At 46.8% G+C, this 71821-nt stretch overlaps 3 protein-coding genes and 2 pseudogenes across 4 annotated transcripts; 4 read left to right on the forward strand and 1 right to left on the reverse strand.

Moving 5' to 3' along the window:
* The first annotated feature begins 21893 nt into the window (after window positions 1-21893).
* LOC125534665 lies at window positions 21894-23218 on the forward strand. The gene has a single exon (XM_048697829.1). It carries the CDS (start codon window positions 21957-21959, stop codon window positions 22638-22640), a length of 684 nt encoding a protein of 227 aa, XP_048553786.1. The 5' UTR covers window positions 21894-21956; the 3' UTR covers window positions 22641-23218.
* Window positions 23219-28328: 5110 nt separating this feature from the next.
* On the forward strand, window positions 28329-30098 carry LOC125532883 (annotated as a pseudogene).
* Window positions 30099-31884: 1786 nt separating this feature from the next.
* Window positions 31885-33650, forward strand: LOC125534674 (annotated as a pseudogene).
* An 18431-nt stretch (window positions 33651-52081) lies between these two features.
* Window positions 52082-53648, reverse strand: LOC125534685 (heavy metal-associated isoprenylated plant protein 35-like). Its single transcript, XM_048697841.1, has 3 exons — window positions 53483-53648; window positions 53312-53387; window positions 52082-53181 (listed from the first exon to the last, which is right to left on the reverse strand). The coding sequence occupies exons 1-3, from the start codon at window positions 53507-53509 to the stop codon at window positions 52367-52369; spliced, it is 918 nt and encodes a 305-aa protein (XP_048553798.1). The 5' UTR covers window positions 53510-53648; the 3' UTR covers window positions 52082-52366.
* Window positions 53649-58300: 4652 nt separating this feature from the next.
* Window positions 58301-63379, forward strand: LOC125514784 (protein FLX-like 3). 2 transcript variants are annotated; one of them, XM_048680144.1, is made up of 5 exons: window positions 58301-58610; window positions 61148-61349; window positions 61744-62272; window positions 62443-62576; window positions 62654-63379. In XM_048680144.1, exons 3-5 carry the CDS (start codon window positions 61752-61754, stop codon window positions 62794-62796), a joined length of 798 nt encoding a protein of 265 aa, XP_048536101.1. In that variant the 5' UTR covers window positions 58301-58610; window positions 61148-61349; window positions 61744-61751; the 3' UTR covers window positions 62797-63379. The 2 variants fall into 2 exon arrangements, with proteins under 2 accessions (XP_048536101.1, XP_048536095.1); XM_048680138.1 differs by lacking the exon at window positions 61148-61349.
* The last annotated feature ends 8442 nt before the right edge of the window (window positions 63380-71821 follow it).

The following is a 71821-nucleotide window of genomic DNA, read 5'->3' on the forward strand; positions in this document are numbered from 1 at the left end:
TGGAGATCTGATCCATTTTCCTAAGGACGAGGGCACGCATGCGCCTGTAAGAGTCCTCGCCTGTCCGCAAGGCATTTTCCCAGCCCACTTCGGCGCGGGAGGACATCTCTGCTACATTCACGGCGCGGCCGGACCAGTCTGCTGCATCAACGGTGCGGCGGGTCCTCCATGCTGCTTCGGCGGCGCGACGGGACCTCTCTGCTGCTACGGCCGTGCGGCGGTACATGTTGGCTGCTTTTGTGGCGAGGCGGGACATCTCTCGTGCTCCCGCTTCCAAGCTCGCCTCTCCTTGGTGGCAATCTCTTGGCCCAGAACTCACGCTGGCCATGGCGGATGCAAGGGAACGATGATGAATGACTTGTTTGTTTTTGACTTTTTGTGGATGAGGAGTTGAGGAGGAATGTGCAGTCATCTTGGAGTAGTAGTATTTATAACCGCGTAGTAATATGCTTGTCGCGACCCGACCCGAATGGATCAAGCGCTCTGTGCTCAGGTGTCATCCCTGGATCAGTAATGCTGACACCACACAGTACATCGAAGGATTTATAGCAGAGTGGCAATCACACACTTATTACATCGTTGTCTCAAAGAGAACTTATTACAATAAACATGGCTTAAGGCCATCTAGTGTCGATAACAGCGGAAGACTCGGAAGATAAATGGGTCCATCAACTCCAACGGCATCACTGAGTATAGAACCACGACCTAAAAGCATCTTACTCGTCGTCTGAAAAGTCTGCAACATGAGAAGTTGCAGCCCGAAAACGGGTCAGCACATGGAATATGCTGGCAATGTAACACATAGAGAGTAATGGAATGAAACAGCTATACTATATGCATATATGGCTGGTGGAAAGCTCTATGGTTACAGTTTTGCGTAAAGCCAGTTTTTCCCTACTGCAAAGGAATAAATTTATTTAACTATCATGGTGGTTGTTAAACATCGAGAATGGTTGACAGCATTCCGATCCCAATTAAGTGAACAATTAAAACCCAACAACATTAATTAGAAGTAACATGATGAGATTCACATGATATTCAAGTACTAGATACTCAAGTTGTCCATAACCGGGGACACGGCTAATCATGATTAGTTTGTACACTCTGCAGAGGTTTGCGCACTTTTCCCCACATGACTCGATCGCCTCCGTTTGTTTTCTCGCACTACATGGTGTTTGAGAAACGGATGACCGAGACATAGTCTTTCAGAAGCACTAGCACCTTACATGTGGGGTAGACCGTACCACCTACAACCCCTACATCTGCTAGTCCACCCCATAAGAGTTCGCACAACTTAGTCAACTATGCCAGAGCCCATAGTAGCATGTGGCTGCACACGGAAGTTTCTAGCATGAATTATCTTGTGATCCCTTTGAGCCTGGGTGGCGGTCCAAAATAAAACAGGCAAGTCCTGATAGACATCAGGTGCCTCAATCCACCCAGATGTGTGTTTAAGTGGCCACCTTAGATAAACCATTAAAAATTAACAACTCACATCTGTCATGGATATCACTCACCCAATCCACATCTACTAGCATAGCATGGCATAATAAGCAAACGTAGAAGTAACTCCCAAAGGTTTCATAATAATACAGGTAATAGGTACTACCTCATCTACTTCCCATCCCACAGTTTAATTAGATCCTAATCATGCAATGTGTGAGGATTGATCTAATGCAATAAAACTGGGTAGTAGAAAAGGTATGATCAAAGTGTTACTTGCCTTGCTGATGATCCGCGAGACCTAGGGTTTTGAAGTAACAAGCGGCGCAATCCGGGTGATCTATCGCAGACAAACAACAAGCACCCAATAAGTACTCATCTAATGCACAGGTAAAACTTGAACAAGAGATCGAACCAGAGGGTTCAACTTAAGAACTCCGGTTGCAAAGAAAGAACGAACCGAACAAAGAAACGGAAAACAATGGCGGAAGAAAAACAACTCGGTTCTAGCAAGTTGAAACTAGGTCAAATTTTACCGTAGCAAAGGCTTGTTCAAGTTGATTAGATGGAACGGCGGTTTCGAAACGAAACTCCAGGCGCTTGAATCGCCTGATTCCGATAAACGAGCGAGAAGAAAGACTAGAACGAAGATCGGATCTGAGATCACGATCGCGGAATAAATCCGACGAAAAGAAAGAGACGAACGGTTAAACGAACGGGCGTCGTTAACCGGGAATAATCGGTGATCACGTTCGTTGAGACGAACGGTCCGAAAGAAGAACAAAACCGATCTAGGGTTTCGGAAAAGACCGAAACAAAAACCGGAAAAGAAACGGAAAAGAAACGAAAAACGGTTCTTTTAAGAAAAACCGAACCGGGGAAGAAAAAGAGAGGCGCGGCTACCTCGGGAGGCGGGCTCCGGGCGGCGGCGACTAAGGGCGGCGGCGGCGCGGCTAAGGCGGCGGCTTGGGGCTGCGCGCTGCTGCTTGCTGCGGCTTAGGAGGAGAGAGGCTTGGGGTTTTGATGTGAGGAGAGGGGGGGTATTGGGGTATTTATATAGGTGAGGGGGGGATTTACTTGGGGTAGGGGGCAAGCAAAAGAAAAAGAAACAAGGAAAGAGGGGGGGGCTACCGGCCTAGAGTCCCGCTGGGACTCGGCCTGGGGCGGCAGCGCTGGCTGCCTCGCCTGGCGCCTGGCGCGCGCGCGGCTGGGACTGGGGCCTGGCCGGCCGGCCTGCTGGCTGGGCCTTGGCCCAGGCGGGGCGCTGCTCTTTTTTTTAATCGGTTCCGCGCAGAAAAACAAAAGAAAAGGAAACTAAACGAACTCCAAAAAAACTAAAGTAAATTTTCCCCGACTCCTAAAAATGAGCCGAACAAAATGAACTTTACTCCGGACCTAGAATGCAATTTTCGAAAACGCGCATTTTTCCCTATCCAAATAAAATGCAAATAAAACTCCGGAAAACCAAAATTTGATTTATTCATTAAATCTTCATTTTTCCAAAATTTGGGAAAGTCATATTATTCCCTCTCTTATATTTTTGTTATCGGAAAAATTATTGAAGATGAAATAAATAAATCAAATGATCCTCTTTTCAAAATTTGAGAAAACTCCCAAATATGAAAATAACGAAATCTCCAACTCTCTCCGAGGGTCGTTGAGTTGCGTGAAATTTCTAGAATCAACCAAAATGCAAGAAAAAAATATGTTATGCATGATGATCTAATGTATAACATTCCAAATTGCAAATTTGGGATGTTACAAACCTACCCCCCTTAAGATGAATCTCGCCCTCGAGATTCGGGTTGGCTAGAAAATAGGTGAGGGTGGTCCTTGAGCAAATCTTCTTCTCTTTCCCAGGTGGCTTCATCCTCTGAGTGATGGTTCCACTGAACTTTACAAAACTTGATAACCTTGCTCCGAGTAACTCTGCTGGCATAATCGAGAATCTTGACTGGCTTCTCCTCATATGTTAGGTCATCCTTTAACTGAATCGCTTCAAGCGGTACTGTATCTCTTAGCGGTACCTCCGCCATCTCGGCATGACATTTCTTCAGCTGGGAAACATGGAATACATCATGAACTCCTGACAGTCCCTCTGGTAATTCCAACTTATAAGCGACTTCTCCCATACGTTGCAAGATCTTATATGGTCCAACGAAACACGGTGCTAACTTTCCCTTAACTCCAAAGCGCTTAACTCCTCGAAGTGGGGATACTCGAAGATAAACTCTGTCTCCGGTTTCGTAAACTGTCTCCTTGCGTTTAGAATCTGCGTAGCTCTTCTGCCTAGACTGGGCTACCTTGAGCCTATCGCGAATCAACTTAACTTTCCGTTCAGACTCCTTAATCAAATCTGGACCAAAGAATTGACGGTCTCCAACTTCGTCCCATGACAACGGTGTCCTGCACCTCCTTCCGTATAACGCTTCGAAAGGTGCCATCTTCAAACTGGTTTGGTATCTGTTTGGTATCTGCTGTATATCGCACACACCTTCATCTGGTTGCCCGTTTCTTTTGTGTTGCCTAATCACAAACAGTTCATCCGAGTGAACCGTATGCTCTATATCGCACACGCCTTCGTCAGGCTGTCCATTTCTTTTGTTCCGTCTCATCGCAAACAGTTCATTGGACTGAACCGTATGCCCTGGATCGCACACACAACTAAAATCTGAACCGTGTTTGATGCATCCTCCATTGCAATCGTTTTGCACCTTTTTAACGGTTTTTTACATCCCCATTTGTGATTAATGCATCGCACACAATTTTGTGAAAGGGTCTCTGATCGTCGTGTCGCGTTAGCAGCTGATGACCCACAAGTATAGGGGATCTATCGTAGTCCTTTCGATAAGTAAGAGTGTCGAACCCAACGAGGAGCAGAAGGAAATGATAAGCGGTTTTTGGCAAGGTATTCTCTGCAAGTACTGAAATAAGTGGTAACAGATAGTTTTGTGATAAGATAAATTGTAATGAGCAACAAGTAACAAAAGTAAATAAAGTGCAGCAAGGTGGCCCAATCCTTTTTGTAGCAAAGGACAAGCCCGGAACAAACTCATATAATAGGAAAAGCGCTCCCGAGGACACATGGGAATATCGTCAAGCTAGTTTTCATCATGTTCATATGAGTCGCGTTCAGTACTTTGATAATTTGATATGTGGGTGGACCGGTGCTTGGGTGCTGTTCTTACTTGAACAAGAGTCCCACTTATGATTAACCTCTATTGCAAGCATCCGCAACTACAACAAAAGTATTAAGGTAAACCTAACCATAGCATGAAACATATGGATCCAAATCAGCCCCTTACGAAGCAACGCATAAACTAGGGTTTAAGCTTCTGTCACTCCAGCAACCCATCATCTACTTATTACTTCCCAATGCCTTCCTCTAGGCCCAAATAATGGTGAAGTGTTATGTAGTCGACGTTCACATAACACCACTAGAGGCTAGACAACATACATCTTATCAAAATATCAAACGAATACCAAATTCACATGACTACTAATAGCAAGACTTCTCCCTTGTCCTCGGGAACAAATGTAACTACTCACAAAGCATATTCATGGTCATAATCAGAGGGGTAATAATATGCATATAGGATCTGAACATATGATCTGCCACCAAATAAACCAACTAGCATCAACTACAAGGAGTAATCAACACTACTAGCAACCTACTAGCACCAATCCCGGACTTTGAGACAAGAATTGGATACAAGAGATGAACTAGGGTTTAGAGATGAGATGGTGCTGGTGAAGATGTTGATGGAGATTGACCTCTCCCGATGAGAGGAGCGTTGGTGATGACGATGGTGATGATTTCCCCCTCCCGGAGGGAAGTATCCCTGGCAGAACAGCTCTGCTGGAGCTCTAGATTGGTTCCGCCAAGGTTTCGCCTCGTGGCAGCGGAGTCTCGTCCCGAAAAGTTCCTTCTGATTTTTTTCTCATTGAAAGACTTCATATAGCAGAAGATGGATGTCGGAGACCCACCAGGGGGCCCACGAGGTAGGGGCGCGCCCTAGGAGGGGGGGCGCGCCCCACCCTCGTGAGCAGGGTGTGGGCCCCCTGGCCTTCATCTTTGGCGAGGATTTTTCTTTATTTATTTTAAGATGTTCCGTGGAGTTTCAGGACTTTTGGAGTTGCGCAGAATAGGTCTCTAATATTTGCTCCTTTTCCAGCCTAGAATTCCAGCTGTCGGCGTTCTCCCTCCTTATGTAAACCTTATAAAATAAGAGAGAATAGCCATAAATATTGTGACATAAAGTGAAATAGAAGTCCATAATGCAATAAATATCGATATAAAAGCATGATGCAAAATGGACGTATCAACTCCCCCAAGCTTAGACCTTGCTTGTCCTCAAGCGAAAAGCCGATAACAATAAATATGTCCTCATGTTTAGAGGTAAAGGCGTCGATAAAAATAAAATACGGACATGAAGGCATCATGATTATTCTCATAACAGCAACATATATAGATTTTGTCATATGATTACTTATGTTCAAGTGATGATCTATTCACAATGCAAAAGCATAAATCATAAACCTTATTGGGCTCCGACAAACTATAATCTCAGTCATTGAAGCAATTGTAATTTATCATAACATCGGAAAGAGTCTATGTCAGAGCTAAAAAGCAAGTCCACATACTCAACTATCATTTAGTCCTTCATAATTGCTAACACTCACGCAATACTTGTGGTTATGAAGTTTTAATCGGACACAGAGAAAGATAGGGGCTTATAGTTTTGCCCCACAACCTTTTACCTCAAGGGTAATGTCAACAATAATAATTCATGCTCCCCTATATCCAATTAGATATATATATATATCATGTTCTTTCCAACATGCTGAGCTTTCCAAAGGATAAAAGGAAAAAGGAAAGGTGAAGATCACCGTGACTCTTGCATAAGGTGGAAGATAATAATAAAAGATAGGCCCTTCGCAGAGGGAAGCAGAGGTTGCCATGCGCTTTTATGGTTGGACGCACAAAATCTCAATGTGAAAGAACGTCACTTTATATTGCCCCTTGTGATATGAACCTTTATTATGCAGTCCGTCGCTTTAATTACTTCCACATCACAAGATCGTATAAAGCTTATTTCTCCAACACCAATCAATCATACATATTTAGAGAAATTTTTATTGCTTTGCACCGATGACAACTTACTTGAAGGATCTTACTCAATCCATAGGTAGATATGGTGGACTCTCATGGCAAAACTGGTTTAAGGGTATTTGGAAGCACAAGTATTATTTCTACTTGGTGCTGAGAATTTGGCTAGCATGAGGGGGAAAGGCAAGCTCAACAAGTTAGAGGATCCATGACAACATACTTTATCTCAGATATAAGAAAGACATAACTCATTACGTTGTCTTCCTTGTCCAACATCAACCCTTTAGCATGTCATATTTTAATGAGTGCTCCCAATCATAAAAGATGTCAATGATAATATATCTATATGTGAAAACCTCTCTTTCCTTATACTTCCTATTAATTGCAACAATGACCAAAGCTATGTCTGCCAACTCCCAACAACTTTTAATCATCATACTCTTTCTATGTGAAGTCATTACTCTCAATAAGATCAATATGAACTTTTTGTTTCTTTTTGTTCTTTTTCTCCTTTCTTTTATTCACCCAAGATCATGACAAAATAATCAAGCCCTTGACTCAACACTAATCTTTATTATATATAGCTCACGGACTCGATTACAAAGAGAGATCATAAAGCAAACTCAAAACTAGATCATGCCATAAACTTTATTCTACTAGATCAAGATACTACTAATAGGATCGAACTAAGAAAAAACGGTAAAGATAGGAGTTGTGATGGTGATACGATACCGGGGCACCTCCCCCAAGCTTGGCAGTTGCCAAGGGGAGTACCCATACCCATGTGATTATGTCTCCTTTGTCGGTGAAGAAGGTGGTGGTGATGTTGGCTTAGTTGATGGCTTAGGCTTCTCCCTTAATTTGCGCTTGAGGACGGCATTTTGATCCCTCAGATCATCAATCTCCCACTCCAGGGTTAATATCTTTTTGCATAGGTCCTGCTTATTTTCCTGCAAGAGACGAAAAGGGATAAACTCGAACTTGGGTTTCTTTACCCTATCAGGGAGACTTGACTTTTTGAACTCCATGTGCATGTCCCCAGGTTGAGGTAATGGTGCTTCATCTTCATCTGAGCTCGTCTCCTCCTTCCCCTTGGGTTCATAGTCCTCTTCTTCCTCCGTGGTCCATCCATCGTGTTCCACATCTCCATAGACCTTGGGATTTGCTAAGTAATCATCCACATAGCTTTCTCCTTCCGAATCCTGGGAAGACATGTTGATTTAATCTGCAACGGGACAGCTCGAAACGAAAACACAGGATATTTGCGTGATACGGGAGTCAAAACCTTCGGGAGGTTATATAATGAATTTTTACTGACCAAAATACATATCGTGCAAGAAAACGGAGTCCGGAAGGCACACGAGGTGCTCACGAGGTAGGGGGGCGCGCCCAGAGGGGTAGGGCGTGCCCACCACCCTCGTGGGGCCCTCGTGTCCTTCCCGGACCGCTACTTATTTTTCTATTTTTTTAAATATTCCAAAATGGAGAAATATTGCCTTAAAAATTGTTTTGGAGTCGGTTTACTTACCGTACCACATACCTATTCCTTTTTGGAGTCTGAAACGGTCTGGAAGGTGTCCCTTATGTAATCCTCCGGGGTTACGGTTTCAATAATATTGGTTTCAACATTTATGGGATTACCTGAGATATAATGTTTGATTCTTTGACCGTTTACCACCTTCGGATTTTTGCCCTCAAAGTTGTTGATTTTATGGCACCGGAACGGTAGACCTCTTCGATAACATAGGGGCCTTCCCATTTAGTGAGAAGTTTTCCTGCAAAAAATCTTAAACGAGAGTTGTATAGCAATACATAATCACCTACATTAAACCCACGCTTTTGTATCCTTTTGGCATGCCATCTTTTAACTTTTTCTTTAAACAACCTGGCATTTTCATAAGCTTGGGTTCTCCATTCATCAAGTGAGCTAATATCAAATAACCTCTTTTCACTGGCAAGTTTGAAATCATAGTTAAGCTCTTTAATAGCCCAATATGCCTTATGTTCTAGTTCAAGAGGTAAGTGACATGCTTTTCCATAAACCATTTTATACGGAGACATACCCATAGGATTTTTGTATGCAGTTCTATATGCCCATAATGCATCATCAAGTTTCTTAGACCAATTCTTTCTAGACCTATTAACAGTATTTTGCAAAATTAATTTGAGCTCTCTATTGCTCAATTCTACTTGACCACTAGACTGTGGGTGATAAGGAGATGCAATTCTATGATTAACACCATACTTAGCAAGCATTTTACGGAAAGCACCATGAATTAAGTGTGAACCACCATCAGTCATTAAATATATAGGGACTCCAAACCTCGGAAAAATAACTTCCTTAAGCATTTTAATAGAAGTGTTATGATCAACACTACTAGTTGGAATAGCTTCTACCCACTTAGTAACGTAATCAACAGCAACCAAAATATGTGTGTATCCATTAGAGGCAGGAAAAGGTCCCATATAATCAAAGCCCCAAACATCAAACGGTTCAATAACAAGAGAATAATTCATAGGCATTTCTTGACGTCTACTAATATTACCAATTCTTTGACATTCATCACAAGACAAGACAAACTTACAGGCATCCTTGAAGAGAGTAGGCCAATAAAAACCAGATTGCAATACCTTATGTGCAATTCTATCTCCAACGTGGTGTCCTCCGTAAGCCTCGGAATGACACTTGCGTAGGATCTGTTCCTGTTCATGCTCAGGTACACAACGTCTAATAACACCATCTAATCCTTCTTTATAAAGATGTGGGTCATCCCAAAAGTAATGTCTCAAGTCATAGAAAAACCTTTTGTTTTGCTGGTATGTGAAGCTAGGTGGTATAAACTTAGCAACAATATAATTAGCATAATCATCATACCATGGAGTACTACGAGAAGTACTTATAACATTTAATTGTTCATCAGGAAAGCTATCATTAATAGGTAGTGGGTCATCAAGAACATTCTCTAACCTAGACAAGTTGTCTGCAACGGGGTTCTCAGCTCCCTTTCTATCAACAATATGCAAATCAAATTCTTGTAGCAAGAGAACCCATCTAATAAGTCTAGGTTTAGCATCTTTCTTTTCCATAAGGTATTTAATAGCAACATGATCAGTGTGAATAGTTACTTTAGAATCAACAATATAAGGTCTGAACTTATCACAAGCAAATACAACTGCTAAAAGCTCTTTTTCAGTAGTAGCATAATTTCTGTGAGCATTGTCTAGAGTCTTACTAGCATAATGAATAACATTTAATTTCTTATCAACTCTTTGCCCTAGAACAGCACCTACAGCATAATCACTAGCATCACACATAATTTCAAAGGGTAAATTCCAATCAGGTGGCTGAACAATAGGTGCAGAGACTAATGCTTTCTTAAGTATTTCAAATGCTTCTACACAATCATCATCAAAGACAAATGGTATATCTTTTTGCAATAAATTAGTCAGAGGCCGAGAAATTTTTGAGAAGTCCTTAATGAACCTCCTGTAAAATCCGGTGTGACCAAGGAAACTTCTTATAACTTTGATGTCCTTGGGACATGGCATCTTTTCAATAGCATCGACCTTGGCTTTATCAACTTCAATACCTCTTTCAGAAACTTTATGCCCCAAGACAATACCTTCATTAACCATAAAGTGGCACTTTTCCCAATTCAAGACAAGATTAGTTTCTTCACATCTCTGCAAAACTCGATCAAGATTGCTCAAGCAATCATCAAAAGAGGAACCATAGACGGAAAAATCGTCCATGAAAACCTCACAAATCTTTTCACAAAAGTCAGAGAATATAGCCATCATGCATCTTTGAAAGGTAGCAGGTGCATTACATAAACCAAAAGGCATACGTCTATAAGCAAAAGTACCAAAAAGGCATGTAAAAGTAGTCTTTGATTGATCTCTAGCCGACACAGGTATTTGAGAGAAACCAGAATAACCATCTAGAAAGCAATAGTGTGTATGTTTGCATAATCTTTCTAGCATTTGATCAATAAAAGGTAAGGGGTAATGATCTTTCTAAGTAGCTTTATTTAATTTGCGGAAATTGTTGGAAATATGCCCTAGAGGCAATAATAAATTAGTTATTATTATATCATATTTCATTGTTCATGATAATCGTTTATTATCCATGCTAGAATTGTATTGATAGGAAACTCAGATACATGTGTGGATACATAGACAACACCATGTCCCTAGTAAGCCCTAGTTGACTAGCTCGATGATCAATAGATGGTTACGGTTTCCTAACCATGGACATTGGATGTCGTTGATAACAGGATCACATCATTAGGAGAATGATGTGATGGACAAGACCCAATCCTAAGCCTAGCACAAAGATTGTGTAGTTCGTATGCTAAAGCTTTTCTAATGTCAAGTATCATTTCCTTAGACCATGAGATTGTGCAACTCCCGGATACCGTAGGAGTGCTTTGGGTGTGCCAAACGTCACAACGTAACTGGGTGGCTATAAAGGTACACTACGGGTATCTCTGAAAGTGTCTGTTGGGTTGGCACGAATCGAGACTGGGATTTGTCACTCCATGTAAACGGAGAGGTATCTCTGGGCCCACTCAGTAGGACATCATCATAATGTGCACAATGTGATCAAGGAGTTGATCACGGGATGATGTGTTACAGAACGAGTAAAGAGACTTGCCGGTAACGAGATTGAACAAGGTATCGGGATACCGACGATCGAATCTCGGGCAAGTATCATACCGATAGACAAAGGGAATTGTATACGGGATTGATTGAATCCTTGACATCGTGGTTCATCCAATGAGATCATCATGGAGCATGTGGGAACCAACATGGGTATCCAGATCCCGCTTTTGGTTATTGACCGGAGAGTTGTCTCGGCCATGTCTGCATGACTCCCGAACCCGTAGGGTCTACACACTTAAGGTTCAATGACGCTAGGGTTATAGGGAAAGTATGTACGCGGTTACCGAATGTTGTTAGGAGTCCCGGATGAGATCCCGGACGTCACGAGGAGTTCCGGAATGGTCCGGAGGTAAAGATTGATATATAGTAAGTATGGTTTTGGCCTCCGGAAGTGTTCCGGGCATCACCGGTAGTGTACCGGGACCACCGGAGGGTCCCGGGGGTCCACCAGGTGGGGCCACCAGCCCCGGAGGCATACATGGGCCAAGTGTGAGAAGGGACCAGCCCCTAGGTGGGCTGGGGCGCCTCCCCACCAAGGCCCATGCGCCTAGAGAGAAGAGGGGGCAAACCCTACGGGCAGATGGGCCCTAAGGCCCATGCCTGGTGCGCCTCCCTCTCCCCCCACTTGGCCGCCACCCCAGATGGGGATTGGAGCTGCCGCCACCCCTAGGGTGGAAACCCTAGGTGGGGGCGCAGCCCTCCCTCTCCCCCTATATATAGTGGAGGCAAAAGGGCAGCCCAACACACGAAGTTCTTCCCCTGTTAGCGCAGCCCTACCCCTCTCCCTCCTCGTTTCTCGTAGTGCTTGGCGAAGCCCTGCTGGAGTTCCGCACTCCTCCACCACCACCACGCCGTCATGCTGCTGCTGGACAGAGTCTTCCCCAACCTCTCCTTCTCCCCTTGCTAGATCAAGGCGTAGGAGACGTCACCGGGCTGCACGTGTGTTGAACGCGGAGGCGTCATTGTTTGGCGCTTAGATCGGAATCAACCGCGATCTGAATCGCTACGAGTACGACTCCTTCATCCGCGTTCTTGCAACGCTTCCGCTTAGCAATCTACAAGGGTATGTAGATGCACTCTCCTTCCCCTCATTGCTAGATTACTCCATAGATTGACCTTGGTGATGCGTAGAAAATTTTAAATTTCTGCTACGATCCCCAACAGAAATCAATTACCATCCTATAACCTGTGATAATTCTTTGTGGAATCAATTCATCTTTATCATTAGGAACAACAGTAATACCACCCTTGTTAGGGACACAATGGACAGGACTTACCCACTGACTATTAGCAATGGGATAAATTATACCTGCCTCCAGAAGCTTGAGTATTTCTTTTCTTACCACTTCTTTCATTTTAGGATTCAGACGTCGTTGAGGATCACGAACTAGTTTGGCATCTGCTTCCAAATTTATTTTATGTTGACATAGAGTGGGACTAATGCCCTTAATATCATCAAGAGTATATCCAATAGCAGCACGATGCTTCAAAGTTTTCAATAACATTTCTTCTTCATGCTCTGAAAGGTTAGCACTAATAATAACAGGATATATCTTCTTTTCATCAAGATAAGCATATTTAAGATTATCAGGCAAAGGTTTAAGCTCAAACATGGGATCACCCTTGGGTGGAGGAGGATCCCCTAAAATTTCAACAGGCAAGTTGTGTTGCAGAATAGGTTCATGTTTAAAGAATACTTCATCTATTTCCCTTCTTTCATTCATGAACATATCATTTTCATGGTCTAGCAAATAGTGTTCTAAAGGATCACTAGGAGGTACGGCAATAGAAGCAAGACCAATAATCTCATCCTTACTAGGTAATTCTTCCTCACGATGTTGTTTACTAAATTTAGAGAAATTAAACTCATGAACCATATCATCCAAGCCAATAGTAACAACATTCTTTTCGCAATCTATCCTAGCATTAACATGTTCAAGAAGGGTCTACCAAATATAATGGGACAAAAGCTATCTTGCGGAGAAGTAAGAACAAGAAAATCAGCAGGATATTTAGTTTTCCCACACAAGACTTCAACATCTCTAACAATTCCAATTGGTGAAATAGTATCTCTATTGGCAAGTTTAATTGTGACATCAATACCTTCTAACTCAGCAGGTGCAATTTCATTCTTAATTTCTTCGTATAAAGTATGCGGTATAACACTAGCACTCGCACCCATATCACATAAGCCATGATAACAATGATCTCCTATTTTAACAGAAATAACAGGCACGCCTACCATAGGTCTATGTTTATCTTTAGCACAAGGTTTAGCAATTCTAGCAGTTTCACCTTCGAACTGAATAACATGCCCATCAATATTATTAGACAAGAGATCTTTAACAATAGCAATATTAGGTTCTACTTTAACTTGCTCAGGGGGTGTATAAGTTCTAATATTGCTTTTACGAACAATAGTTGAAGCTTTAGCATGATCCTTTACTCTAACAAGGAAAGGTGGTTTCTCAACATAAGAAGTAGGAACAATAGGATCATTATAAGTGACAGTCTTTTCTTCAACTTTAATAGGTGCAACTACTTTTACTTCTATGGGAGGATGATATTTAAACCACTTCTCCTTAGGGAGATCAACATAAGTAGCAAAAAATTCACAGAAAGAAGCTACTATCTCAGAGTCAAGTGCATATTTAGTGCTAAACTTACGGAAAATATCGGTATCCATAAAATATTTAACACAATCAAACTTAGGTGTCATACCTGACTCCTTACCTCCGTCGAGGTCCCAATCTTCAGAGTTGCGTTTAATTCTATCCAATAAATTCCATCTGAATTCAATAGTCTTCATCATAAAAGAGCCAGCACAAGAAGTATCGAGCACGGTTTGATTATTATGAGAAAGCCGAGCATAAATTTTTTGTATATTATTTCTCTCGAGAGCTCATGATTGGGGCATGAATATAACATTGATTTAAGCCTCCCCCAAGCTTGAGCGATGCTTTCTCCTTCGCGAGGCCAGAAATTATATATATAATTGCGATCACGATGAACAAGATGCATAGGGTAATACTTTTGATGAAATTCCAATTTCAATCTTTTATAGTTCCATGATCTTATATCATCACATAGCCTATACCATATCAATGTGTCTCCCTTCAAAGATAAAGGGAAGACCTTCTTATTAGCAACATCATCGGGTACACCTGCAAGCTTAAATAATCCACAAACTTCATCCACATATATTAAGTGCTCATCAGGATGCTTTGTTCCATCTCCTGTAAAAGGGTTAGCTAGCAGTTTTTCCATCATACCCGAAGGAAATTCAAAAGGAGTTTCATTTTCAATAGGTTCAGTAGGTTGAGGAGCAACTCTTTGCTCTACTGGACGGGGTGAAGATACCCCGAACAAGCCCCTCACAGAATTACTTTCCATAGTAGCAAGTGACAGTAAATTTCAGCACACTATATAAATTTTCCTTACCATATTCCACCTACCAAAGGCGCTACACTCCCCGGCAACGGCGCCAGAAAAGAGTCTTGATGACCCACAAGTATAGTGTATCTATCGTAGTCCTTTCGATAAGTAAGAGTGTCGAACCCAACGAGGAGCAGAAGGAAATGATAAGCGGTTTTCAGCAAGGTATTCTCTGCAAGTACTGAAATAAGTGGTAACAGATAGTTTTGTGATAAGATAAATTGTAACGAGCAACAAGTAACAAAAGTAAATAAAGTGCAGCAAGGTGGCCCAATCCTTTTTTTTGCAAAGGACAAGCCGGAACAAACTCTTATAATAGGAAAAGCGCTCCCGAGGACACATGGGAATATCGTCAAGCTAGTTTTCATCAAGTTCATATGATTCGCGTTCAGTACTTTGATAATTTGATATGTGGGTGGACCGATGCTTGGGTGCTGTTCTTACTTGAACAAGCGTCCCACTTATGATTAACCTCTATTGCAAGCATCCGCAACTACAACAAAAGTATTAAGGTAAACCTAACCATAGCATGAAACATATGGATCCAAATCAGCCCCTTACGAAGCAACGCATAAACTAGGGTTTAAGCTTCTGTCACTCTAGCAACCCATCATCTACTTATTACTTCCCAATGCCTTCCTCTAGGCCCAAATAATGGTGAAGTGTTATGTAGTCGACGTTCACATAACACCACTAGAGGCTAGACAACATACATCTTATCAAAATATCAAACAAATACCAAATTCACATGACTACTAATAGTAAGACTTTTCCCCTGTCCTCAGGAACAAACGTTACTACTCACAAAGCATATTCATGGTCATAATCAGAGGGGTAATAATATGCATATAGGATCTGAACATATGATCTTTCACCAAATAAACCAACTAGCATCAACTACAAGGAGTAATCAACACTACTAGCAACCTACTAGCACCAATCCAGGACTTTGAGACAAGAATTGGATACAAGAGATGAACTAGGGTTTGGAGATGAGATGGTGCTGGTGAAGATGTTGATGGAGATTGCCCTCTCCTGATGAGAGGAGCATTGGTGATGACGATGGTGATGATTTCCCCCTCCCGGAGGGAAGTATTCCCGGCAGAACAGCTCTGCCGGAGCTCTAGATTGGTTCCGCCAAGGTTCCGCCTCGTTGCGGCGGAGTCTCGTCCCGAAAAGTTCCTTCTGATTTTTTTCTCATCGAAAGACTTCATATAGCAGAAGATGGACGTCGGAGACCCACCAGGGGGCCCACGAGGTAGGGGGCGCGCCCTAGGAGGGGGGCGTGCCCCCCACCCTCGTGAGCAGGGTGTGGGCCCCCTGGCCTTCATCTTTGGCGAGGATTTTTCTTTATTTATTTTAAGATGTTCCATGGAGTTTCAGGACTTTTGGAGTTGCGCGGAATAGGTCTCTAATATTTGCTCCTTTTTCAGCCCAGAATTCCAGCTGCCGACGTTCTCCCTCCTTATGTAAACCTTGTAAAATAAGAGAGAATAGCCATAAGTATTGTGACATAAAGTGAAATAACAGTCCATGATGCAATAAATATCGATATAAAAGCATGATGCAAAATGGACGTATCAGCAGCATCCTGCAGTAGTGGTAGCAAAGGGAACATCACATGATAACTAAAGGTTCACTTGAATGTCATTCGTGTAATCATAGGGATCGATACGAACATCCACAGTTCCGCTATTTATCATTGAACGAAGGGGTTTCGTTCATGTTTATGATTTACCGAACCTACGGGATCACAAGCTTAAGGTAATCACGATCTCGTGAGTGTTAGTAGGACGAGAGTATTCAGGATTTATTTTTGGAATTGTTTCATTAATATTAGGAAAAGTTTTGAGAGGAACCGGAAGCGCTTTGGGGTCACCGGAAGGGTTTGAGAGTTTATTGGGCAATACCGGGTATTAATGATAAATAATATATAGGTTGAAAATGTTTTTGGTGATGGTAAATTATATATATGTGGCTATAGTAATTGTTAGAGGGCTTTATATTTAATTTAATATCAATGGGGCTTAAAAGGCCTAATGATGGAAGGCAACTTGGGCCACCAAGGCCCAAGTGGAGGTGGCGCCCCCTTTCCTAGGAGGGGAGGCCAAATTAGACTAGGGGAGGATTCCTCACCCCCCCCCCTCTTGGCCGGCTCCCCAAGGAGGGACTTTCCCTCCTTGGTGGCAGCCCCTCGTCTGCCCTCAATCCTATATATACTAGATGATTTTGCCCTTTGGTATACACAAGTTTTGAAGACTCCTCTAGTTCATCAAGTTCTAGCTGGTCCTAGTTCACTAACCTAGTTCCTCTAATCCCCATAATTAGAAGCCTAGTGTGGTTCTATTCTCATCCCTCTAATTCCCCGGCGACAATTAGCTCTAGACGCCGAAGCGCTGCCAGATCATGAATACCGTACGCTTGCAACAAAGTAGAGAGGTTGTGCTTTCAGTCTTCCCTCTGAGGGATCATTTGAGGGCGGTTCGCGGGATCGTCATCGATGGTTAGAGGGACTCCAAGTATGATCTACACCGACTCGTCTACTTCCGTTGCACTCTGTATTAGTAACGATCGTTGATCCAAAGCATATATGCATCTTCATGTTGTTCCTGGGTGATTGTAGGGCGATTTGTTTTTTGTTTTCTACTACGTTTCCCAACTAATTGCACCAACTGGGCTACATTATTTTTTTTTTGCAGCAAAATAGGATCAGAATGCTACACACAAAATAAATGATTTTACTTTTTCTATTTGGGAAATATAAACTGATTCACGCCAGCCATGTATGGTGCCGTCAGCTTCGTTCCATGAGTAATCCATCCATGATTCGTTGGGTGTACAACATGAAAAGTAATTAGAATGAATCTGAATTTTGCTATGATGTTTTTTAGTAGATATTAGATCGCACCTGAAATCGCCCATGTTTAACACTACCATAGCCGCGCGTGACTTCTACCTTCAACATGGGCGCTTGGCTTCTCCATGTCGTCACAGCTGCGTTTACCTTGCTGTGTCGGCCTCTCAACTTGCCGAGGGCGTGGTATGAGAGGAGGGCCCTAAGCCAACAATCCCAATTCCCTTTGTTAGGAAGGAACCGGACGATCCCAATTACAAGTTCCCCCTATTATGAAAAGGGAACCCGCTAAATGAGTCAGTTGATAAAATATTACATGTTATTTTTCTATTAGCGTTTAAAAAAAGATCCATCAACATTTAGAATGACACCGAGACTCATCACAAAAACTGGACATGTCTAATGACAGCCGAATACGTCGCCAAAAATCTGCATGAACATCACCAAAATTGCCAAGGCGCTGCCCCGGGAGGAAAACACCTGGTGACGGTGGGCCCTCACAGAAAATGATTTTAGGCGACGTTTCATGTTTGTCATCAAGATCTTGTCAGCGAGAGAGTAAATTTTGTAGTGTCTCTAGCCAACCAAACTTGTTTATTTTTTAGAGATTTAGAGAGGAGACCTTGGTCTACACTTTCACTAAAGGAAATTTGATTCCCCGTATTTCCACTTGTCGATCTTGTTACTCTTGAGTGTTTGGACACTTTAGAAGGAAAATGTCACCTCAGGGTAATATTTCATTATGGTGAAGCTCTGTGATGGTGTTGGGAGCCTCCAATTTAATTGTGGAGAGAGCCCTAAGAGCATCTCCAGCCGCGCCCCCAACAAGGTCCCCCAGGCGATTTTTCGGCTGCCGGCGCCAAAAAATCAGCCCAGTCGCGCTCCCAAGGGCCCAATTTTCGTCAGCTCAGGCCGAAATTGACGCCGGCGGATCCAACCCGAACCCGGCGCGCCGGGAGGCGCCGGGCGAATCATTTTTGGCGCGAAAAAGCCGCGGGCCCTCCTTGCCAGCGACTCGTTTCGCTTCTCGCCGCTTCGTCGTCCTCATCGCCTCGTTTCCCGCGGCGAATCAATGCCAAAGCTGCCGCGCGCTGCCGCGCCGGTCAGCCTCCACCATTGATGCCTCGTGGGCGGCGCAGTGAAGGCGTGACGACGCGCGTCCCCGCGCATGCCACGCGTAGACGAGGCGGCCACGCATGCTCGCGCCGCCTCCGCCTATATAAGCCGACCCCAGCGCGCCGGTGGCACGCACAGAGTCTCCACCGCCTACGCGGCCTCTCTCCCCTTCCTCCCTCTCCCCTCGCCATCCCAGTTCAAAGAAATGGCGGAACGATTCCCAGGCGACGGCGCGGCGGCGAATGGCTTCGGCCGCCGCCACCTTCACGAGGACGAAGCTCGGCTCCTCTTCGAGGCCGAGTACCCGGTCCCGCCGGACATGCGTGTGCCCGGGGCGTGCAGAATCAGCGCCGACGGGGTCCCGGTGCCACCCGCCCACCGGGGCGACGCGTCGTGCGCAGATCGCGCGTATCCGCGCCTCTCTGCCGCGGGCGGCGAGGGAGGGGCCGCGCTACGTCCCCGACAGCCCGCTTTGGGAGCCGTACTTCCGTCGCCGTCACGCCGAGCAGCTCGAGGCCACCAACGGCGTCGTGCCCTCCGACAGGCTCAACTCCGAGGGGGGGCGCCGATGGTGGGGCGTGCCCGGCCGCACGCTGGAGGCCGTCCTCGAGTACATTGAGGGCGGCAACACGCCGAGGCTGGAGTACCCCTTCCCCCGTCCTTCTCTCGCCGTCGTGGGAGCTCGTGGACGCCGAGGCGCATGGACCCCGAGGCGTCATCCTCCTCGTCCGGTCGGTCGACCGGCTCTCCCTGCCTCCGCCCCGTCAAGCCGGAGCCACAGGACACGCCCGTCAAGCCGGAGTCCCAGGACACGCCTGTTAGCCGGCGCACCCGCAGCTCCGGTATCCGCATCGCTGACTCCACCCCCGCTTCCGGGCGCCTCATCCTCGTCGCGCCCAAACCGGAGCCCAATCTCCCCCCGGAGTACGAGGAGATAGCCCGGCGCGGCTTCTCCGACGCGGACGCCCTGCGATGGGCGCGCGACGACTACCTTCGGACTGAGATGACCCGGCAGACCCGGGCCCTGGAGGAGATCGCCGCCTGCAAGCGTGGGCGCGAGGACGAGCACGACGTCGTGATCCTCGACAGCGACGACGACGAGGACGCCGCCGAACCGTCCAACCCGCCGCGCCAACCGGGGGAGGGTTGCAGCAGGGACGGCGGCCACGACGGAGGCGGCCACGACGACGACGGCGGCGGCGGCGACTACACGCGGTTCTACAGCCTCCTCGGCATGTAGAACTGCAAGGGCGGCGGCCGGCGAGGAGCGGCGAGGCAAGCGAGACGGCGGGTGGGCCTAGTAGTGTGTTTTTTTCTTTTTGTAAAATACTTTAAATATGTATGAGCGGTAGTGTGTGTGCCGTGTTTGGTTGAATTTGATTTAAAGTCGCCGAAATATGCATGAACTCGCCATGTCTGTGCCGTTCAAAAAATCTCATGGGCGCCGCGACTGAGTGGCATCACACCCCCAGCACGTGTTTTGCGCCGGTGCGTTTCCAGGAGGTGATTTTTAGCGCCTCCTGGGGGGCCAACGGCTGAAGATGCTTTAACCTTCCTCAGTCTCGAATAATTCTTCCTTGTAGCTAGTTAGAATAGTTCTTCCTCAGTCTTGAATTACTTGTTGTAATTCTACTCCCTCCGTCTCAAATTACTTGTCGTAATTACTTGTGATATGGAGCGAGTACTACCCTAGCTAGTTATAAGTGTGATCCACGCTAGCATCTGCGAAGAATGTAAAAATATCTTCCGCGAGCACTATTGGGGCTGTTGGCACCAGTGGCCAGACCAAGTTAACCAAACGGTCCAGACCCACTGAAGAAGCTGGCGACCTGCCTGCCCCAGGCCCTCTGCAGTGTGATGCACGCCGGCAAGGCATGGTACCCTACCCACGCACTCACAAAGTCACAGGTGGAGTACGTGTTACTACCCTACTACAAAACTGAGCAAACAACTCCACTTCTTGCAAGTCGTCATCTGCTCCTGCGGTGCTGACATCATTGCCAAACCGTCAGCAGGAGCATTATTCGTTAGCACTGGAAGTAATATAATTGTTCCAATATTCGTCTCGCCCGCTCCATCGGGTCGCGACGGGGACAGGCCGGAGAGGCGTTGCGTGCGTCATCTTGCGTCGTTCGCAGCTACGTCATGGATGCTGGCGCACGATGAGCTCTGCTCGTCGGACCTTTGGATCGATCCCCGCTTTGCCCCACCACCGACCGGCGCTGCCTTTGCAGTGTGTGACCAGGGCCATCCAACCAGGGGTACTTTCGTAAGGTGGCGGCGATCACTACACTCACTAAGAAAACAAGATTAGAAGAGGACCTCCAATCCCAGTCAGTCAGTCGCGGCAGTGCTTGGTTCTTAAACAGACAGCGCTTAGATGACGTGCGATGCCCTTGGCCATAATTAATATAGAGTACAGTAGATTACATTAGTAGAGAACTCGAGGAGGAAAAAGTACCTAGTGGCATGGCCATTATTTTGAAATTTTGAATAATAGTATAGGACGGCGCTGCAGCTAGTGCTGGCAGGGGGCACGTCCTCGTCCTCCTGGTCGGGGCCTCAAGACCTCAACGCATACAGTGCTACACTTTGACCGCGGTTACTCGGTATCCATAAGCCTGTCAGACACCACAGTGGATCGACTTTTTCATTGCCTAGAGTGGGAGGCTTGCGCTCTGCTCTATTACTGTTTTGTTTATTCTGATGGTGCGTTTTCTCTTCGTCCATGATTTGTCTGGACGTTGCTGATGCTTTACGTGTGCGTCGTGCCAGTGCAATGAATCATAAAAGGTCCAAGTGCATCATTGCCACAAGGCTTCAATTTTAAGATCGCAATCTAACATAAATGCCACGCGTAGTATTGAAGACAGAAGCACGTTTCGTTACTCAGTTCGATAATTCTGAGTAATCTGAAATTCTGTAAACCTAGCTGTGGTGTTGCCTAAAATGCAGCATAAAATGTGCACATTTTTTCTCGAGTTAAAATGTGCACATTGTAGCACGTACTACAGTACAGTATATCTCTGTGTCATCCCGAATTGTCTGACGAGCTCACGGACGAAGCAAACAGAATAACATAATTTTGAATGATTATTATGCCCCGCATCTCGCAAAAAAAAGATTATGCCCCGGAAAAAGAAAAAAGAAAAACTTTGAATGATTACGACCATGTGTTCAGAATCTGAACGCTTGCGCTCCAAAATTCCGTTTACATATCGACGCAAAAGGTAAATACGACATTTATAGACATATAATCAAATAACTTGTATAAATATGGAGTATTAACAATTTTTAGCACGAATCACGGCAACCCCTATAAATTCACTCGCCATGCCTCAGACGTTACTCCGCAGCATCAAGCAGCTAGCCATACCTCGTCTCTCTCATCTCACTCCTCTGTTTCTTTCCCGTCGACCACAGAGTGACATTGAGGTTGCAATCCAGCTAGAAGGCCATCCTACAGTCTGCAGCATTGCAATGGACGCCACAAAGACAGCAGCCAAGGCTGTGGCGGCAGGAAACGGCGACGCAGACGCCGCTCCGTCGACCCGGCGGACGGCGGCGCCGAAGCAAGTACCTCGGCAGGAGGAGCCGCTGCCAGGAGACACCGCGGCTGCGGCCGACCCGGCGCCGGCGACGGCAACGACGAGCGCTACTGTCGCGGAGAGCGGCGTGGAGGACGAGCAGGTGGAGAGGTTCTACGCGCTGCTGGCCAACATCCGGGCCATGAGGGGCATGAACGAGAGCGGGGGCGACGACGCCAGCGCGAGCACGGAGGGTGCCAGCGAGGTCTGCGGCGGCGGGAGGAAGCGCGCGCGCTGGGCAGAGCCGCCGTGGAGGCCGGCGTTCAGGATGGAGGACTTCGAGGACGCCAGCGCGTCCAAGAAGGACATGAATTACGACGGTGCCGCCAGCCATCGGCGGCCGGGCAAGGAGACCAAGGACGAAGCGGAGGACGACGTGGCACGGAATGGCCGTGGAGTCGTCACGCCGTCGTCAGAGAGGAAAGTTTGACTCTCTGTCGCCGTGTCGCTGATACTGGCTGCGCGAAACACGTGTGGTCACGTGTTCTCCGTGGGGCGCGTCGGTGGGTCGTGGAGGAAAGCTCCATGCTTGCCAAAATGCCATGTCCATCGACACATTTTATTTTATTTTAGCATCAGTACAAACACAAGCGTTCATATACACGCGCATACACTCATTCCTATGAACGCACACACGCACACCCTATTCTTATGAGCACATTCGAAAGACTGAGCCGACATATCATCTTGAGATTTACGAAGTCACCGTAGGTGCCTCGTCGTCGACGGAAACGTCTCCTCCCACTGAAAGCGCATCGCCGGAAATTCTGAAATAAATTCAGAAATAATGCGAGCACCAGGATTCGAACCCTGGTGGGTTGGGGATACCACTGTCCACCTAACCAACTCAACCACAGGTTGATTCGCATCGACACATTTTACCTGCTGTTGAAAATAATTTTATAAATGTTTAAGCCCACGGGTACATGGACGCATGTGCGATTCTTTCCGGAATAAAACTTGCCCTGGTTCACCAGCAAAGCTAAAATCTTTATACTGCACGCAGAAAAGATGTACCCACGGCCCATGATAAGGAATTCGAGGTTATACATGCGTCCACTGGATCAGAGTGTAAGTCGTTTGCGTGTACCTGACGAATCGTATGAATGTCATGGGTGGGCTTCGGCAACTTAGATGCTATGGTGATACTAGCTTTTGGGAGGTTGGATCTCCGATCCTATGGCATCCGAGCAATTTTTGTAGTTATTCATAATTTTCAAACTCCCTGAAGGCTTTCCCGTAAAAAAATCAGACATTTTTAGAGCCGCTGGATCTAAAATCCAGGAGGTCTTATGATCGTATCATCTATAGTGCGGGAGCACTGGCATTCTTCCTGCATACCAAAGTAACAGATCATCGTAAGTGGCACCGCTCGGTAGAGCATCTTCAAACGCAATTACCAAACGGACGCCCCAAACGTCTGCGGACATCTAGCCAAGCGAAGGCCATCCAACAATGTTTTTGAAACTTTCCTACTTTTAAATGATAAAACACAAATTGTGGATGAAATTTAAGCTAAGTATGATATACTATTACATTACATGCAAACTAACAAAATTAACGAGTTTGATATATACTACATGCAAACATTCCCAAATTAAACTAAACTAAACTAATTTGAAACTAAGTAGCGGGCAGTGACCTATTAGGCATGGCATCCGAGGCCACATGGACTTTCATCGCCGTCGTCGTTTGTCGTTGTTGCTGTCGATGCCCGGGATGCCACGGGGACGTGCTCGTGCGTCAGGTTCCGGCCTCCGTGTTGCTTCCCGCGTCCACCACCGCCTTACGTAGTCCCTGCTCCTTCGGAGCTCGCGCTCTGACTAGACGCCGCCGAGAAGGAGGACGCCTTCGCTGATCCGCGGTTGCAGGCATCGGTCTCCTTGGTGGTCTTGGACCGATCCAAGGCCCACACCACCACGAGCTCCTCGTCGGAGAGAACTTAGGGGCGGGGCCACCTAGGTCTTGGCGAAGGAGGTCGAGCGCACTATAGGGGGCGCTCCGTCTGAGTGAGGGCCTTGGAGCCCCCGACAATGAGAAGGATGTGTCATGCGACCTGCCTCAACTAATGTAGTACTCGAGGCGGGTGCGCGACTTCGGTGAGGATAGTGGGTCCTCCTTCCAGACGGTTGTTAAGCGTTGCTTGGTGCCTGGCTAGCGACGCTGCAGGGACGATAACTCCTCTTAATGCAACGTCTGGTCTAGATGTCGTGGTTCAACGGTGGGGGCGCTGGCAGCTAGCTCGGAGCGTTGAGCACAGCTGCGGCTAGTCCGGCAAGAGCTGTTGCTCCTCCTCCATGGTGTGAGGCATCGACGGCTATGGCCCGGCGGCACCTCCTCGTCTAACCTCGCCATGTTCTCCCAGCCCACGCTGTCATCATCCACTAGCATGTTTCATCAATTTCATTGCCTTATCCATATACAAGAGGAAGATTAGGATGCTCCCAACTTGAGTTGAACCGTAATCGAATGGCTAATAGGTGATGTCAGTAATTTTGTGAGGGTTAATATGGTCTTTGTTCTTTGTATAAATAAGAAAGAAAACAATTATATGAAGTTACAGGACTGTGCTAAGCTAGGAAACATATAATTGATGCCTTGAGGGTGCCACCTTTTCATTTTGGAGTGTCTAATAAACATCTAGCTGATTTTCAGTCATGCGATGCATGCTAGTTGGAGTAGATCAAACATTCAAAATATTTTGAATGATGCCAAATCAAAAAATCAGCTAGCTCAAAGATAAAAAGGCCCATTCCATGTTTTGTTGTTCCTACATGACACGTCCTACCATTGCGTTATATTTCTATGTTGATCATTTTCACCATATTTTTGTTCAACATGTTAATTGCCATTAATCTGCTATCCTTTAAACCTTATCGAGATCTTAGTGCTCACCTAATACCACAGGAAAAAAAAGAACAATTTTTTTAAATAGAACATAAATTCAATTTCCTGTCTGAAAAGAAAACCAATTTCAGTAACCAAAATACTGATGAGAGGAAAATAATCCAGAGAGTTATTAAGACATGAAATAAGCCTTCATCTCACTTTTATAAGTAAGCAACACAATTTAGGGATACAAAATAGTGAGAAAACCGGCTTACAAAGAAGATCAAAGAGAAAACCAACAAACAAAATCGTACAACAAGAAACATGCAAGTGCAGTAAAAACGTCACGACTATGATGCCAAGCCTAAGCACAAAGGAGCATGAGGATGGCGTCACGCCACGTCCTAAGGGACCTGAGCTCCACGGCGACGTCCCATGAGGATAATGACACAAAGTGCCGCTGCCACCAAGTCTGAATGGACGAACATCGGTTTTCACCTGGAGCCCTGGCACGGGGAGGAGAATCGCGACGACGTCCTTAATAGGACAACAACACACGCGGCTGTCACCACCGTCACTGCCAAAGTGAAGACCTTTGGCTTTGTGACTTTCCCGTGCCACTACAAAGCACCTAGGTCACCGACCCAACTAGGCGGACCGCCACCCCGACATCCAGGACTCCAACTTGCTCACCACCACCAACTGCTGACCCACGATCATCACAAGAGATGCCTAAACCTAATGGAGGGACAACCTAACCTTAGACCATAGGCACGACCGGTCTGACTAGGCCTTGGACCGTCGCCGATCCCATCTAACCATGTTGGATCAGGGGAACAAACCTCTAGCCTCTTCGAAATAATACATGCCTATTTAAACCAAGATAAAATCATAAGTTTCGGAAACTAAAACTCAATAGTTGGTGTGCCCTGGTGCAGAACCCGACAACTTTGTGGATCGCTAAGCAATCATATGGTCGGTGAGGGCTGGGCATGTGCATGCCCCTGCGAATTTCCAATCCAAAGGTGCATCTTTGTAGACTTTTTCTCATGCCATCAACCTTGGTGAATTCTTCAAAAAAATTGAGGGAACAGTTGAGTGGGCCATAATTCACTCCCTGCTTAAGAAATATATGCACTGAGTTAAATAGCGTTCGAGGACAATATTACATACTATTGAAATTTAAGCACGACTATATTAGATCAAGCAATTGTGGTGAGCTTTAGCACTACTTTTTACTAGTACTAGTAATAATGCACGTGCAATGCACGTTTATATTAGGTAAGATATTAGTTGCACGTTATATTAGGTAAGATATCTCTGTTGCACGTTGGTATTTGGTAAGATATCAATTATTTTTTCACGGAAATGCTAGGATATTAATTACATGGCAGATTTCAAAGGATAGCGTTGAGTCAAAACGTGTTTATAACCAATGGCAGTGGTGGGTAATTAGAGCGTTAAATGTGTTTGGTGCTCAACATTGGAGCGATTTGAACCGCTAGATAACATGATTTGACGGCTTAGATGGTTTGGATCTGCCCATTTGGGCCTTTTTATATTGATATAGATAAAATACCCATATGTTGCAATTGAGTCAACTTTATTCTAGTGGTTCACTGTAAGAGAATTTTGATTACTATTTTTTGCGGGGATTTTTATTAGGTTGAGATTGAGATATGTTGAGGGAGGGAATCCATAGGCAATGGTAAGAAATATATGATGTGATTGAGACTGTGCGTGTACAACTATGCGAGTTGACATTGTTGTTTGTTTGCAAGGGATTTCTTGCTATTGATGATTTATTTAATTTTTATTGATATCTTTGCAAGGGATTTCTTTCCCTGCAAACAAGGTGGTGCGGGGTCGGTTTGAAAGAAAGAGTTAATTGGTTTATAGCGCGGTTTGAAAAAAATCTATGGAAGGAGGCATGTATCAATGGGAGTTGTGGGGACGATGAAAGAGAAACCAACAAACTCCCTTTAATAGTAGATACTATCATCTTCAGTGCATTTTCCATTATAAATAAATGTTTTATTATATCCAGATCAAGCAAATATTTATCACAACTTTTTAAAACCATTCAAACTATGTATACAACTCATTCATTATACATTGAGGGAAAAAGGTTAAAAACTCCATTCATTGATCACAATTTTTTCTTGGTAGCTTACCAAGTCGACAGCCAATTTCTCAAATCTCAAAAATAAAAAGAGCGGACAACCTGATTGAAAGATCTACCCAAATGATAAGTGACATACGTGTAGCATGAAGTAACACCACCCTGACATTTTCTTGTCATTCAAAAAAAACAAAAAAGAAAACTTGTCATCCAAACAAAAAGTTGTCATGTTTCACAACTAAACTTGCCATCTTCGGGTAACTAAATTTGCCATAAAAAACGTCAGGGCAGAATTGTTTCGCGCCACACGTGAGTCACTTATCAGGGTATCATACAGTGAAATCTTCTATAGCGGGTTGATTAGGACTCGTCGTACTTGCACTAACTGTTCAGTTTCAGGATTCTTAGAAAAAAAACTGTTCAGTTTCATTGGGCCGCGACCCAACTAACAGCCCAAAAGCTCCGGATCCCTAATTTGTAGTCGCCCCACTAGCAACGCATCCCGACGGCAGCCACGTTCAAGCGAGGCCATAAAACCCCCTGGCCAGTTCGGCTGCCGCCATCGCATTTTCTAGGGCTTATCTCCGCCTCGATCGCTCCTCCGCCACCTCGGCGCTCCGTCGTCTTCTAACGTGAGCGTGCGAGAAGACACAGGAACCGAGCAAAATGGTCAGACCCTAACACGGACTAGAAGAACGTCCATGCGTTGCAACAGATAACATTTCCGTAACTTTAAGAGTTTAATATTAATCATGTTAATATTACATTTAATATTCTCATACATATCAAGTGACATTGGCGATCTTTTTACCATCAAATCTTCACACACACACTCTTTCCGTCCCTCTTCTCCACTGTCTCTCCCCCTCTCCCTCTCTCTCTCTCTCTAACACATGCACATATCCATCTTATTGGGTATGAGGCCATAATCCATCTATCTCACATACACACGCTAGTGCATAACAATATGGAGGTGTATTATATTTGCCACCACAACTAAGGGAATTAATTTCATGTAAATTGGCCAGTCACAGCTCCGTGACAAACAATGCATCTAAATTCTCAGCGTTATTTTTATGTAATATGCTCTCTCTCTCTCTGATATTATAGGACCAAAAACTTTTACCAATTACCATACTGTAGAACACCACACTCCTTACTGCATCGATGGGTGGTGGGTGGTGTCTCTCCTCTACCGCCGTGGACCTGTGCTGGCTTGAGTCCATGTCCGCCGTTGGCCGCTGCTCGCATTCGTCCCACCCATCGCCCAAGCCGGCGTTAGGAGCAAACTCAATAGCCTTGCCCACTGTCATGGCTCCATTCCACGAGATCAAATCAAGCATCATAGAGTTCGGGGAGGAGTAGCATTTCCACCGTCAGCTCCTCGCTGATGTATCAGCGTAGAGTGCGGGGAGGACACGGAACGTAAATACCTGGGGTTTAGCGCTGGTGGCGGGAACGACCGACACGGTCTCCTTGCGCCGCTCCTCGCTGCCCGCCCTGCTTTGGGGATCCTAGCGCCCTGCCCTAGGGTTCCGCGCTGGCGGCGGCGGTGGCGGCGTTTCCCTCAAGAAAAAAAGCACGTCTCATGTCCGGCTTGTGCAGGAATCCATCACCAAGTAGGATCAGTAGTTCTGTCCCGAATCGGTTATGTTGCAAGTCCTAGCTATAGCTATATATACGTATTACCCTGCACCCCTATAAACAGTACACCCAGAGACCAATAGAAAGATCAGCGGGCACGAGGCATGCCTGTGTGTATCAATTGCTTGCGCGTATCCGTGTTGCTTCTAGTAGATCGATACTACATCAACCGTGGTTAGCCAGCTACGTCCAATCTATTCGAGTGTTTTCGTCTGCGTACGTGTTTTTCTGGTATATACTTGAGAATTCAGTCAGTCGGGGGCGGGATGTCTAAGCAAAGAAGGCAGGGGCGAGGAGGATGAGCCCAACTACTACCACGACCGCAGCGGCAACAAGGAGAAGAGCCTCTATTTGGTTCTAGACGACTGGCACAAGGGCTTCACCATCCGCAAGATCGATGCCGACAGTCCCGACCTCAGCGCCCCCCTGTCCTTCGGCTAGTGTCACCTGAGCGTGGCCGTGCCATGTAGTTCGCAGCCCTGGGCAGCAACATCATCGCCACGAGCAACATACACGCCGGAACCCTCTTCTACGACACTGACACCGCCGGACTGCCCGTCGGCCCTCCCGTTCGAGACGCACTGCTTTGTGGCTCCAATACCTTCCTGACCTCCGGCGCCGGCGACGCGCTGTACGCGTTCGCCTTCCACTTCATGGAGCGGCCTGTGTCCTTTGAGGCGATGGCGAAGCCACCGACGACGGAAGACGACGACCTGCTGCCCACGTACTGGTCCTGGAAAAGCATGCCGACGCCCTTCACCAAGGACGAGATGATCTTCTCCTATGCGCTGCACCCGGACGGGCGCACCATATTCGTGTCCTCGTGGAGCAGGGCGGTCTGCGGCACGTACTCCGTCGACACCAGGAGCTGCAAGTGGAGGCGCCATAGGGAGTGGATGCTGCCTTTCAGAGGCCGAGGCTACTTCGCCGCCGAGCTAGACGCATGGGTCGGGCTGCACGAGGACGGCTACGTCTGCCCCTGCCAGGTTGCCTCCCGCAGCGGCGGCACCACGCAGCAGCCGGAGTGGAAGATGGCCGACGAGCGCAGGATGTGGATCCCGTGGCATCAGCTGGAGTTTCGCCTGTGTCGGATGTGATGGCGCGGGTGGAGTACCGAGGAGTCGCCGGCGTCGGCCAGGGCCTGGGGCACAGAGGAGTCCTCCTAGTCAAGGAAATTGGAGAGAAGAAGATGATGGCGGCGCGAGGACACATGAGGGTAGACGTCGAGAGGATCGGCCGTCCAGGCTCGTGAGGAGGGCAGCGGTGGGAGGATCGAGTTAATGGTACCGTGTACAAAAAATCCAATCAAAACAAGTAAAATATACCAGCAATGCTTGATTGATTCTGATTTAATTTTTATAGGCATTTTCGGATTTGTAGGGCATGTGCCCTGATACTCGTACGCTGTACCTTTTTTTGACGTGTATGATTCATGATAAAAAATGAAAATCACATCAATGTAAGGAAATATCCCATCAATGCTTGATTGATTGTGATTAATTCTTTTATATGGTAACTAATCCGATGGCTTTATGTGGGCGGTGAAGCGAAAAGGTATGTGGGAGGGGAGACGAAAAATAACCGGTCAGAAAAAAATGAATTAATTGTTGCCTTGTATGTTTGGTTTTCATATTTGAAGATTGATTACCATCCGTTAGTTGGGTTACCAAAGAAGAAATCAATCACCATATGTGAATTCATTGTATTACCAAATAAACGTTGGGTTTGTCCGGCCAGTGGGAGAGGGGCGAATAAAAAACCGACGAAAAAAAACCGACAAAATTGGGAGGTGGGAGCAGGTACCAAATAAAACCATGGTAGGTGGGACGAAAATAAACCATACGAGGCTACCAACTGCTTCATTAGGAGTAGAGATTGGTTGGTTCGATTTTTTTTGCGTGGAGGGAACTACCTGGAAGGTGGGAGGGAGTACGAAAATAAACCGTCTCGGCTGACGAGAGGTGGGAGCAAGTACCAAAGAAGTACCAAAAAAGACCGGGTGAGGTGGAACGAAAATAAAATCCGAAACGCGACCTACCAACTGAGACATTAGGAGTATAGATTCATCTCTGTGCTCTCCAATTGGTAGTGAACATTTGTCTTTGGTGCTTTGCTCTGCATGGCCTGTTCTTGTTCGATTAGCCTAGTTGACCTGCAATATGTACTCAGTTTGCATTGCCCGTGTCTTGGTCCGATCGGTTGCTTATTTCTTGTCTGAGGCTTTAGAGCACAAGTTCGTTTTTAAGGTGGCATTCTTCTTGAGACAAATCTCTAATCTTCCTGTCATTTTGATCTGCATGTAGAGTGAAGTGCGGTCATTCCTGTCAACAAGATACGTCGATCGACGACCGCTTGGTGTAGTGCATTTTATACGCATGATTCTTGTGATGAGATGTTCTTTATGTGTTCTCGCGCCCTCATAGCCATTTTTAATTCAAAACGTTGATTGTGTGATATACAAGACTAGTCACTGAATCTTCCTCCAAAAAAAAGACTATTCAGTGGATCATGACCGCATAGTGGCGACTGCACTGCCTGTTATGTAGTTCTAAATACCCTGTCTGTCGATTTCAAATTATGACGGATGCAAGTTGGATGAGTATGAGAATTTTTTTTTCCTGGTTGTCCATGCCAATGGGCACTGTTTTTTTCTTCTTCTGAAATTTTGATTGCTCTAGTAAAATCCTAAAGGAATTTATCCAATTAGGATGTTGGGATGGTTTAACAGCCAGTTTCGTTCAGTTTCTGTATTATTTATGTGACGCTTCCAAGCTATCGGGAATAATACACCACTGCTCTAGGGGTAAAGCTTACATCATTTGTGATGTTACCGCCCATTCTGTTGTTCAATCTCTGGTATGGTCTGTAGAAGTAGGACAAAGGTATTAAGTTTTTTTTTCAGTAAAGCAAAACCGTTATTAGCTAGATTGCTCTACTTGTGCTGATGGTTTTCTATGCCATTGAGTCACATAATTAAATGATTAGTCCTCACATAGATAGAAGCACAAGGAAGTAAGGATCAATTTGTAAAGAAATCACTGGGTATACATTTCTCTTTTCTTTCTGTTGACAGGCAAGGGGTCTGAAGAAGCATGTGAAGAGGCTCAATGCCCCTAAGCATTGGATGGTTGAAAAGCTTGGTGGAGCATTTGTAAGTATATTTGATAACTCTATATGATGTTCAAATTTTAAAGAATAACGGGATGCACACATGTTATATTTGCTCAGTACTTATGATAATTTCTATTGAGCAGGCACCCAAGCCGTCTTCGGGCCCCCACAAAGCTAGGGAGTGCTTGCCATTGATCCTTATGCTCAGGAACAGGCTGAAGTATGCTCTGACCTATCGTGAAGTTGTTTCGATCATGATGCAGCGACATATTATGGTTGACGGGGAGGTTAGGACGGACAAGACATATCCTGCTGGATTCATGGGTAATTTTTCTTTCTTGTGATTGATCCAGATTTTCCTTTCTTGCTTATGAGGTGTTTCAGACTCTGTTATTAATTTACTCTGTTCTGCAGATGTTGTGTCAATTCCGAAGACAGGGGAGAACTTCCGCCTTCTTTATGACACCAAGGGTCGCTTCGTCTCCACAGCATCAAGGATGAGGAGGCTAAGGTAAGCATCTGTACAATTTTCCAGAATACAGCTGTTCTTGCTTCGTATGCTTCTCCGTGATATGGTATTTTTACATCGATCGGTGCGCTTGTGTGATATGCTAAATTTGCCACCGTAATTTTTCATGTTTCGTGTGTTTCTTTGATGCAACTACGGAACTTGAAGCCAGATTGTTAGAAGTCCAAGTCATTAAAAAAAATCATACAAAACTTATATATCGATTAAGTTGCTTCCCTAAAGCTGACTGTCATTTTGATTTTTCTAGTTATTTGTTTGCACTATTTTCGGTCCAAAATTCCCAATGCGGTTACATCTGTATACTTTGGAGTATTTAACAAAAAACTACCACAATTCGTGGAACCGTGTCTATAAACTACCACTTTACAAATTTGTGCGAAAAACTACTATTTTTTCACTAATCTTTGACTAAAAACTACTATGTATGAAAAGTGCCCGATTCGACTCGTTTAAACTCGATTATGAAAAAATAAAAATGCAATTAGGTCCCTGCAAAGACGGAAAAAAGCAATCAGGTCCCTGTTGCCGTCAAGCTCATTCCCGCCTCCGCCTTGGCTAGCAGGTCGCCGGAAGATGCCAAACGAATTGTGGTAGTTTTTTGTTAAATACTCGTATACTTTGCTCAGGTTGTTTTCTGTTTTGCTTTTCAAAAACTATACTCATTAAATGGTAAAAAGAACATATTCCTAGTGATGATTATCTTGTGGCTTGAGAATTGTATCACTTTTTTCCGGAACCCTTTTCTGTTATTGAGTTTGTAATCTGTTCTGCAGTTCAAGCTCTGCAAGGTTAGGACTGTGCAATGTGGGCAGAAGGGTGTCCCTTCCCTCAACACCTACGACGGCCGCACCATCCGCTACCCTGACCCTGCCATCAAACCCAACGACACCATCAAGATTGAACTGGATACCAACAAGATTGTGGATTTCATCAAGTTTGAGGTCGGGAATTTCGTGATGGTGACCGGAGGCAGGAACACCGGGCGCATCGGGGTGATCAAGAGCAGGGAGAAGCACGAGGGCAGCTTCGAGACCATCCACGTCGAGGATGCCCTCGGCCATCAGTTTGCCACCCGCCTGGCCAACGTCTTCACCATTGGCAAGGACAGGAAGGCGTGGGTCTCTCTTCCCAAGGGCAAGGGCATCAAGCTCACCATCATCGAAGAGGCGAGGAAGCGCATCGCCGCGGCTGCTGCTGAGGCTTGATTTCAAAACCCTCCGAGAATAAATAAATGGATTTGTTGTGAGTCATTTAGATGTGCCTGTTGGAGATGAGCCATTTTTAGTGCTGCATTTGACTTTTTTGGGAGCATTTTCCGCGTTTGACTTTCATTGAACTGTTCTAGTTGTTGCCTTACTTTGAGCACTGAAAGTGATTGATCAAAAAAATGCGGATCTTTTAGCAATGAGAAGTTTTGTTTGTGCGAAGTTTAATTAGTTCTCGCACAGAAAATCTAAGCTGCCCTGCAATGTTTGTTGATCTATATTATTAGAACATTTGCTATACCATTCCATTTGCATGTGGACTTTGAGGCGGTACACTTTTTTTTGGCAAATACACGTGTTTTCGAATCGTGCAGGAGAACTGTTGAGGATATAACCTCTGAGGGTAAACCGCCCAGGAGGGGCCGGTTCACCTTCAGCTATACTGAAGCCCAAGGAAACCCAGAAGATGGCGCTTTACGGATGAAGCTTAAAGGCCCAGATCCCGCAGGCGATTTAGGGCCCATAATAGTAAACCGCCATGATTGTATAAACTTTCATTGTAAGATAGGAAAGAAAAGACCGAGGCGGACACTTGTATGAGCCAGCCTCGAGACTTTGTAGACCGGCCGGGGTCCTCCTGAGTATATAAAGGGGTGACCCGGCGGCGGTTTAGGGACAGAGAACAATAACTCGAAGCCAGACAAAGCGGATTCGCTCCCTGGCCTTCGAAACCCCAGCAATACCAATCACAACTAGACGTAAGCTTTTACCTTCACCGAAGGGGCCGAACTAGTATAAAACTCTCGTGTTCCCTTGTCCGGTTTAACCCCTTCAAGCTAACCCGTAGCGATGACTCCACGACTAAGTCCTTTCATGAGGACATCTGCCGTGACAATTCCACGACAGTTGGCGCCCACCGTGGGGCTATCGCACGATGGTTTGGAGTTCTTGAAGGGCAGCTTCGATGGACTCAAGGGATACGCCGTGGGCCGGATGACGAAAAGTCGCCGTGGAAAGCTCTACATCGACAACGCAGGATGGGGTCCCGAGGCCGATTCAATCGAATACGGGTACCGGGTCCCCTTTGGTGGGATTCACGTCTTCATCGGCAAGATCGGCGAACCGGCCCCCGAGCCGGGCACCTACACCGACATCATCGAAACGGCTCGGCGTGCAAGTTCTTCACCGGTTCAGCCCGAGGCAAGGCATGTTTTTCATAGGTGTCGTCCATGGTTCAGGGTACGAGGAGGAACCGGCCTCCGACGAAGAAACCATAGTCCACAGCGGTGACGAGTCTTTTGGAGAAACTGAATCGCTTTACCAGTTGCAGGACGGCCGGATTGAGGGAGGATCCGAGGGCAACAGTATTCCGGAGTCCCCCGGTCCGCCAAACCGGGCCACTGTCTTCATGGCCGGCACACGACCAGCGTCTCATTCATCTACCGCCGCAGCAGTGCTCTCCGGTTCAACGACGACCACGCCAGTAGGGGCAGGAAGCTCGGCGCCGCCTCCGACCCAAGTCTTGACTGATTTGTTTGACGCTCTAGCGGCACTGATGTCCGCGGAGGTAGACGCAGCAGCCAGGGATCAGCACGATGCGGAAATTCTAAAAGTGAAAGATCAGATAGCCCAGGCTAAAGCGGACCTGGCAGCAGAGAATGCCAGGATGGCCACAGAGTGGCTGAGTTGGAAGCACAGGCTTATCGGATTAGACTGGATCAGAATGTCTCGGAAGAGGTCATGAGACGAAGGTACCGATCACGTCTCCCATCGGTTTACGAGCCGCAGAATCTTTTCAACACGCCAGGTGCAGGAGCTGGTAACCAACCCGCGCCAAACCGGGCGGGGGCACCGGAAGCAGGAGCGTCGGTTCAACCACGCGCAACAGACCTGCCTCGCCAGAACAACATTGTACCATCAACGCCGCCCGGGCATTATTCCAACCTGTTGGATAATATCGTGGCCGCCGCTTCACGCCTTGCGGCCCTCCCAACCGATGGTGAATCACCAGTTGCAGTGGAACCGCGTCGGGCCAGGGATCTCCTTCAGACAGCATTAAATCAACAGCAAGCGTATTCACACAGTCGTGAGAGGATTCATTACACTCCCCGTCAAAGCCAGAGTTATAGCAGACACGTGGAGGACGAACCGGCCGTGTCCAGTAGCGCACGCCACCGAAATTCGCCACGGGGGAACAACCCGGCCGGGGAGGTACTAATGCGCAAGATGTTGTGGACCATGGCCGCGCACGACGGGAGGCCGAGTTGACAGCTCGACACGAAGCACGACAACATACTCCGGTTCACCCCACTGCCTCCGTGGAGCCAGGGGTGATGTTCAGTTCCCTAGGGGTACCATGTTTAACTCCCGCATTTCGTAATGTGCGACTGCCCAAGGATTTCAAGGGACCTCGTAAGGTACCAAATTACACCGCCGATTTGCAGCCAGAGGCATGGGTGGAGAGCTATGAGATGGCAATGGAAATGTTAGATGTGGATGAGGCGGTATGTGCTAAATATTTCACCATGATGCTGGAAGGGACAGCTCGCACTTGGTTGAAGAGCTTGCCAACCAACTCTATCGATTCATAGGCCGAATTAAAGCGCCGGTTTATCCCGAACTTCAAGGATACGTGCAAGCAGCCGATGTCAATTGTAGATCTGGCCACTTGTGTCCAGGAGGAAGGGGAGTCCATGACCCATTGGGTTAAACTGGTCTCGACGATTTTGCATTCATCAGATCGTATTAATGCAGACACCGCAGTATTAACGTTAGAGGGCAATTGTCGTTTCAAGCCGTTGAAACAGAAGTTGGGAAGGCTCAAATGTCATTGCAACGACATGTCAACACTCATGGCCGCTTTAGTTAAGTATGCTGATTCAGATAATACCAAGGATCCGGATTCAGAGGAGGACAAACCAGAGAAGGGAAAGAAGAACGGCGGTGCAAACGGGCAGCACCACAACCAAGGGGGCCATGGGAATAACAGTAAGCGTAAAGCGGATAATTCAGATTTGGTGGCTAACACAAATATGCAGCGTCGCAAAGGTAAACCGCCCCAGCGTGGTGGAGGGATGAATCTGGAGCATTTGTTAAACCAGCCCTGCCCGAAGCATGGAACCAAGGAGGCCCCTTCAACACATTTTTTGAAGGATTGTCACATAATGAGGGAGTTCAAAAATTCTGATTTATACCGATATGATCAGGATCCACCGGGCGGTTCAGGCCCAGGTTTCCATGGGGGCGGCGGTTCAAGCTCTGGATTTCAGAACAACCAGGGCCATCAGAACAACCATGGTAATAACCAGCAGAATAACCAAGGGAATCAGCAACAGTCAGGTTACCAGAGTCACCCCAAGCAGTTGAACAGCGGACAGTATCATGTGTTCACTACCAGCCTGTGCAAGCGGGATCAGAAACTTCACAAGAGGGCAGTCAATACTGTTGAACCGGTCGTACCACATTATCTACGATGGTCGGAGCAGCCTATTGTGTGGAGCAGAGAGGATCACCCGCCCCGGGTTGACAATCCGGGCCAGCTAGCCTTGGTGGTAGCGCCGCAGGTGGGGGGCTATAAGTTTACCAAGGTTCTGATGGATGGAGGGAGTAGTATCAACATCCTGTACTATGAGACTTTCCGTCACATGGGGTTGACAGATAAGAGTCTTAAACCGTCAAACACTATTTTTCATGGTGTAGTACCAGGTAAATCGGCATACCCTGTGGGAAAGATCGCTTTGGAAGTCGTGTTTGGAGACGAGCTTGATTCTAGGTCTGAGACTTTGACCTTTGAGGTGGTGAAAATCCAGAGTCCATATCACGCGCTATTTGGATGGCCGGCTTACGCGAAGTTCATGGCGAGACCCTGTTATGTTTATCTACAGCTCAAAATGCTGGGTTATAAGGGGACGATCACAGTACATGGGAGTCGAAAGATTGCCTTGGATTGCGAGGAAGGTGAAGCGGCCTATGCTGAATCAGTTTGTGCAACAGAGGAGCTGAAATTCTATAAAGACAATGTTGATCCGGCGGACATGACCCCTCTGAAGAAAACTACGACTGAAGCATGACCCAGCCCTGACGTTCAAACCGGCTAATGAGACTAAACTCGTTGACTTCGTCCCTGGCGATTCATCCAAGCAGTTTAGTATCAGTGCAAATCTGGATCCGAAATAGGAAAGTGCGCTCATCGAGTTCATCCGTGAGAACCGGGACATCTTTGCATGGAAACCTTATGACATGCCAGGTGTACCGAGGGAACTCGCTGAGCACACTCTAAATATTGATCCTAAGTTTAAATCGGTCAAGCAGTACCTTCGTCGCTTTAACGAAGAAAGACGCAAGGCCATCAGCGAAGAGGTAGCCCGGCTACTGGCAGCTGGGTTTATCGTCCAAGTGTTTCATCCCGAATGGTTGGCTAATCCGGTGCTGGTTCTTAAGAAAAATGGCACTTGGCGTATGTGTGTGGACTACACTTATTTGAATAAAGCTTGCCCGGCAGATCCTTTTGCTCTCCCGCGTATTGATCAGATCATTGATGCAACGGCGGGTTGTGAGCGCCTGAGTTTTCTGGATGCTTATTCAGGTTATCATCAGATTAAGATGGCAGTTAAGGACCAGGAGAAGACAGCTTTCATCACTCCCTTTGGAGCCTTCTGCTATGTTTCTATGCCCTTTGGGCTCAAGAGTGCCCAAGCAACCTACCAATGTTGTGTGCAAAATTGTCTTCACACACAGATCGGGCATAATGTTCATGCATATGTGGATGATATTGTGGTGAAATCCAGGAAGCAGGAAACCCTGATAAATGATCTCAAGGAGACGTTCGACAATCTTCGGGTTTACAAAATGATGCTTAACCCAGACAAATGCGTTTTTGGTGTTCCGGCGGGCAAACTCTTGGGTTTTCTTGTGTCTAACAGAGGCATTGAGGCAAATCTGGAAAAGATCAAAGCAATCACATCCTTGACTAAACCGGCGTGCATCAATGATGTTCAGCGTCTGGCGGGCCGGATTGCAGCTCTCAGCCGATTTATCAGCCGTTTGGGAGAGAAGGCCATTCCCCTGTATCAGATGTTGAAGAAAACGGATAAATTCGTCTGGACTGACGCCGCCAATGCGGCATTCGAAGAATTGAAGCGGCAGCTAGTTGAGCCGCCAGTTCTCGCTGCTCCAGTTGATAATGAACCTCTATTGTTGTATGTGGCTGCCAATGCCCGAGCGGTCAGTGTAGCGATTGTGGTTGAGCGTAAGGAGGCCAAAAAAGAATATCCGGTTCAACGACCAGTTTATTATATCAGTGAGGTACTGATCGAGTCAAAGCAAAGATATCCACATTAGCAGAAGCTAGTATATGGAGTTTTTATGGCAAGTAGGAAACTGAAACAATATTTTCAAGGCCATCCTATCACAGTGGTTAGCTCTGCTCCTTTGGGCGATATAATCCAAAATAGAGAAGCAACTGGCCGGGTTGCAAAGTGGGCGATCGAGCTTGGTCCCCATGGTTTGAAGTATACCCCCCGAACAGCCATTAAATCTCAGGCGCTGGTGGACTTCATCAATGATTGGACTGAGTTACAGGCACCAGAGGACAAACCGGATAATACATACTGGACCATTCACTTTGATGGATCCAGGCACCTGGAAGGCTCGGGGGCTGGCGTTGTCCTCACTTCCCCTCGAGGAGATGAGATTTGTTATGTTCTCCGCTTAATGTTTCCTTGTACTAACAATGTAGCGGAGTACGAGGCCTTGCTCCACGGCCTTCGTGTTGCTAAGGAGATGAACTTAAGCCGGGTTCGGTGCTTTGGAGATTCTGATCTGGTGGCTCAGCAAGTTTCTGGTACTTGGGATTCTAAGGACCCACTCATGGCGGCTTATAGGCGCAAGGTGGATATTGTAGCAGGTCACTTTAAGGGTTATCAGGTGGAACACATCGACCAGCACAAGAATGAGGCAGCAGATGCTCTAAGCTGGCTGGGATCTCAGCGTAAGCCGGTACCACCCAATACCTTTCTAGATGTCTTGCATAACCCATCTGTGAAGTTGCCTACAGAGGAGGATTTAGCTATTCCTGATCCGGAGGCCTAGTTGGTAGCCGTTTTACATGCCACTCCAGATTGGACGGTTCCATATTTGGCGTATCTGAACCGGGGCGAATTACCAGAAGACGAACTTTTCGCCAGGCAGATAGTCCGGCGGTCCAAGTCTATGGTTGTTCACAATGGCGAGTTGCACCGTTCTAGCGTTTCAGGCGTATTCCAATGTTGTGTTTCTCCTGAAGAGGGACAAGAGATTCTACGGAAAATCCATGAAGGGGATTGCGGTCACCATGCCGGCTCAAAGTCCTTGGTTGCTAAGGCTTTCCGACACGGGTTCTACTGGTTGACAGCTCATTCTGATGCGGAAGACTTGGTAAAGCGGTGTGACGCTTGTCAGAAATTTTCACGTCGAGCTCATGTTCCTGCTCAGGAGTTACGCATGATCCCCATCACTTGGCCATTTTCTACTTGGGGGCTTGATATGGTTGGACCCTTTAAGCGTTCTAAGGACAAGAAGACCCACCTGTTGGTGGCGGTTGACAAGTTCACCAAATGGGTTGAAGCGGAGCCCGTCAGTAAATGTGATGCAGCCACGGCGGTTCAATTTCTCAAAAAGATTATTTTCCGTTTCGGCTTTCCACATAGCATCATCACAGATAATGGTATGAACCTTTCTAAAGGTGAGATGGAGGAGTTCTGCCAACGAGAGCACATCCGGCTTGATGTAGCGTATGTGGCTCACCCCCAGTCTAATGGTCAAGCTGAGAGGGCGAATCAAGAAATCCTGAAGGGTATCAAGCCTCGGCTCATGGTCCCTTTGAAGCGGACGCCGGGTTGTTGGGTGGAGGAATTACCATCTGTGTTATGGAGCATAAATACCACCCCAAACCGATCTACGGGATATACACCCTTTTTCCTGGTCTATGGGGCTGAGGTTGTCCTCCCAAGTGATATTCGTCACGACTCGCGCCGAGTCGCGAATTATGTTGAAGCGGACAACGAGCAAGCACGCCAAGAGGCGCTGGACCTGTTAGATGAGAAGCGAGACATGGCTTTGGCTCGGTCGGCGATTTATCAGCAAGACCTGCGGCGTTATCACAGCCGCCGGGTTAAGACAAGAACCTTTCAAGAAGGCGATTTGGTACTTCGGCTCATTCAAGACCAGACTGATATGCACAAGTTATCCCCACCTTGGGAAGGGCCTTTTGTGGTCAGCAAAAATCTGCACAACGGATCATACTACCTCATTGACGTTCGAGAAGACTCAAGTAGCTCTGAGGTGGAGACCCGGCGGCCGTGGAACATAGCTCTCTTACGGCCTTATTACACTTGAAGCCACAGGCTTTTCATATGTACATATTTCAACAATGTATATATTATGATCAATATAATAAATTGGCATCCTTGCTATCAAGCAGGGCCTCCGCCGTTTTTCCTTCAAATATCTGTTAACTTGGGGGCTTCCTGTTCAAACATAGGTGTATTCACCAAAGAGAACATGGTGTTACTACCCTATTGATGCGGCTATCACGCCACAACAAAGCTTGGGAGCTTCACACCCAAGGGGCCAAAGAGAGTCTTGTTGCTACGCACAACTCAAACATAGGCACCCATTGAGCACGGCTCACAAAGTTACTTGGGGGCTCTTTGCGTTAAATACCAAAGAGTTTGAAAGGACCCTTGTAGCTGGGTATCGACCCACGGCTTGGAAGCCTGGTGTATTCACCTAAAACCCCGGGTTAACCTGCCTTCATCAAGTAAGCCACTCCTATCCAAGTAATCCTGGCACGACCCTTCGAACGTTTGACAGTTACTCTCATTGAGACCCTGAACTTGTCAAAGTTAAAATGATGATTGGTTAGTTGGAGGGCCATCTTAAAAGGCTTTGTCAAAATGGTTTAACTCAGTGGCCTGGCAGCCCATGAAAAGCCTCGATTTGGGCCTGGCAGCCCTTGAAAAGCCTCGACTACGCTTTTTTGCCAAGTTTTTGTTTTTTCATGAGGTCTACGTTAACCGGAGTTTTTTAACCCGGCATGGCTTATGGATCTTCTGTTAAAGTATACAATTAAAGGTAATCCGGCATCCTTCAAAACCGGTCTGGCTTTGACACTTTGTCTCCAGCAATCGGCCGGTGTTCATCACAACCCGGTTCTATATCATATATATATATATACCAACATGGCATGGTGGAAGTTGGGTTTTCACCCTTCTTCAAATCACAATTGGTCAACCAATAGCAATGTTTTATATCACAGGTATGATTTATTATTGCTGCAACCATAGTTGCTTACCAAGTTGTGTTGGGTATTTTTGACCCGTCCGGTGGTAAACCGCCTGGACAGATTTTCCTTATGCAGGCACAGGGATTGCATAATATTGTAAAAATACATAAAGCAGTACTGAAATTCTCATGACAAATCAACGCAAAGTGTATCCCGCTGCACGAGGGCAACAGATCAAAGTATTTTCACTAGCTTATTACAAGGCGCTTGAAGGCCCAAAATATGGTGTTTCCAGCAGAACAAGGTTTATGGAGCATCACTCTGATTGACGGATCAAGTCTCATTACCATGTTGATGCGAAGTTGATGGGTCATCTGGCGTCGGCTCAGCCTCCTCTTCCCCACCTAGCGGCTGGAAGTTTGTAGTGGTCCAGTCAATCCGGGTTAAGGCCTGAAAGATAGCTTCTTCACTAATAAGTTCTGACGGATCAATGTCAGGGGCATAAGTGTGCTTACGGATTCCTGAAATAAGATTTTGCGCCTCCGGAATGACAGGGTTAACCCGTTTGTTGTTGGCATCATAATAAGACCGGTGAACCGTCAAGTTAGCATCTTCTGCCAGCTGACTCGCCAGAGGACGCATTTCCCTTGTCACTCTTTTAAGGGTTGCATCATCGAAATCTGCTCTGTTTTCTTGTGTGCTTGGAAAGCCTTTGCCAAGGTCGACCAGATCCAAATCAGCTATCCACGCTTTGGCTCGGGTAAGTGCCAACAAAGCGCCGGCCCTGGCAGCAGATCGCTTCACCTCTTCTAGTTGTGCTGGTACCATGGATAGGCTTGTCAGAGTGTCCTTGATCAGTGTTGGGGCTGGATTGTCATAGGATGATGCGCAGATAACCCGTTGAGCACCGGTGTATAGTTGTTCAAGAAGAGTATATGCTGCTTTCAGCTTCATCCGTACATCTGAGCCCAGATGGGTAATGCGGCTACCTGCAACGGTTTAAGAATTTCATATTTCAACCGGCACCTTACAAGATGGATGTTTCAAATACCTTGCCAGGAGTACTTACCAAATACTGCGGAGGTCATGGCGTTCACTTGACGTTTCAACCCAGAAAGTTCTTCTGCCACCGGTTTAAGAGAAGATTCGACATCTTCAGCCCGTTTCAGCAATGTGCCCTTCTCAGTGTCCCAATTGGCACGTTCCATCTTGAATTCTTCCTTCAGTCATTCTACGAAAGTTAAAGCAGCTCGAAGTTCATCTTTGGCTTTGGACGATTCTTCTTGATGAGATTTGATACTCTCTTGAAGATCAGCAATCTGCGTCCATTGATGGTTTATGTCAGCCTGTCAACATCAGAGGAGCACATCAATATTTTATCAAAAGTCCCAAGCATACAACTGGTTCTACACTTGGCACTTGAGGGCTAATGCGGATTGCTTCTTTCTTATTGCTTATTCAAAGTCCCAAGGATTCATACAAGTTTCAATCTTGGCACTTGGGGGCTAATGCGGATTGCTTCTTTCTTATTGCTTATTCAAAGTCCCAAGGATTCATACAAGTTTCAATCCTGGCACTTGGGGGCCAATGTGTATTTGTTCAAACTACTTAAAAGTCAACAATGTGCAGTTTGGAAATTCAAAGTCCCGGTTTGGTTTTACAAGCTAAACCGACCCTTGGGGGCTACAGGATACAAGGCAGTTAAAATACAAAGATAAGGAGGAAAATGTTTACCTCATAACGTTCCTTCATCAGATTTACCAAGTCAGCCTCATTGTCTCGGCTTGTATAAAGCCGGTTCAAGAATCCGGAATGAAGATCCTGGGCAGAAAGATTAGCATATTTTGACATATCAGTTTCCGTCTTCTTCTTGCCCATTGAAATAAACTCATCCTTGGCGGTATGTTTTGCCAAGATAACTGGATCGCCCGGAGTGGTATAAGCAGTGCCAATAACAATAACGTCATCATCTTTGGCTGGGCTTGGCGGATTAGCACTTGACTTCAGTGGATCAGCAACCGGGCTTGCAGGTATAGCATGTGGACTGGAGGTATTCTCATGTATGGCCGGATCAGCTTCCGGCGGATCAGCATTGATGGTTGGCGCTGGTGGGACAAAATCATCCATGAGATTATCAAGATTTTGATCAGGATTTTCAGGAGCTTTCTCCGGTTCAACTTCACCGGTAGGGGCACTGGTCTTGGTCTTCTTACTCAAACGAGCTTTAGCACTAATATTAAAACAAGGATTAGCATGGTCAACTGAGTTATGAAAGAGAAGGGAAGACTACACACTTACCTAGGGACGGTTTTCAGTGGAGGCAGCTGAGTGGTTGATGAACCGCCAAACGAATTAGAAGATGCCTGATAATTTGAATCAGATGAATTGAGAGGGCATCGGAAGAAACCTTTCAAAAGATAACATTTTTCAGGAGAACAAGCAACCTCTGGACGACATTTCCGGTTTGGGGTATGAGGTAAACCGGAAGAAGTGACCTGTTGACCACTGTGCCGGGTTGTGCGACGCCCTTCGTTTTGCTGTGTCTTCAAAGAAAGTTTTTGATCCAAATGAGCAACAGGGTGAGAGCATTTCACTTTCCGAACTACACGGCGAAATCGTTGAACCGGCACAAGTTCTGAGTCAGAAGAAAGATAAATTACCTCAACATGATCTGCATGGCTGGCCTCCGCATCATCCTGGGAGTAATCATTATCAGTAAAATATATGGATAGAAGTCAAGGGAGTCAAACTTTACCTCTTTAGCCGAGTCATCGACATCTTCTGGTGGTTCCGAAGACTCAGCAGTTTTCTTTTTGGCAGCTTTCTTGATGACCTTGGTCTTACCACGAGGAGCCTTAGCTACTTTGTCTTGAGATTTCCTTTTCCAAAAGGAGCTACTAGCCTATGGGATTGCACAAAAGGATTATTATAGCAGTGTCAAAGCGGAGAAGGATCAGGAAAAGTACAAGGTTAAAATCTTTACCGCTGGCGGTTTGTTGGAGGCGTAAAAAGGACGCAGACCAATTTGAGTACATACGGTGAGCGGTTCGTCAAGTATTTTCTTTACACTTTCACTGACTTCATCATCAGTCAGTTCTATTTCATTAAACCGTTGTGGATCATTGGTGTTGCCGGTATATTCAAACATCAATCCGGGCCGGCGGCTTAAAGGAAGAATGCACCATGAAATCCAGCAACGGACGAGATCAACACCAGTTAAACCGTTGGCAAGGAGAGCCCGGAGTTTGGCGAGTTGAGGTGCATAGGCTTGTCGATCTTTGGCAGGCAATCTCTGAGGTAAAGGGTGATTATTGCTGAGCCGGTACGGACGGTAGCCCGGCAAGGGATTCCCTTCAGCAGGGGCAGTATTCTGACAGTAGTACCAGGTTTGGTTCCAGTCTTTTGGATGGCTGTGAAGTTTGGCGTGAGGAAAATCAACCTCTTTCCTCTTTTGGATTGACACACCGCCAAGTTCAGTATTAGGTCCATCAAAAAATTCCGTCCGACGGTTTAAGTGAAAGAGATCTAGAAAGAGGTCGACAGTTGGTTCTTCTTGCAGATAAACCTCGCAGAATACTTGGAAATTGCATATGTTGGACACATAATTTGGTCCAATATCTTGAGGATGAAGTCGGAGCCTGGCAAGAACGTCCCGGAAAAACTTTGATCCGGGAGGACTGAAACCTCGAGCTAAATGTTGCAAGAATACAATCACTTCTCCATCTTGAGGTTCAGGGGGCACTCAGGGCCAGGAACTCGCCAATGGAGGATATTTTTTGAAGCTAAAGCGCCGGTGGTGACATATTCATTGATTTGCATTTCTGTGATCCGAGACGGAACCCAGTTGCAAGCAGCAAATTGCTTTGTCATCCTACAAAGTCTGTAAAAGGAAAATGGACGGTTTACGATTGGCGGTTCGTATGTGTTTGTCAAATATTAACCCGGCAATTCAAGGTATACGTATGAAGTAAACCGGGCATGGCTGTTCAAAGTCTAGATGGTGGTTTAAGAGAGGGGTAATGACATACGACGGATTATCAACATTAAAGGATAAACCGCCCTTTGGAGGCAGAACCCCGAACTGAAATTTTGTTAAGTGTTGTGGAAACAAGTTTCATAAGAAGGTGATATAATTTTGGATCTACCGTTGTTCAAGAGACAAATTTTTCTGAGCTGTACAATGGTGCTAAACAGAACAGAGAAGATTCAGATAATGATTTACACAGGAGCAGTAAGATGCTGTAGTATGGCAGATTAAAAGCCACAGATCCGGCCGCAAGGGGAAATTATCAGGTTTATCTAGATTTAGTATGATGCTAAAGGAAAAAGCAGAGGAAGGGCCGATGTACACTGACGAACACCGAAGAAGCTTCGAAACCCTAATACAGATTCAACAAATAATGGGAAGGACTATGTACCAGGGACACGCAGCGGCGGAGTATCTTCAGAGATCTGGTACGAACAGGGTGATGCAGCGGCCTGGTTGGTGCGGACTGGAAGATCAACGACGACGGCGGCGGCGATACTTGAGGTCTTCGGGTCGCGAGAAGGAAGACGATGCGGTTTGGAAAGGGGGGAAATGGAAGGCGCCCCGGTCTTATTTATAAGGAAAGTGGGGGAAAACAGCAGGAGCGAAAATCGAGGAGTTGGAAGCGGCAAAAGAGGATGCAGCTGTCGCCTCGATCTTCGGGAACTAATTAAAGAGAAAGGAATCTTTATAAAAAAATTTATACAGGGATGACGTTGCAATGATTTACTACAGTAACAGAAGATGATGTCATGGCGATTCACCAAAGTTCACAGGGAAAAGACAATATGGCGGTTTACGAGAATTGCCAGAAATTTAAGGATTGAAGACTGACATGAACAGGTTCAAATCAATCTGGGGCCTAATGTTGAGGATATAACCTCTGAGGGTAAACCGCCCAGGAGGGGCCGGTTCACCTTCAGCTATACTGAAGCCCAAGGAAACCCAGAAGATGGCGCTTTACGGATGAAGCTTAAAGGCCCAGAGCCCGCAGGCAATTTAGGGCCCATAATAGTAAACCGCCATGATTGTATAAACTTGCATTGTAAGATAGGAAAGAAGAGACCGAGGCGGACACTTGTATGAGCCAGCCTCGGGACTTTGTAGACCAGCCGGGGTCCTCCTGAGTATATAAAGGGGTGACCCGGCGGCGGTTTAGGGACAGAGAACAATAACTCGAAGCCAGACAAAGCAGATTCGCTCCCTGGCCTTCGAAACCCTAGCAATACTAATCACAACTAGACGTAGGCTTTTACCTTCACCGAAGGGGCCGAACTAGTATAAAACTCTCGTGTCCCCTTGTCTGGTTTAACCCCTTCAAGCTAACTCGTAGCGATGGCTCCACAACTAAGTCCTTTCATGAGGACATCTGCCGTGACAATTCCACGACAAGAACCACATGTGATTAATTATAGGAGAAGATAAAAGATCAAAGTCTTAAAAACATACAAGAAATCTGCCACTCACTCAGCACGGCACATAAGGGAAAACACTGTGCCCCCTAGTGGGTGTTTGATTGGGCTTTTACTGGCCTTTTCAATTCAGCTTATAAGCAAAAAAAGCACCTATCACGTGCTTTCAGCTTTGGCTTTGATTACCCCTAAAAAAAGCTTTGGCTTTGACTTTTGACCTATTTAGAGACAAAAGCCAAAGACCAAAGCACCTAAATAGGTGCTTTTCTGGCTTATAAGCCAAATGCAACCAAATTGACTAAGCGACCAAAACGCCCATGGTGTTTAGCTTCATCCGTCCACTAATCACCAAACGAGCTACAAATGATGGGCACAATTGCTAGGAGACCAATCGAATTGAACACCCTACTCCATCACATGCAAGATACCGAGCAACCCATCAAAAGGTGTTCAAAATCCTCAGGTTCTGTGTTGCTTGACAAAAAAAGACAGACTCATGGGTCGCCCTGGCGGGTGGTTCGGGAGAAGCCCTAGCCGCAGTTGAAAGCACCTCTCCCCGTCCCCCTTCCCTCGCCTCCGTCCAAGGGCATAGTATGGTGATGCCCACAGGGTGTCAATGGCGGTGGGGGTTCAGAGACAACACGGGTCGGCGTACCCTTGATGAGCAGATCGCGGTGCCAATTTGTCGGCGGCGGTCCTCGTACGGGGTGGGGTGACGTTGATCTGATCCCGTGTGGACGGATTTCTACTCTTAGTGGTGCCCTGGTGGCGACGACTATGCGGCTTTGTCTTATGGGCGGCATGGCGTGGTGGCAGTTGTCCTGATCTGCTGGTGGTGCACGAGTTTGGGGATAGGTGTTGAAGGCCTTGTTTTTCGACGGTGACGGCACCATGGTCGCGTGGACAACGCGTCGGTCAGATTTGGAGATGGTGATTACTTTTTCCAAGGCCAACATTAGTATGGGACGCCCCCTCCAACTCTAGATAGGGTTCGATCAGGCTCGCCAGGTGCTACGCACGACGACTCTTCAAGATCTGCCAAGTCATGCATGTCGTTGGCAGGTGCTACGCATGACGACGACTCATGTGGAGGCGCCAAGTCATGCATGCTGCTAATAGCTGCTAAGCGTGGTGGCTCCTATAGATGTGACAAGTCATGCATATTGTTGCTGGATTGAAGGTGTGTGATGTGAAGGAAGGTGAGGCGCTATGGGACATTTTTGTTTTCGGTATCTCCTCCGGAGGTATCTGGCTATCAAGGTGTCAGTAGCTGGACAAGGGATGATGGTAGAGGCGGCTTCAACGACGAGTATGCACAATTCAATGGAAACACAACATCTCCGATCATGCAATGTTGGCGCGTGCCTGCATCATCTCCTTGCTAAACATGGTGAATCGAAACTCGGCAACATCATCATCTAGGGTTGGGCTCATCATCATCGGCACACATGCGACGTTTCCTTCTTGACGGTTTAGCTCAAGAGTTGTGTACTTTTTGTTTGTTTTGTATTTTATCATAGGGTTAGTGGTTCTCTGGTGGAGCTATTGGCGCAAGGCACACTACCTCGGGTTTTCTTTTCTAGGTCAAATTTATTTGGCTACTCGATTTTGTTTCTTGAATGACATATGGTCGTGTGCATCTTTAAATGGGGAGGGGTTGTCCTCCTTTTCCCCAAAAGAAAAAAAAGGTTCAATACTGCAACAGACGCAATGTTCATTATGTAGATGTTTCACATACCTTATGTAGTTCTCCCACATGAATTCTAAGCTACCCTCCAATGTTTGATGATTTACATTATTAGAACATTTGCTATACCATTACATTCGTATGTGGACTTGAGGCGGAAACCTTATTTGGCCAATACACGTGTGTTTTATTGATAGAAGATTTGGAAGTGATTATAACTCTTTTATACATATAATTGTTTGTGCTTGAGTTTAGGTATTTGTGCATCTTTACACCATCTAATTTTTTTAGCAGTGTTATAGCAATGTGATGTTATGCCACTTCTAAACATCATGCAAAAATATGAAAAATGATCAAATGTATCTGGACAAAAAGTGGAAAATATTCAACTTAACTTTTAAACATGACATTGTGTGATCAAATTTGTTTTGAGATTTTTCTCACAAGTACATAGACCGTAGATTCAACAATCCACTCTTGTACACGCATTTGCTTCTCCATTTGTAAAGTCCTCCTTGGGTCGCAATATTGTAAAACCACCTCAATTAGTATGAAAAAAAGTAGGATTGGTTTGTCATGACGTATTGAATCCTATTAAAACCTTTTTTGTGGGGTGAATCCTATAAAAACTTAAAATACATGAATCTATTATAAAAGTTGTCTGGTTGCACCATAGGTTAAGGCAATTCCTATATGAACTTTCTTTGAACCAAAAAAGGCTCTAAATTTCCTACATGGCAAACAAATGCATAAGCCAATGTAACCCCCTTTCAATCTATTTTTTGTGCGTGGGTTGTTGCTACATGTGTTCATTACTGAAACCGAGAAACGAAAACCCCCCGGAGTCACCTAATTACGTGTGCATCCTGAATCCTCTCAAACGGCCGTTGGATCTGAGATCCAACGGTCCAGGTCCTTCTAGGGCATGGGAGCATATGAGCTGCCGAAGCACTTGATATTGTTTCCTGGCTAGGTCCACTCTATTTTCTGCTTTGGACGCGTCTTCTCGTGGGTTCAGCATAAATGCATAGTAGCTTCTACTACTGGCTAGGAGGCTGAGAGCAGCGTTGCAGCGCCCGAGCACCAGTGCTCTCTATATTTGACTTTTTCAAATTCGTACTTTTGAAGTTTCAAAAAAATGTGAAATTATTTCCCAGGATGCATATACACATTCCGAATACCCGTTGCAAGTTTCGGTACAAATCTCGTTTTGTTTTGGACTATAGAAAAAAAACAAATTTCTGACAGTATATAGGAGAAAAAAGATGCCATTTCTGTCAGAAATTTCTCTTTTTTGTATTTTCCAAAATACAAAGTATTTCTTCTCTAGATTTCTACCAGTCCTTAGGAATATGTGTACGTATTCACATATTTGTTTTCAGATTCTTTTAAGCATCGGAAATATGTTTTTCAAAAAAAATTCAAATATCAAGAGCAGCGGAGTTCGGCCTCTTCGGCCACTTTTCGCTAGGAGGCTCGGCTTCCTGCCGAGAGAGCCGCTACGGCTACCTGTTTGTCCATCGGTGACCATACATCCGCTGACCTGCGCCGCTGCCCGGCCCTGATTCCCCTTCCGTTAGCCCGCTGTAGCAGTGCCATGCCGCTGGGCTGATAGCCTGGCCTGCCATCGGCTTGACGTGACAAGACTCCTGTTAGCTAAGCAGCCGGCCATAGCTGCACTTGCTCGCGCGATTGGAGGAGCAATGTCTCTCCCTCCCCCGTGGGCTATGGCCGGCCCTACCGTGCTACACGATCGTAAAAGTAGTGTATCGATTCCAGGAGGGTGAAATGAAATCACGGGAACGATTATCCGATGAAATAACGATCTGGTGAGGCTTAATTCAGGTTGTGGCAGAGTCGCTTGGTGATGTAAACTGTCAAATGGTGTTAACCTCTTGTTGAGGGTTCGGCTAGAGTCCTAGAGATGCTCTTAACCTATCGGTGCTCAGTGAAACAGGCATGCCCCTACTATGTCCAGGATTAGGCATTCAGCCTATGACAACTCCTAGTTTCGCTCTAGTAGTACTCCGTATAACATTTCTTTCGAGAAAGCAAAGGCTGAATTTCTGAGCTCTACAGTCTACTGGTGTAGTACCCCATTTACTTGCTTTCAAGTTCTGTTCATGTGGACCCACCATTAAATTCACTGCCGTCTCACCACAGCCTCGGATCCACCATGTCCTTGAGAGGCGCCATACCATGCTGCTAGTTCTACTGCCTGTTTGTTACCACAAGAGACAAAGCTCATGCTCGGCTGCTCAAGCTGCTTGTTGCAATTTGATCCAACATGGATTTCTCACATTTGTTGCCTCTATCCTAACACGCTGTACTAGCAGCAGTAGATGTCTTGAGCCGTGGATGCAAAATCTCTGCTTGAGCATGCTGGCCTCTGGTCATGGTCATGGTCACTCTGCACCACGGCCCAGGCCAAAGCTGGTCTTGCCATGCACTGCCCTCTGCATCATTATAAATGCACTTGCCATGTTGGCTTCAGCATATCCTGCCGTGCCAAAAGGTGAATCTAGTGTTGCTTTTGCTGGGTCATTGCTCTGGTTAGGCCATTCAATGGGGAAGAGGACAGTGTCAACTCGAGCCTTCTCTTGTTCCCTTTTTCTGAAGGCACGAAAAATGAATTAAGAGGGGACAAGTCAGGGTAAATCAGAGGTGAAATTTTATGATCATGATCAGGTTAATGCATGGAAAGTGTTGTCTCGATTCGATGGCAATCAGAAGCAACATGTTCACTTCGCCCTTTACAGTCCTGTCAATCCACATCATGCAGGTTTCTTACGTGACGTAAAACACTGATTCAGCTAAGGCAGTCTTCTGTTTTTGGAGTCGGCAGTTAAGTCGGTCTTGACATGAACATGTTGACCAAAACTGTGATTGCCAAATCATCACATTCCAACCAACTCTCATGCAATCGAATCACGGAGCTCATGACAAACTACCCTTCCTTGAACGTACTTGTTGGCAGTATTTCTTTTTTGGGAAAGTCTGGGAGAAATTCAGGATTCATGCCAAGGCAGCCATCTCACTACATTTGGCAAATAATTTGCATCTAGATACAACAAGAAAATGAAAAGAGGAAAAGATAAACCTGACCAATTAAAGACACTGATGGCCAGGTTACCTTAACAATTTTACAAAGTTGGGTCATCACAAGCACAAGAAATGTCACCTTACAAACTGCTTCGAGCCTGGACTCGCGTGATGAACATCAGAACCTCGTGATGTTTCTACTAGTAGCACAATCTACTAACTATCCTTAGATAGACTCAACTAACTTGACGGTAAATTAAGGTTAAGCCAATTCTTACAGCTCCCTCACATCACGGTGCAGGAGTTGGCATTGTCGTCGCTGAAAAGATCGGCGTAGGAGTAGCGCGCCGGCGAAGCCGCGCCCGTCTGCGGCGCCCAAGGCGACGGCTGCGAGTAGTAGCAGCACGGTGGGTACGTGTACGGGAGCTCCTGCGGCGGCAGGGACCTCGCGTCTGGCGCTGCCGTCGCCGGCGCGGCGGCGTAGTATGCCGCGCTCGCGCTCGGCCGCGCCATGCTGTAGCTCAGGACGTGCACCGAGGCCGGCGGCGGCTGCTGCTGCAGGTGTGGTGGCGAGTGGCAGGTGTGGCTGCCTTGGTCCGATGCTGCCGCCACCACCACCGTGGCGATGGCATCGACCGGTTTCTCCTCCTCCGGCCGCAGCTGCTTCCGCTTCCTCTGGGGGCCGTTGCATTGCTCCGCCGTGGGCTCCTTGCTGCGATGGCTGACATCGTCGACGCCGCCGGCGTCCGCGTTGGTGCTCTCCGTGTCGTCTTGAGCTGGCTTCACGGTCTCGCGGGCGACTTTGTTGGGATCTTCTTCAGGGGTGGCCTTGGAGTTGCTCTGCCCTGCGGCGCTTGTCTCCGCGTCGCCGGACGCCGGCTTGTGGGCGGTGCCAGTGCCACCGGGCTTGTCTGGCTGGATGGAGTCGTTCTTGGTTTCTCCGGGTCTCTGGGTTCCTACGGCCAGCTGCTGCTCCGGCCACTGCTGGGCATTCTTGCCCGACCTGCGGAGCCTCTTGAGCAGAGCGTCGGCGCTGACGTTCCCGGTGACGGCCACCGTCACCTTGTTGCTCCGGGCGTCGATGTCGCATCTGTACACGCCTTCAGAAAAAAGGCGAATCTATGGAATGAGAGGAAAATCCCATTCACAGGAGCAAGCAAAATAATTGGAGAAGTGAAGACATAGTGAAAATGTTGGAGATAGATAGACTAGACTGAGGTGACAGCACACCATCGACGCTCTGCAGCACTTTCTTCACCTTCTTCTTGCATCCCTCGCAGTGGATGGACACCCGGAGCACCAGAGTCTGCACGCCAAGAAATCAAGGAGACCATGAGGGTAAGACTCGAGTAATAATAACACGGCGAGCGAGAGTGACAGTGCTGGGTTTGGGGGAGGTACCTTGCACTGCAGAGGTTCTGTTGCCATGAGGAGGACGGTCTGTTCGGTGGGGAACGAAGGAAGGTGGAGGGGGAGAGGGAGAAAGGGGAAGTGACGCCGGATTGTTGGGAGTACCTTTCCACCTTGAGGAGGGTTTGATTGATGCTGCCTCCGCTGTGGTTGGGTTCGGGAGATATATCGGCCGTGTTTGGTCACTTGCAGTTGCAGATGGAGTAAAATGCAAGAACGGAAGAACCCATCACATATGACAGGTGGGGCCCGCTCGTTAGGAACTGACTTGGCAAAGAAAGGCCACCTGTGTGCGTTGACTAGTCCTCCGCCATCACCACCATCCCTTCCCTCGGGCAGCCATCCCCTCCTCTCTCCCACTTCCCCGCCGCGCTCCCTCCTCCTCGACTCCCGCCGTGGCTTCGTCTCCGTCGTGCCGCCCTGCTGACACGGCCCGCCGCTCGCTAGCACCCCATCCGCCTTGCCCCACTCTACAGATCAGGCCTCGAACCAGGCACGCACCGCGAGGCCTTACGGCCGGCCGACCAGCAAGCCGCACCAGAGCGAGCACTGCGACTCGTGCACCGCGCGCGCATCACCGTGGTGAGCTCCTGCCGGCGTGCGTGCGTGACGTGTGCTTGTGTGCGCGCTGCCTTCGTGTGCTCTGTTCGTGCTTTTGGGGTGCATGCTGTGATGGGTATGGGGAGGCGACGAGCTGCTCGTCCGTGGTAGCTCGGCGACATGGTGACGGGAGCCAGCTGGGCGGCTCGGCACGGAACCAGAAGTGCGGTCGGGCCCGACGGAGCTGCTACACACCCCTGGAGGACGAGGTGGCGAGTTGTCCCCAATCACTAAGATGAAGCGCGGGAGCCTCGCCTCAACTCGCCATTGAAGCTCGCTCTAGCGGCGGAACTTCGATCAACGTCTCCCTGTCGACCTCCAGCGGCAAAGCTTCTGTCGACGGAAGGTGGCGAGACGACGCGCTCGCGTGCATGTCGTGTTAGTCTAGGAGGAAGCTCTAGGTGCTCGGGCGGCTGCATGAGAAACACCGTTGGACTCTGGCGAAGGCCGCCGCCCCAAACTGCTCCTCAAAACGCACACAAAGTTGTACACATGTAATGCATTCATGCATAACAGAGGGGCACGCACACGTGGCCTTTTTTTTGCCAAGTCAACTCTTACAAGTGGGACCCACCTGTCAGAAAAGGGTTCGGAGCCCTCTAATCCGTCGGCCACATGGTTTATGAAAAATACTTACCATAGATATTTTTTGCCAAAAAAAGAGTCATAAAACCATTCTTTCTACGAATATGTCCCTCCAAGTGGTCGTGCGGGGCCCATAGGGCATGTCTCCGCCGGAACGAGACTTGCCTGCTCCCCCGGCGTGTGCCCATCCGTGCTCCCATGTACGTGGCTTGATTTGATTGGAACAAAATAAGTCCCGGTCCCACCCCCTTAAAATCAGGGGGAAGATGATTAGATTAGAAAGAAAAGAGAAAAAAAGACAACCGTAGGATGAAATGGGAGCACAGGGAGGCAACAGGCAAGCCGGATCCGTCTCCGCCTCTCTCTAGCACTCTTTGTCCTATACTACCTTAAAACTTCTAGAAATAATTGATTTTTCGCTGCCATCTTCAAGGAAGAAACAAAAGGGGGTACTTTACACTCTCATAGGGCTAATCTGTCGGGGTCCTTCCCCTTCGGGTGGGGGAAGTCAAAGCCATCGACATCACCATCACTCCGTTCATCATGGGGAATATCATCGTCGAGCACCATCTCCATCATCGCCTCCATACACCCCTACTTTCCAACCTATAAAACTATTACCTTGGATTTGTTGTTGAGATCACTTCCTGGTGTTATTTGATGTTTGGTCGTTGATGCTTAGTGGTTTATTGGTGAAAATTTTGCATGTTTATATTGTAATTCATATCATTACCCCACTGATCATGATCAATATGATGTGTTGTGAGTTGTTCGTGACATTCTTGAGGACTTGGGAGAAACTTTGTTGCTTGTAACTTATGAAATTGAGTAAAGTTCAGTGTTATGGCATTATGTTATGGTGTAATTTTCTATTGGTGATGTGCAAACATCTATTGCATGTCTAAGTCACCTTTATGGGCCTTAGGAGAGCATTATGTGATATGTTTTCTTAGGATGAGTGGTTGGTGGGACAAATATTACCATGTCATGAGTTTGTGAACTGTTGCATGCTCCCCCATCCCAAAATAAGTGTTGTTGATTTAGTACGACTTTGTACTAAAACTATACTACACCATCGACACTTATTTTGAGACAGATGGGGTATGTATTTTGTTGAAGTGAAAGTGCAATCATGTCCTTAATTATACTTTGATGTTGATGACAATCTACATATAAAGGACTAGCAACTTCAGATTGAGATCATGGATCACTTCCGCGCGGTAGGGATCGTAGCACTTTTGGTCATGAAACCAATCATGCACACTTTGCCAAAATGGCGTGCCCTTTCCCTCCGCACCATGAAACAGATCCACACTAGTGACCAACCATGCTTCACACATCAAATCATCTTCCTTGTTCGAGTAGGCGGTTCCTCTCTTATTCTTTAGATCGACACCTGGCGGCCAGTTGTTGTCCGACTCAAAGTATGGCTGCTTAGTGTATACCTACTGAGCGTCCGACGGCTAGATGCCTAGTTGCAACTTTTGCTTCGGTTGCGAGTCATGCACTTGTCCATCTTCGTTGTCGCCTTCATTGTGGATAATGTTCATCATCACCTTGTCATTTTTCGTTGTCGTGCTTGGTTGAGGCATTCTGACAAACAATGACCGGTTACTAATGGTTGAGGGCTCCACAACGGGAATCTGCAACCGAACATGCTTCCACGACTCCGTGAAGATGTAGCCGCTATTGAGTTCAACGATGAATGACGCTCGTCGGCCGAAGTTGAAAGGAGGCCATGGTCTGCTGCGACCATTGTTGCATGCCAGGCGTATCGAGATACTAGGCGGCGTAGTAGTACGACATCTTCAGCTTGGCAGACTAGGCATTGCGATTGGTCGAGCAGCACCAGCAACGACAATGCGCTTTGGATGACGAGCTACATCCTGACCACCCGCCACTACCTTGTTTGCCTTCTTCTGCACTCTGAAGCACCGTCGTTGGTGTTATGCGACCCAACCTTGCAGGCGACCTCCTCCGGTCCAGGGCATGTAGGATAATGAACATCGTCTCCAGCTTCTCCGGTGGCTCCATTGCTGCAACGGATGGAAAGGCGTGTGTGGGGGGTGGCGATTGGGGTGGAAGCAACGGGAAGGGCAGGTTTTCGGCCAGGAGGAGTGGCATGACGCGTGCTCCGACTCAATTTTGGATGGATTCGATGTGGTGGATGTCCAGACTCCCCAAATCTCCCCTCAGTTCGATGCCGTTTGAGGGATCCCAAATGTCCTAACTAGTTTGAACATCTTAGATGAGTTGTGTTAGAGCATCTACAACCGGACACCCCAAACCCGTCTCAAACGCCCGAGCTGTCCAACCCGGTCATTGACCGGTCACGAAAATGCGACCCAGATGGGCACCTTAAACGGGCCTCAAACGCTCGAGCTGGCTGGCACCCTTGATATCTTGCCCAAATATGGCGCGGATATGGGGGCGCCCGGGCGCGTCCAACACGCTGGACTGACGCCAGGGTTACACAGGAAAACACTCCGAAACCCGACGGTCTGAAGCTCGTTTCTACCGTCGGACCGATGGTGCCGCGTAGCGCCGTTCCGGTGGGTCATGTAGTGCCTAGCCCGGCTATAAGCCGACCGCCCGCACCGAAACCCTACCCGTCCACATTTCCCCCTCCTGTCTGCTATCGCCGCCATTTTCTACTCGTCGTCCGCCGCCACTAGTAGCCATGCCCCCACACCGTCGGGTAAAGGAGCTACCCATATCTAATGCCGGAGCGCTGGATGCAGCTCCTTGAGCAGGCCCGGGCAAGGCGCGAAGCCCAGGTCGCCGCGGGGGCTACTTCTAGATGTGATGGATCCGGAGGAGGATTTGGAGGAGGATGAGATTGAGGAGAAGTAGGAGGAGGAGGAGCCGGAGGAGGACGTGGGGGACGCTGGGGACGCGTATCTGCAGGCGGACCAGTAGGCCATCCTCGATTCCCTCCGCTTGGAGTTGGATGCGGAGGCCATGCGTAGTCGTCGGCAGGAGATGGACGCAGAGCAAGCTGCGAAAGTCGACCAGATGCTCGCATACATGGATGAGGAGGAGCTGGAGCCCTCCTATGCGCCCGTCCATCCGGCGCCCGGCACCTACGTCGTGGACATCTCCGACGACGAATCATAGCTACCTGTCGTAGTACGTAGTTTTTTTTTTTTGCGGTTTTGTATGGATTTAGGAGATGAAATGTGAGAGACTCGGATGCAGAGAAGGAAATTTGAGACGTGACCAGTTACTCTCAGCGGATGCACCCGACCACGTCCGCGGATATTTGAGGGGTTTCGATTTGTCAAGTTCGACTGTATATGCACTAGATACTTCCGTATCTAGACAAATCTAGACAAGTAATTCGAAACAGAGAGAGTACATGCTAAGAGTGTTCGTACCACCCGAACATTTATGCACAATCGATTTTGGGTGATCCCGTTGGAGTTGGCTTTAGAATCGAGCCGAGCTGAACGGGCTGGTGGCTCTGTTCGGCCCCGGTCCTGAAAATCGAGCCGAGCGTGACTCAACTTTTTAAAGAAAACAAGAACGGAAAGGAAAGCGAGCCTTGGGCTCGGGACGCTCTGAGCTCGAGCTCGGCTCGGCCAGCTCACAATGCCTAGCCACAAAACAAGCCGAGTGCAGCCCCCAACGCGTCTCTCTCTTACTCTGCGCCCGTCCCTATCCCGACCCCCGCCGCCGCGCCCGCGCCCTTGCGCGGCTTCCGGCCGCCGCCGTTTTTGCCACTTCGCGGTCCTCCGCTGCTCCATTGCAGGGCGGGCGCGACTTCCCCTGCTAGCCACCGCTCCCTGACTGCTCCTCCCCTCTGATCCTCCACCGACAGCCGCTGGTGACGTTGCCGCTGGGGGTGCCGCAGCCACCGGCGTCTCACTCCAGGAGATCGATTAAGCTCGGGTTCTGCTGGTTGCCATACTACTCCCCCTACGGCAGATATAGCGTAAGTTGTTTCCCGTAAGTTGCTGTTTTGTGATGATGCAGTGCTACGCTCTGTATCAATCTGGTTGATGGTAAATGGTACAAGTAGTTTTTGTTCAGCGATAATTAAAATTCTGCAAGAAAAAAATTGTGTACTCTAGTCTTGATATGTTTGATATCTTGTAGCGGTCAGGCTATTGCAGTCCAGAACCTTAACTTTATGTTATAGAGATAACATGTACAGAGATCAACAAGGCCAGAACATACAAGGATCATAGACTAATCTAAGGTGGGAGAAAAGCAATCCACCTGAGCAACCTGTCTATGAACCTAGGCTTAGCCCTATGCACCACGAGAGATATTTCATGGACAAAATTGCAATGCGAGGTTGCGAAAGACGCCTGAATATGTTTGTAGATCTTGGCATTGTGGATTAGCCAAATATGCCAGCATGCAAGGAAAAGCATGTTTTTGTTGTGATAAGATAACTCCATGTGGTTTTTGATATCTTTAGAGAATCATAGTGGTTTGCTGATAAACTGATAACCAATGCTAATCATGCGTATTGCTTTGTTGTGATAATTGATTGATGTTCTTTAGCAATCTGCTCTTGCGATGCTGTGATAATTATGTATTAGGGTCACTTGTTTTGAGGCTTTGCCAAGAGAGCTAAAACCCCCCAAAATGCAGAGCCTCTTATCATTAGAGAATATTTTTCCCACCACCCAGAAAATTGTTGAAACCAGGAAACTGCTCGGACCCAGTCTTCCGAGCTTCTCGCCTCATCAATTTCAGAAATGCCCTCCGAGTTACAAGGAAATTACCTCCGTGGCTCCGTATGCCACCGCTTGCCTCCCTGTTCCCAAACCCGACCCTGCATGGCTATCTCGTTGTTCTCTCACAACATCACGGGTCTCCTACGCTAGGAGATCGACGCTGCCAAATGCATCCACCTCGTCTCGCTACAGGCTAGCTCGACGTCGACCCATGTGTTGCTGCTTCCCAGCTCGTCCTCCACCTCCAGTTAGGTGCTGCTTAGCTCGACCTCGGCCTCCAGCTCACTTCCGACCAGCTCGACCGCAGGAAAAAGTTGGTCGAGGGCACGTCTTCTCCTTTATAGCATCACATGATTGTTTTTATACCTGGGAATCATACTCATGCTCAAGTTAAGCTATTTTTGTTAGAATTTACAAGAATGGCTGTCATCTACTCTTTTTTTTTTTTGCATTGGTGGGCCTTGGAGAAACACAAAGTCCCAGCAAAGTACATTACCCTCATCAAGGACATGTACGATAATGATGTGACAAGTGTTCAAACAAGTGATGTCGACACTGATGACTTCCCGATTAAGATAGGACTGCATCAGGGGTCAGCTTTGAGCCCTTATCTTTTTGCATTGGTGATGGATGAGGTCACAAGGGATATACAAGGAGATATCCCATGGTGTATGCTCTTTGCGGATGATGTGGTGCTAGTTGACGATAGTCTGACGGGGGTAAATAGGAAGTTAGAGTTATGGAGACAAACCTTGGAACTGAAAGGGTTTAGGCTTAGTAGAACTAAAACCGAGTACATGATGTGCGGTTTCAGTACTACTAGGTGTGAGGAGGAGGAGGTTAGCCTTGTTGGCCAGGTGGTACCTCAGAAGGACACCTTTCGGTATTTGGGGTCAATGCTGCAGGAGGATGGGGGTATTGATGAAGATGTGAACCATCGAATCAAAGCCGGATGGATGAAGTGGCGCCAAGCTTCTGGCATTCTCTGTGACAAGAGAGTGCCACAAAAGCTAAAAGGCAAGTTCTACAGGACGGCGGTTCGACCCGCAATGTTGTATGGCGCTGAGTGTTGGCCGACTAAAAGACGACATATTCAACATTTACGTGTGGCGGAGATGCGTATGTTAAGATGGATGTGTGGCCACACGAGGAAGGATCGAGTCCGGAATGATGATATACGAGATAGAGTTGGGGTAGCACCAATTGAAGAGAAGCTTGTCCAACATCGTCTGAGATGGTTTGGGCATATTCAGCGCAGGCCTCCAGAAGCTCCAGTGCATAGCGGACGGCTAAAGCGTGTGGAGAATGTCAAGAGAGGGCGGGGTAGACCGAATTTGACATGGGAGGAGTCCGTTAAGAGAGACCTGAAGGATTGGAGTATCATCAAAGAGATAGCTATGGACAGGGGTGCGTGGAAGCTTGCTATCCATGTGCCAGAGCCATGAGTTGGTTGCGAGATCTTATGGGTTTCACCTCTAGCCTACCCCAACTTGTTTGGGACTGCATTCGTTCATTTAATTATAGTTTGAAGTCATCTGAATTTGATTTGGGGGATGTGCCATCACTGCCATGTGATGTATCTGATTCGCATATGACTGTTAATGCATGTATATTAATGCAGCCTATTGTGCAATCGAAAAGCATGTGTGATGCGTGCAACTTATTGCTTACGTCAAAATATGACACAACTGAAATTCTGTTATGCTGAAGTTTTATTTTATTTTGCTTCTGCGGTTAAATAATGGAAAAAACGAAATTATCTAACAAAAGGATGTGATTAAAGTTCAGGGACATTGTAGACTTTACATTAGTTGACACAGAAAAGAAGCCTGAATTCTGTAAGCCAAAAAGAAAATGAAAAACAGTTTTTCAGAGCTTCCCCCTACTGGAGCTTATTTCCACCGCAATCCATAAGCCTGTTTCTGGAGATGCTTAAGCTCAAAAGAAGTAATCAATGCTGTCTTCTGAGGTTGTGTGCAATGAAGGTATGTTTCCTTAAATGTTTGCTAATGATGCATTCTTCATAGGCAAAGGCTAACTGTCTTGTACATATATGCTAAAATATCAATGAAGTTAATGGCAATCTTACTACCAAGTTGACAACGATTCACAATTTGAAACTGAGATAGGCGCTGACTGAGCGACTGTGTGTGTCAGTTGTTTCATTTATGACAACGCACTTGTGTGTCCCATGTTGTTTTTGGAAAAATAAATAAATCAGGAAACAAATATAGGACAAATACATAGTGGTACACGTCATGTTTCAACAATCACCAAACAAAACAATGAGGAAACCAACCACTTATGTGGTTCTAAAAGTCATTTCTGACACGTGAGTTTCTTATTTTCTTGTCTTAACATTCCGGTTATTCTTTACAGGGCTATAAATGGCAGGGAAGCACCGCATAAGTCGCCAGTACTATGAGGAACCGCGAGGATTTCGTGATGGTCCTCCTCCTCGACTTGCACGAGAAAGGTCTATCTCACCACGTTGCTTCGAGGGAGAGCTGTCTAGCCGCCGTGATGAGATACGCAGAATCCGTGATGACAACCAACATCTGGTGGATGAAATTGTTGGACTCAGGCAAGCAATGTCCCATTTGAAAGAAGATCTCTATTCCTCGAGTCAGGCTATACCTAAGCTCCGCGCAGAGAAAGAACTTGAATCGAGGGAGCTGACTCAGAGGAATCTGAAGCTGGAAGCTGAGCTACGCTCTTTAGAACCTCATAGGCAAGATGGCTTGCAGCTACGATCTGAAGTAGGCACGCTGCAGTCTTTGAGGCAAGAGTTGACTGAAAAGGTGCAGGGTCTAACAAAGGAGGTTGAGCATCAGAACTCTGAAAAGCAGCGCATATCTGCCATGGTAGCTGAACGAGATGGTCTGCGACAGGAACTAATTCGTACGAGGTATTGAACCATTCTGGTCTGCGTTTCTGGTTTAGTAGATGCATCATGCTGTTTTTTTGTCAATCTAACTTGGTGGCTCAGATGAGGAATTTAATTTTGTATTTTGATCCCCCCCCCCCCCCCCCTTCTTACTTTAGTGTAAGAGTAGCTAATTATTAATATCACTGCAGGGCCGCTCTTGATTATGAAAAGAATGCAAAGGCAGAGCTGATGGCACAGGTGCAGGCAGTGGAGAAGGATCTTGTAACTATGGCTCAGGAGTCTGAGAAGCTTAGGGCTGAGATTGAGAAGAGAAGGCCACCTAGTAGGTTTTGTTTCCTCACTTGCATCCAAGTCATCGAAATCTGTTGTGGTTAACCCATATCATACTTATAATTTTAGGTTTCAGCGGACATGGAGCTTACGGACGACCTATGACAACTCCTGGGATGGGCTTGCAAGACATCTACGACAGCGGCTATTCTTACAGAGAGAAACGCTACGATGCTGGACCATGGGACCCCCCTGGCTATCCGCACCCATGATTTGCGCTTTTGATCCTTGTCAGAGTTCATCACCGTCAGTACTTGCGACAAAGTTCCTATCTTAGCACTGAAACTTGTGGTGACTGGTGTTTTCGTGGCGGATTTGAGTTTTGCTATAGCTTTGTTGGCAAATGCGACAGCATTGTACCAGCGCTGCTTATATTGCACCATTCTTCAGAAAATCATAACCGTTGTAGAAGGCGATTGATCACATCATAGAAGGGAATATATAATTTGAATTCTAGAAAATTGCAACAGGGCGTGAAGCCTTCTGAAGGCAGATTGCTCTTTCGTGACCGGTTTGATGCGGTTGCTACTCTTTTGGTTTGGGTCGAGCTCTTGCAAGCTTCGATTGCATGAGGTGAAATATTATCACCTGCCAAAAATGAGGACTGATGCCTAGTTGTGCTTCCTGCATTGCTGCTTTGCTCATGTTGAAGGTGGTGAAAAGAATAACAGCAATCCCCTTTGTCATGTCCCGTCTTATTTTTGAATTTTTATTTTTATTTTGAGTGGTACAGCCATCCCAATTTACATGTCATTTTCATATTTCGTGATTTTTAATTGACCATTTTGACCGAACTATGAATGTCATGTGTTATAAAAATGTTTCCATTAGGCATTTTTGTGGTATATAACCCATGTTTTATTGGTTGAATTGATTGTCAAACTTGAACTGGAACACGAACCCATCAACATTATGTTCTAACATAAAAGCAGTTAAGTACTCGTCAACTAGTCAGCCTGTGCGGATCAACATTCTGTTCTAACATAAAAGTGTCATTTTATTTGAATGCTAAGTTTGAGAGTTTTTATCTATTTTTTTGCCAGGGTGTGTTCCCTAAAAGAGTGGAGATGGGGATACTGTGCTTTTGACGTTTCTTATATGTCAAAATCTGAATTATATTACACATGTACATGTAAATTTTCATGGAAAAAAGGATAAATTGTTTGGCTTGTGTGGGGAAAATGATGCCCCGAAAATTGCCTTTTTAGAGCACTGACCCAAAATGCTGCCTCTTCCATTGCTCGGGGGATTGAGGATTTCATGATTTAAATTCAAGAACTGTAACAAGTATAGCGCATTTGGTGTAGAGGCATCATAGTACCCTCCCATGGTACTGACCAGGGTTCGATTCCCTGGATGCGCAACTTTATTTTTTTTCTTTGTGTAGGAAGGTTTTATTAGGCTTGACACTAACATGTCCTTTTTGGACATGGAGTTTCTGCGCGTAGAATTTCATGATGAAATAACGTTCGTGGAGCTCAGGGCAAAAATAACAAAATCGATGCTCCAATAAGTCTTGGTTGCACAACTATTTTTTTGAAAGCTTGATCTTTACAGTGTCCTTTTCGGACATGGAGTTTCTGCGTGTAGAATTTCATAATGAAATAACGTTCGTGGAGCTCAGAGCAAAAATAACAAAATCGATGCTCCAGAAAGTCTTGGTTGCACAACTATTTTTTTGAAAGCTTGATGCGCACTATGTCTGTTTCTTTCAGTGCTGCAGTTTCAGTTTCTATTGGGCTTGACAATAACATGTCCTTTTTGAACATGGAGTTTCTACACTTGAGCTCAAATGCATCCTTGTGAAGAATGAAATAAAAAATAATAGTAAGCAAATTATAAAAATCTGATTTATTTGGCAACAAGCATTGTCGAATTATCTTCGTGCATGCAAAATATCGTGATGAAATAACGTTCGTGGAGCTCCGGAAAAAAACAACAAAATCGATGCTCCAGAAAGACTTGGTTCCCCAACTTTTTTTGGGTGGGGGGGGGGGGGGGGGGGGGGGGGGGGGGGATGGTGTTGATCCTCTACTATGACTGTTTCTTTTAGCACAAACAGTTCTTTTGGGCTTGACACTAACATGTCTTTTGGCCATGAAGTTTCTACACTCGTGCTCAAGTGCATCCTTTTTTTAAACAGAGCTCAAATGCATCCTTGTGAACAATAAAAAATAGTAAATAAATTTCAAAAAATCTGATTTTTTGGCAACAAACGTTGTTGAATTATCTTCGTGTGTGCGAAATTTCATGATGAAATAACGTCTGTGGAGCTCTGGGCAAAAATAATAAAATAGATTCTCCAAAAGCGAAAATGCTAAATGGGTCGTACTGGTAGATAGTACTATTATCTGGGCCGCCGGTCCACCTCGAGATGCCCGCCACTAGTAGTATTTAACGTGGTATTTCGAATGGGCGCTCTGTTTTGCACAGTTCCTGCATGGTTTGGCGCTAGTCCTTAAATTGGCCCAACAACTCTGGCACTCTACGATCTCGGTCTTGCACCACGCTAGGTGGACCGTTGTACTCTCGATTGTGGGCCGTCACCGGCATCTTCCCCCCGAAGCCTCCGCGTTATTTATTATTCCCCATCGACAGATAGTCGCTAGCCATCCCCACCCCCTCCCCCTCCCCAATCCACTGTGCGACCGCATCCAACTCTGTACCACCCATGGCGTCGTCTTCGTCCTCGATCCCCCAGGCCGTTGACACGGATCCGCTCCCGCTCATTCCCTGCCCCCGTTGCGGTCGTCAAGTGCTCACCGACATCTCGTCCGGTGGGAAGAGGCCTGGGAACCGCTACTACAAGTGCATCCTCCGGAGCGTGAGATCCCTAAATCTTAATCTCCGGATTTGATGTTGAATTTTTAGTTTTCCTTTCAAAGCACATCCTGTTCTTATTCCGTGTTTTTTTGTTTGGTTTCATCCTAGTCTGGCCAGTGCCCCTTCTTCGAATGGCAGGAGTCGTACCGTGCTGTACTGGAGGCCGTTCGCGCTCGAGCTTTGCTCGCCCCGCCATCGCCTCCTTCCACTGGACTACTTCACCGCACTCTTCGGCAGGAACTCGGCACACAGCCTGCTCCATGCGCCCCGCAAGTCTGCGCCCCCGCCACGCCGTCGGCGCCGAGCGGCGATTTGTCCAGGGTTGCTATCATGCTCAGTGCCACCAACCTTATGATCACCGTCATCATGCTGGGCATATGCGTCCTCATTCTGGCGATTGTGTACTTCAAGTGATGTAGTGCACACGCAGCAGCTCACTGAATGTAGTAATGTGGTCCGGGCTTAGTATTAGTAGCGCCGCAAGTGTACTGCTCTGTGTTTACATTTCAGGGCATAGTGTGTTCGCAGAGTCAGTTTGTCCTCACGTTTGTAGTCAAGTTGAGCTTCGCTGTCACTGCTTTATTAAGTTCTAGTGTGATCCCCATGTAATCAGGCTTCATTTGTTAGACGTATTAATATTATGTTATCTCGAATTTGCCACGCTAGAAGTTTGTTTCTGGTTTATCCCATCGTGTACATCTACCTGCTGTCCAGTGCATTTACACAGTCAGGAGACACCTTACTCGGTCCGTGTAAATGCTGCCCCAACCACCACCCACCTCCATCAGTGCTTCTGGCGGTGCTATCTCTACCCTCACCCGGCCTCACCCACCATAGCTCCTCTCCTCCAGGTTGACGATTTTCTTTACCAAGGTTTGGTTCCCTCTAACAATAATCCTGCCCCTCCATCCCCGCTCAATTTTTGATGCTTGTCTCTCATGCTTGCTGCGTTTGTTTTGCCACCAGATGTCTTGCTCCGGGAGTTGCGAGGGAGATGATGATGCAGTTGACCAGCACCATGCCCCTCAGATCCAGGGTTCAGATCTGAATAAGGAAGGTGTGACATACACTTCAAGGATCTTTGTGAAGCAAGTCGTCAGTGTCATCGAGGGGTTTACCGAGTACAAGAAGTGGCTGGTGGAGGAGATCAGATTTGGAGGTATACTTAAGCTACATAAGTACCAGAAGTTGAATCTTAGACTTAGTTCTTGGTTAATGAGCAAGGTAGACGTGCATCGGCGTGCTATATGCATCACCGAGAAGAAGGTGTTGAGGTTCTGGGCAGAGGATGTAGCTAAGGTGTTCAGAGTACCGGCTGGCAGTCGTGATGTCAAAGGCCGTGATGCAGACATCAACCCTGATTCAGTTGAGTTCATCAAGCGCACTCTTAGGATGGACCAAGCTGGAGCTCACAGCCTTAGAGCAACAGAGGATTTCTTGAAGAGGGATATAATAGAGGACTCTGGCAAGCTGGAGAAGGATTGTTTCCAGATAGCTTTTGTCATATTTGCGATGGGACATCTTCTAGCCTCGTCTACGAAGCACAATTACACCACAATTGATTTCTGGGGGGCTCTAGCTAATCCTGAAATGATCCAACAGTTCAACTGGTGTGAGTACGTCTTGCAATGCCTGATCGACGCGGTTATGAAGCTAAGGAGGGACATTGCTATGGGCACACAGACAATCAATTTGACCGACTGTCATCTCTTCCTGCAGGTACATTTTTTGTCCACAATATCCAATTTTGGCTACCTCCAAGCTGCGAACTGAACTAACCATCTCCTCTGTTTATGTGCCTCCTCCTAGGTGTTCTTCCTTGACAACTTGGATCTCGGGATCTTCAACAAGAAGCATGATGCAATGCCTCGGATAAGTGTTTTTGACCAGGACACGTTACGGCGCATGATCACAATGGCAACGGATGTTGGCTCTTCCCCATATACGTACTCATCCGCTCCGGTATGGCACGAACTACTTGTACCTTGTTGCAATTTATTTTTCTTTCTCCTTTAATTCGTTTGCATGACTACGTGCGACAGCTTAGGGACTCTTCACTAGTTTGCTATACGAGGGGTAATTTCACTAGCTCTGTCCACCGACGTCGTGAAGTTGCCCATTCACCACACCGCCCTAAGGATTTATGTGTTTCACATACTATGTCGCGCGTGAATGTTCCGGGCGAGCCTTCTCGGGCCGGGAATTCTGCATCACCGCTCACCCCGGCTCGGAAAGTCACTGCTTCGGAATACAGTCAGCATGTGCAGCGACATTACCCCCAGATGGTAAGACCAGATTCATAACTTGATTTCTCTCTTCTGCCCCAATTATTACATTTTCGATGTAGTTGATGCAGCCCACCTCTTCTTGTAGTTTGGAGATCCTCTTGCCATACTAATGCGTCAACAGAACGCTCGGGCCCTTCTCCACATCAACAATGCCATGCAGAACATTCAAGCCGACATGATACAATTCACGGACAAGGTTTTCGCAAACATACGGTCCCGATGTGTTTGTTGTTCAGCAAGAGGTTTCACAGACTGCCCTGTCAGAGATGAGTGTGATTCTTCCGACCGTTACCTTCATCGCTATTCACCAACCGTCGCAGCAACTAATCGCAATACCGAACCGCCATCCGGTGTGAATGCCCAGTTCAGAACCCTAGCATGTAACAAGATCCTAGGCCGGCGCCTTGACATGTTCGATCCAGAAGGTAACTACCGGTCTTTACTAAACTCCTCCTTCTTCTTTCTTCAGTGCGCACTGAACTCTTTTTTCTGGATTGTACACAGTTGACATTGACTCAGGCGTTTTCAACTCTAACACCAACGCTAAGCGGGCATGCAGCGACCCGATCGCAAATCAAGTCCACAAGAGGGCCAGGCCTGCCTCCACTGACACTGCCCCAGCCGGCAGCGCTTCACTGATGTTCGAGAGCATCAAGAAGTTTGCTGCCTCAGTCGCCCTATCCTTGGTGGACCGTTACAAAAAGCTCCCTCCACAAGCCCCTCATGTTCATCTGTTCGGGACGTCCACTCGAGCCATTCCCAGGAGAAAATATGTAACCGCCACTGGTTTTGCATCTGATCCATGGATGAAAGGATATTTCCCCCCACCAGCGAAAGGGTCCCCCCTCACGCAATCACTCCAGGAGTTCACATGCACCGCCAGTCCTGAAATTCTTAACAGGTCCGTCCGAACATCTGATTCCTCAGTACATCCCGTACCTGCGCTAACCATTCTGTCATTTGGTGTCAGTCCCTGGATCATCCACAATAGCCCACGCCACCTTTCCGTCACAGGTGCTGACGTCAGCCATCAATTACTTGCTGTAATCGAGCTCGATCATGAATTATTTTCTGCTCTCCTGCGACGGTTCACGCAGTTGTACATGGAAGATAACCCCGACAAGCCTTACATGAGCTACGCTCACTTCATGGATCTTGATTTCGCCGTATGACGCTGCCATCGACAAGCTTTTTTTTCGTTCCTACTTCTGTGGACAATACTAACCTGATTTAACTTTATATGTGCTTGCAGACACTTGTTCTGGCAGGACACGACTACACTCGTCTAGCTCACATACAGGACCAGTTCATTGGCTCGGAAATCATGTACCCTTTGCATGCTTGCCAGCTGGTTAACACCTTCCACCTTTCATATGTGTTCAAATTCTTTACTGTTCCAATTTCCATTCTTCGCTAACCTTATCCCTCACCAGTTTTATGTACCATCGTCAATGTCTCATGGTTGCGTCCTATACATCTGGGACATGGTTACGTCAACCATACATGTCCTGGACCCAATGTCTGGATCAGTGGTTGTACTCCTTCAGTTAAAGCGAGGCACGAGGCTGCTATTTCAATACTCCATGACGGGCTGTTTACATGTCTAACAGAGTTCTTCTCTGGGTGGCCAGTTGATAAAGCAAAATGGTCCACTAAGTACCAACGTGTAGCTGACACACTCATCACCAGGTACGCTTCAATTTGCAACCCCGGACCACATCTTGCCCAAATCTCCAAAACTCATTATATCACTCCTGCCGCATTCCACAGGGAAGACTCTGCAGTATGCGTTCTTCTCCTCTTGAAGCATTTCGACGGCAAGAAGTGTAGGGTTCCATTGACCAAGGTGTGGCATGACACTCCCCGCTAACTGCCTTCACTTTCTCATCGTCCCAGTCCGTTTTACCTCCTTATCTCACATGGTTGTCCCTTTGGTTGTTATGTCTAGGCAAACATTGACAGAACTCGGCAGTTTGCATTCTACGAATTGTTCAGGCTGCAAGGGAACAAGTCATCTGTTCCAGCAGACATCATGTGGCGTATCTTGGCACCACCGGAAATGGAGGACCAAACATCCTCAGCAGCTGTGTAGCTCGCCCCCTGATCTGATGAAATCTGCTAATGCTGCCTGCGCCGGCTGAAGCCCGCCCAATCCCTTGTTATCGAGCTTTGTTACTGGCTTGTACAGTTTTTTATCAACCAGACCGCGCCCTTAATTCGCATGCTACCTATCAACGAACCTACTTGTTTGGTTTTATCTGCTTCTTATTTTGCATACGGTGATGTACTCCGGTCGTCCCAAAATTCCGGTCTTCAACTAGTCTACATACGAATTTATCTATGATTGAAACATGACTTCACACAACCGTATGTACAATCTTATATGTCAAGAATTTTGGGATGGACCGACTACATTAATCCATGCCATATATCAACCCTTCCCAACCCGCACCCACCACGGGCAATGTACATCTGTCTGAACTGCAAGGTATAGCAAGTAATCAAGCTCCGAATGACTGTCCGTCCTATCACAATTTTATACTTCATGCCTGCTGTGCTGACCAACTAATTCATTTAAATAGTATAAATGGCCTGGACCGATGTATGCAAATGTCCTGACGATGACGCATGGACTCCCCCTCGGAAGTAATGTTGTCAAATATGTCCGACAATGGACAAAGTCTTACCAACAAGCTCGAGTGCATACCCCGTGCTCCAGGTTAGATTATCCGGGACAAGGTGTCTCAACCCAACTTTTTGCAGATGCATGATCGCACGCGCCATCACGGAGCCATAAGCAAATGTAAATTGCAAACTACCGTCCCACTAAGCACACGACTTGTGCAAGTCTGAATTACCAATATTACAACCACTAGGTCTTAATAAAGGGGGTGTTCGTTCGCTCGCCTATGGTCTACACGGGTACCAACCCGTCGACCAAATATCTACTAGGGGGGGGATTTAGGTTGTCAGCAGAACTTGCAACATAGCTCTAGCTGCATTATGAGAATGCTCTCAACCCCAGTCACGCGTACGCCTTCTCATCGACCATATGCCACCAAAACTATCTTCCAAACTTCGACCTTCAAATTTCCACTTCAATCTTGAGGTTTCAGTCAATTTTGATGAGCTTGCTCTCATCCACAGCCCTTGAAGGCCTCATGCTTGCCATCTTCGCCGGCAGCTCTCCCTTGTTTCGTCGCAGTGTGCACACCTCATAACATAGCTTCTTCCGTAGGTATTTCGCAGTTGCCTGTAAGCACATTTCAAATGTTGTCAGTTCCAAGCTACCATACTCCCCACACCAGGTTACCATGTCATATAGTTCATCTTCAAGATTACCGGGGTTATCTCATTTTCCAGCCCAACCCCATTGTACTCCTTCAGGATGTGCACGCAGTACATGGCCGACTCCTCACTGCAAGCACACGCAAACAAAATCAGTCAGTTCCCGTTAGGTTCATAACACATTGACTCAGCTTCTGCTTTGCTAGGATTCTTATTTTACCTTGCACAACTTTCGTACAAATCTATCTTGAACCCAACACTCCACCCGACCCTGTCCATCTCCCAGGTTGGGATGCATTCGTTGATGATCCGAACTAGACCTCTAAGAATTATTTTGCCGTTCTTCCAGTGGATCTCCTTTGTTTTATTCCTTATCGATGTTGCATCGGTCGGGTCCAGGATCTGCAAAACTCTTTCCTTGAGGTCGATTGCATAAACGGACCACGTCTCCAGCAGAGGGACCAGCATTAGCAGCTGCAACCAAAAGTTGTTTGTCAATACACAACATAACACAATGATCTTACCAACAAGACACGGTACATGATTTCAGTCACCTGCCGCACAGACTATAGGTTGTACCCTATAAATTCCTCGCATATCATCGTCCTAACATACTGGAAGTCTATGTTATCCGGGCGCTCTACTTTCATAATTTCAACCTGCGTCAGTTTATCATATATCACATATCTTGCAATAAAAAAACTGGAGCGAATTGTCCTCCTGTAGTTCGGGGTTTTACCGCCAGGTTTGGATTGGGGATCGCACGCCACCTGACGTTTGATCCCTTGTACATCTTGTTCTCCACATACATTACAGCTCTCCAAATTGCTGACATGCC

The sequence above is a fragment of the Triticum urartu genome, chromosome 1, assembly GCF_003073215.2.
Source record: "Triticum urartu cultivar G1812 chromosome 1, Tu2.1, whole genome shotgun sequence".
Classification (NCBI taxonomy): domain Eukaryota; kingdom Viridiplantae; phylum Streptophyta; class Magnoliopsida; order Poales; family Poaceae; genus Triticum; species Triticum urartu.

Coding starts and splice junctions, on each gene's coding strand:
- LOC125534665 (XM_048697829.1), top strand. CDS start 21,957: ATGCCTCAGACGTTACTCCGCAGCATCAAGCAGCTAGCCATACCTCGT.
- LOC125534685 (XM_048697841.1), bottom strand. CDS start 53,509: ATGGCAACAGAACCTCTGCAGTGCAAG. Junction 53,388..53,482: donor CAGAACCTCTGCAGTGCAAG/GTACCTCCCCCA, acceptor CTTGGCGTGCAG/ACTCTGGTGCTCCGGGTGTC. Junction 53,182..53,311: donor AGTGCTGCAGAGCGTCGATG/GTGTGCTGTCAC, acceptor TTTTTTCTGAAG/GCGTGTACAGATGCGACATC.
- LOC125514784 (XM_048680144.1), top strand. CDS start 61,752: ATGGCAGGGAAGCACCGCATAAGTCGCCAGTACTATGAGGAACCGCGA. Junction 62,273..62,442: donor CAGGAACTAATTCGTACGAG/GTATTGAACCAT, acceptor ATATCACTGCAG/GGCCGCTCTTGATTATGAAA. Junction 62,577..62,653: donor TGAGAAGAGAAGGCCACCTA/GTAGGTTTTGTT, acceptor TTATAATTTTAG/GTTTCAGCGGACATGGAGCT.